Below are 72,089 nucleotides of genomic sequence, written 5' to 3'. Positions count from 1 at the left end.
TACCTTATTTCACCTAATTACATTCCTCTATCTATTACCAAATGTTCTACAATGATCTCTTATATATATGAGTCATTTTACAATGTTGCCAAGTCAGCTTAAAATGATTTTACAATAATAAAAAAAATATATTACAACAAAAATCTTGTTGGCTTCTATGGCGGTATGCTTGCTTTTACTGCCGGTGTCGGTGGTCTATGTGCCAGTGTAGATTCTAACTTTGCTAGTGCCAGTGGATTGCCTTACCAGTGACATAGGATTGTAAGGTTGCCATCAATGACAAAACCTTCAATCATCTACAGTGTCTCATTGGAGTGTGCATTTGCCAACAAATTGCTCTTGAATGCTTGAATGCTTGATCTCTTTGATGCTTCAAGACCTCTTGTGGATGCATGATATCTATCAAATGAGAGTAGAAATCCTCTTATATACCTTCCTATCGAATTAATTAACTAATTTTCTAGCATGATGAGCTGACATTGAGGAATTTTTCCCACTCAAATTTGAGATGGGTGAGGGGGTCCAAAATGGGTCCCCGTTAAGGAGGACTAGGGCGCCATGAATTAGTCCTAGTGAGGACCAGGGCATCACACCCTAGTCCTTCCCTATTTTGGGACAAGATGAAGGTGTCATGTGAAGTGCACTTTGAGTTATATGATGTTTTTGACTTGTATGAGCATAATCAAGTCTCCGATTAGACCAAGGGGAACAACCACTAAGATGAAGACCCAAATGTAATAAAAAATTATAAGGGGTGCAATTTTAGTATTTTTCACTATCTTTCTCGTTGCCTTCAAAATCAAAATACTTTTCCATCTTCATGATTTAATCCAACAACTCATCTGAATCCAACTTGCCATCATAATCCGATGGGGTAAAATGTGGTCTAGTATTCACTCTTGAAAAATCTGTTATAAACCCTTCCTCATTCGGATCATTCACCAATGGATTGTCTCCTTGTTCTCCAGCCACTTCTTCTTCTTCATCGATCATCACTCACATCTTCAAAATGTCAACCTCTTCTCTGGGCCGTTTCAACAACTTCTAATTGGGCTGCAATTCCTCTCAACATTTCCATCATATCAGGGTCTTTGTTTCCATGCGCTCCACCACCTTTAGCATCCCTTTAGGCCATCTTTATGCTAGTCCTTTGAAGTTGTAGATCGGATCCTCAATCCGCCACCCTTTAATAAAAAACCTGTAGGAAAACACAATCTCTGAAATGAAACTTGCTCTGATACTACTTGGTGTAGCCACGATAGGAGATTCCTCAAAGAGATCAATTCAGACTATGCAACAAGAGTTACATAGAAAAAACAACACAATTGTGATAGAGGAAATGCAGAATAGACTTTATTATAACTTGAAAATCAATTATAATCTGTCGGAAACATACGGGCTCACAAGATTTGACACACTGGCTTGATTACATACATTCTCAAATACAATATCTGGGCTCAAGCAAGAATGCGAGCCAACTCCAAACCTCCTAACCTTCAGATTTATCTTCTATGTTCTGACGATTCATTCTTAATGCTCAATGATTTATATGATCAAGAATGATCTGTGTCAGCTCAAGATGGAACAATAACCATAGAACAAGATAAAACGTGTAAAACAACAAGGTCATCCTCCGCTAAAGATATCCTTCCATAAAATTCATAGAATGAAGTGCAGACCCAAAGGAAGGTCGGCCACAAGCCAAGAAACATTGGAAACAATGAATGGAAGATCCACAAGCTACAAAATCCAGCTCCACAAGATCCGATGAGAAATGCCAACACTACAAAATAGGAACAAACTAAAAAGAAAATATTTTGTTTTTGGTTGATGTAAGATTGTAAAGAAACAGGGATGCTCTTACATCAAATTCAGAATGATCTACACTAGTTTCCTTATGTTTTTCATTAGGAGTTATAATAGCCATGAACAATGTTTCTTCCCCTTATTCAATAGATTCATCAGAAAGATTGTTTGTAACATCTACATACAAAATCTTCTTTTTGAAGACATTCTTCTTCTTGAAATTAGTGAACTTTTTCTTTCCTGATTTTCTAGTGTTCTCATCATCACTATCAAGATCCTTATTTGGACATTGAGAAGCATAATGTCCAATCTTACCATAATTGAAATACTTAAAGGGTAATTTCCCTTTATATTTACCAGACCCTCTTCTTAGTTTGTTGACAAAATTCATGTCATGTTCATCTAGATTTTTAGATTCACACATACTATCACTATCCTTTTTGATAGACTTAAAAGAAAGTTCTCTACTAGTAGAACAATTATCATTGATCCTCATTTCATAAGTAGTAAAGACACCATGCAAAGCATCTAATGTGACTTTTCTGATATCCCTTTCCTCTAAGGTAGAGATTTTAGAATAAAATATACGTGTTAATGACCTTAACACGTTCTTGACAACAACTGGTTCTTTCAAATCTTCACCAAGACGTCGTATAGAGTTCACAACTTCTTGAATTCTCAAGAAATAATCTGCATTTTTTTCATTTTTAGTCATTTTAATTCTTTCAAACCTAGCTCTAAAGGTTTGTAATTTTTCTTCTTTAACATGTTCATCACTGTCATAGATATATGAGAGTTTATCCCAAACAACTTTAACATTTTTTTAATCCATGAATTTAACAAGAACATCATTAGTTAAGACACAACAAATAGCATCAAATGCTTTAGCATCACACTCATATTCCTTCTCCTCATCAGGAGTAGAAGGTGTTGTAGTGGCATTGTATGCATTTTAAATAACAGACCAAACTTTATAGCCTAGAGAGGTTAAATGCCTTTTCATTCTAAAATTCCAAAAGGAATAATTGAAATCATCAAATAGAGGTTCTCTAACAGAGGATTGACCCTCTTGACTAGCCATAAGTACTCCTACTAGGAAACCCCTAGTTTTCTTTTGAATAGGGGTTTGGCTCTGATACCACTTGTTGGAGTATAGTCAACACTGAGAGGGGGGATGAATTATTGTTAATTAATATTTTCTACCTTTTAAAAAACTTTTTCAATTTTGATAGATATAATCAACATGAAATGACAAGTATATGCATCATCATGAACAAATAATACAACACAAATTGATACAGTGATATGTCCTGAGTGGAAACCCTCCTAGGGAATAAAACAACTCCAATTGCCTCATTGAATTATTTGAAAAATAATCACTTTTACAATGTCTCACTAACTAATTTATGTATCTCACTAATAGAATTTTCAATGCCACATCATCTTATCAAAATTTTCCACATAAATAGTTTGAATTACATATAGAGTTTATGCTCTATTTCACTTCTTATCATCTTCTAATCTCATATGAGCATTAGAAGCAATTGTACAACATTTCTCAATGTTCAAATACAAGATACCATTGTACATTTACATAATAGTATCATGCAAAGAATAATTTATTCACATACACAACACTAATGTGCATATAGAAGAAATGCATAGTAGTATACTATATAGAACTATTCAAGAGATTAATTTGATGTTCAATAATTTTTCACAAATCTGATTCAATCTAAGTAATTCATCACAATGATATCTCTGTGAAAACAAAAGTCAATGTACAAAACAACAAGATGATAGATCTGGTTAAGACAACTTCATACACTATCTCTTGGAAACCCTTCCACAAAATGCATATATAATATCTTTTGTTGACACACAAAAAATCAGCCATTGTTCAAAAATTGCCTTTCAAATCAAAAGTTGCATCTGTAAAACTATCAACCAACCTAGAATTAGGTTAAACCAAAGTTGTCTCATAAATAGAAGGACCCATATTTTAATGTGCAAAGCAATGACAAGCCCTTGAATAGGGTTAGAACCCCCAAAAAACTTATACAAGTAGGCATAACCCTTATCCCAAAATACTTTGACTAGGGTTTGATAAATATTATAGTTACAGAAAAATAATCATAAGCCCTTTTCAAGAACTGAGATACACTCTAAACAGAAATATGGGTTTAACAAAATAAAATTCTTTACACCCTTTTACAAATGCATGACTCATAACCATTTGTAAACAAAATGATTAACCCATTTCACTGTCTCAAAACCTAAATTCTAACTGACAAGAATGCATATATATAAAGAAAAAATAATTTTCACAAAACTCACTAAACCCACATTTGTTTTGAAAAAAAATGAATATGCATATAACTTAGCCTATTCAAACAAGAACATGCAAACCTCAAAATGACAAGTAGCCTGGTATGATGATGATTGGTTGGAGATGTTTTTGCTCATTAATCCAGCAGCATGACGACGTGATGTAGATGATTGAATGATAAAACTTGACAGCATAAGGATAGAATATGAAGAGATGGTTAAAATGAGAGAAGTGGCCTCCATTTATAAATTTTCAAATTTGAAATGGAGGGTGGAGATCAAAAGATGATGAAGGGCTAGGATTGGTTTGAGGTAGTGGGCATTGATCAAGGATACCTTGAAGGAATAAAAAGGAATATAAAATTCCATGGAGAAGGTGGGGGAAAGGAGTTTGAAATTTCAAAATGAGGATACATAGGGGGATTCAAATAAATTTGAATTTCTTTGAGAGGCTCAATGTTGATGTGAGCCAAGTGGGGAATTTAAAATTGAAGAATAATAATAAGGGGGGGAATTAATTTGAAATTTCAAAATGAGGATGCATAGAGGGATTCAAAGAAATTTGAATTTCTTTGAGAGGCTCAATGTTGATATGACACAAGTGGGGAATTTAAAATTGAAGAATAATAATAAGTGGAATTATGAGAGATTCAAGAAGAATTAATTAGGCTGAGTGGGAATAGGAAAAAGTGATTTGTAAGAATCAGATGACTAGGTTAATTAATGAAAATTAATTAACAAAGTGGGTTTAGAGGAAATAATTATTGGAGGGAATTTAGAAGAATAGGGAAATAATTAATTTATTTGATAAATTAATTATTGGACTATAGTGATAATATTAATTAAATTAATTAAATTTAATTTAATTAATACCAAGAAAGAATAAGGATTGACACAATTAAATAAATTAATCATGTGGGAGAGAATTAAATTAATTAATTAAAATAATTAATTTAAGTGTCTACATTTTGCCCCTCTTTGATATAGCATCATGAAGTGATGTTATATCAAAGAAGAATAAAACATAGTGGATAGAAAAGGATAAGGACTAGTAGCATGATGCCCTAGTCATAGGTGGGTTAGGAAGGATGTCTAGGAGGTAGTGGTATGGTATGCCCCCTTGAGAGGACATGCGGGTTTCAAGAACATAGGTGTGCTCTCGAAATGGATAAGACTTTAGGATGAAAGGTGAAAGGGAATATGATGAGGATGATGAAGGAAATAATAAGAAGAAAAATGGAGGAGAATAATGCTACAGTAGTATGAGAAACCTAGATTTGATATTGCTCTAGGTAACCCACACCACTTATTATAGGAACCAGGATGCCATGAGAAACCCAAGGCGCAGACTGACTCATAGTCAAGTGGAAATTCCTTACAAACAGCTATGCAAGTGTTGAGAAATAATGATACAAAGTTGTGGGTATGTGCAAGGAAACCCTCAAACACAATGATATCCCTTGTACATGACAAGGTAAGTGTTGATGAAAACTAGTACCAGGTTGCCAGTTCATACAAGAGAGATCCAAAATATGTCATGCCATGAAAATATGCCCCAATATGCACCTATCATAGACATACCAAGATATGGAAGATCCAAGAAGTCGTATATTGATGCAGTCATAGGACACAAGATATAAGTCAAAAAATGAAAATCCAAGAAATCAAACAACTCACCCATACATGACCAACTGATACCTCTTGCGAAGAGTAGTATTAGGATGGAAGATTAAACTGTCAGGCAAGGGAATGATTCATCCCAAGGGAAAACAATGGGGTGACTGCGATCGACTAGGGAATTGATCAAATGATCATGAGGACCAACCTACAAACGTAGGACTAACATCCAGACTTGACAAAGCTCACATACATGCACAAGCTCAGTATATAGGGTACACAAGCTTAGCTTTATGGGATAAAGTTTAGTTTAGTGGGGAAATCCTTATTCATGATTTTGGCATAGACTCATCATCATAGGAGTGATTATTTTGTGAGGAGTGTGATTGGAAGATTAGATATCGATGATTATGGATATGAAATGGGCTAGCAGTGAGGAAGTTTGACTTGATAGACAATGGATCCAAATTATTAACCTTGGTTCCTGCATGCAAGTTTTCACCAAGGTACTTGCCCATAGCACCACGAAGTGGTTTTCACTATTGGACAAATTGATTTTTCTTTACTTTTTCCTTTTTCTTTTTCTTTTTTTTTTGATTTTTAAGACAATTGGTGACCTTTTGAGGACTAGGCATAGAATTTATTCAGATGCATGATGTTCATCGGCTCATCTGAGGGATTTCCTTTAGGAGTAGCCAACTGATATGCCCCTAATCCATACTTTGTTGTGATCACATATGGTCCAATCCAATTAGGCTCAAACTTTCCTTTCTTCTCTTTTTCTTGGAGGTTTTTGGGATTTTCCATGAGGAAAAGATCACCAAATTCAAATTCCCAGGTTTTGACTTTCTTGTGGTAAATCAAGCATAGGCAATTTTGATATACTCAGAGATGATTTAAGGCCTTGAGGCGCCTTTCATCCAGTAGTTCTAGCTCTTGTAGTTTGGAAACTTTATACTCCTCATTTGGGAGGATATTCTACAGGGACACCCTTAGGGAGGGGATCTCAATCTCAAGAGGGACGATTGCTCCAGAGCCAAAGACAAGGGAATATGGGGTGGCGCTTGTGGGTGTGCGGATGGAAGTGCGGTAAGCCCACATAGAATGATGTATTTGGAGGTACCAATCATGACCAACTTCATTGACTGTCTTTTTGAATTAAGGTTTTATTAGAAGCCTCATCTTGATAGTTACCTTGTGGGTAATAGGGAGTGGAGAAGCGGGATTGGATATCAAACTTCTGACAGAGCTCTTTAACATCCTATTTTTTGAAGGGTCTACCATTATCTATAATGATGACCTTGGGGATTCCATATCACAGATTAAGTAGTTCAAAATAAATTTAGAGATTTTTTTACTAGTGGTAAAGGTAAGAGGGATGGCCTCTACCCACTTAGTGAAGTATTATGTGGTGGTAATGATAAATTTATGACCATTAGAGGATGCGGGGTGGGTTTTCCCAATGAGATCAAGCCCCATTGTGAGAAGGGCCATGGTGTAATGAAAGGCTACAGATCTTATGATGGAGTGTGAATTTTGTTGCCATGTTTCTAGCAGGGGATACATTTCTTCACATAATTGTATGCATCTACTCCCATTATAGGCCAATAGTATCCCATTCAAAATATTTTCTTAGCCAAAGTGAGACCACTTGATGTTCCCCATAGATACCTTTGTGCACTTCACGTAGTGCCCATTCAGTGTCTTGTTTGTCTAAACACATTAGGAGGTAACCATCAAAATGCCTTTTGAATAGGTGGTCTCCAAGGATAGTATAGTGGGCACATCAATGGATAAAGGTTTGTTGTTGAGTTTTGGTAAGGTGTGGGGGAAAGGTGTTGTCTCTTAGATAAGTGAAAGTCTCTTAATACTAAGGGATTGAGAATCAACAAGTACACACACTATTTTAGACTCTACAAGGTCATATGCCAGTATGAAGAGTTTCTTGACCAAAAAATCACACTTGTGACTATGTGTCGACATCTGAAGAAGAGAACCAATAGTGGCCATTGCATCTGCAACTCTATTGTTTGTACATAGAATCTGATCAAACTTGATTAATGTAAAATGCTACTGGAGGTATTCAACCATACTACGGTAAGGAAGAAGCTTGTCATCTTTTGTTTGGTACTCATCATTGACTTATTTAATGACAAGTTAGAAATCACCATAGACATGTAATTCCAATATCTTTCATTGGATAGCTAGGCGTAGTCCAATAATTAGTGCTTCATATTCTGCAATGTTATTGGTGCATGCAAAGGCTATCTTGTATGATTTAGGGATGCAATCTCCTTGAGGTGTGATCAACAGTATTCCTACCCCCGATCCATTTTGGGTACAAGAACCATCAAAGTATAACTACCATGTGGAGGATGTGGTCATGGTCATTATAAACTCATCTAGAAATTCTGTGAGGATAGGATGGTCACCTGGAAGTGGAGCATCGACCAATTGATCTACTATTACTTGTCCTTTGATTGATTTTCTATCCACATATTCAATGTCAAATTCACTTAACAAAATGACCTATTTAGGAGTTCTACCAGTAAGAGCAACCTTTGATAAGAGGTATTTGAGGAGGTTGATCTTAACAATCAATTTTGTTTTTTGCTAAACATGTAGTGCTAAAGATTTTGTGTACTAAAGACAAGTGCTAAGCATGCTCTCTAAATAGGGGTATAATTGAGCTCATACCCTATCAATGTGCGACTGAGGTAGTATATAGCATGTTCTTTTCCCTAATCATCTATTTGTGCCAATAATGCCCCCAATGCCACGAGAGTAGCAAATATGTACAAAAGAAGTGGCTTTCATGGAATAGGAGGCATAAGAATCAGAGGCGATGCAAGATATTCTTTGAGTTTATCAAAAGCCTTTTGACATAGGCATTTCCATTTGAATCTGGTATCCTTGTGTAATAGGTGAGCAAATGGGTTGCATTTGTCGGCAAGCTATGAGATGAAGCATTTGATAGATTGGAGTTTTTTTAAAAGGTTGTGTAGCTATTTAAGGGTCTTTAGGGGAGGCATTTCCTTGATATATTTCACCTTTTTTGGATCAATCTCGATGCCTCTATGGGAAACAATGAATCCTACCGGTTTTCTTGATGTGACAAGACACATTTCTTAGGATTGAGCCATAGTTTGTATTTTTCCAACCTTTCAAAAAATTTCCTTAAGATAGGGATGTGCTCATGTCTTGTCTTGGATTTTCCTAGAAGATCATCCATATAATCCTCCATGATTTTGTGCAAGAGGTTATGGAAAATTCTTGTCATTGTATGTTGATATGTAGCTCCACCATTCTTGAGACCAAAAGACATGACTCATCAATAGAAGGTGCCCCATGGTGTTGTGAATATTGTTTTGTGTTGATCTTCTTCTACGATTTTGATCTAATTGTAGCTAGAAAATCCATCCATAAGTGATAGAATTTCATGTCCCACTATGAGGTCTAAAATAATGTCTATGTTGGGGAGTGGGAAATCATCCTTAGGGAAGGATTTTTTCAAATCTCAAAGATCAGTACAAATGCAGATTCTCCTAGTAGCTTTTCCAATAGGTACAATGTTGGATTTCCACTCAAGATAGTCTATTGGTTTTATGAATCCATCTAATAACTTTTGTGGTTCTGCTTTGATGAGGAGTGCAATGTGTGTATGCATTTTGCATAACTGCTTCTTTATTGGTTTTGTATTTAGACAGACAACAAGATTATGAACTACCAAGTCAGGATCTAGGCCTGGCATGTTAGCATATGACGAAGAAAAATTGATCTTCATTTGTGTAAGAAAATTGATAAAATTCAGTCTCTCTTGATCTTTCTAGGACTTGGCAATGAATACATTCTTTTGAGTGTCTTTAGTACCCACTTTAATAGTGTATGTTTCCTCTATTAGGAAAGTTTACCTATCCTATTAAGGAGGAACAATGGTAGGGAGGTCAAGTCCCTCATCCTCAAGTGCCTGATCCAAGTTTTCACTTTCGGATATGCCCTTTGTTTTTAACTTTTTCTTCATCCAAAGGTGCCTCAGGGAGGTTTTCACCTAGGGAATTATGATTTTTCTTGTTATTATCTTTTTTACAACTAAGGGCATTGACCTGACTACCAAAGTATCCTTTTTCATGTAATTGAATGCCATGAACTCTATTGCAGTCTTCAAAATTGCATATAGTTAGGAGAGTCATGAGAGCATTATCATCGGCATAGATGTCTAAAGTCGATCTGTCTCATTGGTCCCAATCTATGAGCTTGGGGTGAACAAGCTATAGTTTATGTGGAGTGGGGGGATTATGGGGGTGATGGTGTTGAGGTGGGTATCAAATAAAACATCATCTTTGTATGCAAAATGCATTTCATGGAACTCCTCTTCATTAGAGTCTTTGACATCCAAGGAAGGGCATAAAGGGGCACCAATGATAGTGATATTAGGCATTGGAGTATAACCCAAGCCCTTTATGTATTTGTATGAGATGGGATTTATTGGTGCTTTGATTCCTTTCTCTTCTCACCCTAGGTTGTGTCCTTTATAACCCATCTTCTCCAATATGGCTGATGCTTTTGGATGCATGTTCTTGGGTATGTTTGTTGGTTCTTCATCCTCTTCACGATATATCCAAGAGGAAAAATTTGTCTCTAAATTTTCTTCATCAAGTGGGCCCCACTACTTGAAGGTGGTGTCTTTACATTGTATAAGAAGTTTCTGATTTTTTTTTATTTCTTTGGGTCCACCAAACAACTTAGGTGACAAGGGGAGATTACCTATTAATAAAACATCTCCTAGTTTGTATTTTCCACAACCATTGTATAGGATCTTGACGTTGGGATTTTCTTGGGATGATGTGGAGGCAACGTTTGATGCATCAGATGGAGGAGTGGGGGTAGTTTTGTTTAATGGGCAATGATATGGATGCTTCCCTTCTAGGATCTTGTAGTACTGCAAGGGTTGGGGGTCACCTTTGATAGTGATCTCTCTACCATTAAAAGGGAATTTAATGCATTGGTGGTAGGTGGAAGGAACATCTTGAAGAGAATGAATCCATGGGCAGCCAAGGAGGATATTATAGTGGAGATGAAGATCCAAAACTTGGCAAGAGGTCCCAATTATAATAGAGCCCACTTGAAGAGGCAAAGTGATTGTTCCTTTAGAAACCCTTTTTGCATCATCATAAGCTTTTATTGTGATTCTTCTTGATGTATCTTTCAGGTCCTAAGAAATCCCCAATTGCTTTATTAATCTATATGTACAAAGATTGAGTCCAGATCCACCGTCTATCAAGATCCACTTAATCTTGTGTTTTTGGATAAGGGCTTCAATATGAAGTGGTTTTTTATGGTCTTCATCTATAGGAGCATCATTAGAGGTGAACACAAGGTGTTGGTGGGTAGCAAGGTTTCTAATGAGATCTTGGAACTGGGTAGCATTGATGTTGTCAGGGACACATGACTCAGGGAGGGCTTGCTCCAAAATCTCCTTGTGGATAGGGGAAGTCTTGAGAATCTCTAGGATGGAGATCTATGCAGAGGTCTTCCCAAGATGGTCAAGGAGGTCACATGTACAAGTTGAAGACATGGGGGAGGTTTTGGTGGGGGATTGACTCCTTGAACAATTACTCTCATGTGACGAGTAGTTACATTGCAGTCATTCTGAGAAGGGGACGGTGTCGCACCTTGAATGACTATCTTAGTGGGATTAGGTCGACTTGGTAGTTGGGGTGGGGGAGAACCACCTTGGATAGTAATTCTAGGTCTATTTTGGGGTGGGGGAGGTTTAGCTCCTTGGATAGTTATGACATTGACATGGGTATCTGCAGGCTCAATGCGACCTACTAAAGAGTCACAAATTGTTACATGGTTGGTATAATCATAGTTTGCCACATTAGATGATGATCCCTTGCCTTTTTCATGTTTTGGGAACAATTCTTGGTACATCTTTAGTTTGTCATTGTTGTTAATAGGTTTTATTGTTGCTACCTCAATATCACCCTTATCAATAAGATCTTGTATGAATATTTGTAGCTTCATACACTTTCGTGTATCATGCCCATTAATACGATGATATTCACAATACTCATTCTAATTGTACCACCTAGGTTTGAGTTTATTAGGATCAAATAGGTGAGTCATCAAGAAGACTACTACACCTTCTTGGACAAGATTTTGGAACCCTTTTTGCATCATCATAAGCTTTTATTGTGATTCTTCTTGATGTATCTTTCAGGTCCTAAGAAATCCCCAATTGCTTTATTAATCTATATGTACAAAGATTGAGTCCAGATCCACCATCTATCAAGATCCACTTAATCTTGTGTTTTTGGATAAGGGCTTCAATATGAAGTGGTTTTTTATGGTCTTCATCTATAGGAGCATCATTAGAGGTGAACACAAGGTGTTGTTGGGTAGCAAGGTTTCTAATGAGATCTTGGAACTGGGTAGCATTGATGTTGTCAGGGACACATGACTTAGGGAGGGCTTGCTCCAAAATCTCCTTGTGGATAGGGGAAGTCTTAAGAATCTCTAGGATGGAGATCTATGCAGAGGTCTTCCCAAGATGGTCAAGGAGGTCACATGTACAAGTTGAAGACATGGGGGAGGTTTTGGTGGGGGATTGACTCCTTGAACAATTACTCTCATGTGACGAGTAGTTACATTGCAGTCATTCTGAGAAGGGGATGGTGTCACACCTTGAATGACTATCTTAGTGGGATTAGGTCGACTTGGTAGTTGGGGTGGGGGAGAACCACCTTGGATAGTAATTCTAGGTCTATTTTGGGGTGGGGGAGGTTTAGCTCCTTGGATAGTTATGACATTGACATGGGTATCTGCAGGCTCAATGCGACCTACTAAAGAGTCACAAATTGTTACATGGTTGGTATAATCATAGTTTGCCACATTAGATGATGATCCCTTGCCTTTTTCATGTTTTGGGAACAATTCTTGGTACATCTTTAGTTTGTCATTGTTGTTAATAGGTTTTATTGTTGCTACCTCAATATCACCCTTATCAATAAGATCTTGTATGAATATTTTTAGCTTCATACACTTTCGTGTATCATGCCCATTAATACGATGATATTCACAATACTCATTCTAATTGTACCACCTAGGTTTGAGTTTATTAGGATCAAATAGGTGAGTCATCAAGAAGACTACTGCACCTGCTTGGACAAGATTTTGGAACACAACCTCAAGGGGCTCAGCAAGAGGAGTAAAGTCTCTCGGAATCCTATTGTTAGATTGGGGTGGTCGTCCTTGAATTGAGACATTATTAAAAGATTTTTGGGATTGATTTTGATTGTTTTGATTGTTGAATTGGTGATTGATGGTAGTGGGTTTTGGAGGAGAGGCCACAGTCTGGACCCATTTTGCTTCACTCACACCATCATTGACTATGTTCTTGTTTTTGGACCAAAATTTTGGTTTGTTATTGTGATATGAGGAGAAATTTTGACTTTATTTTTGATAATGTTTTAGGGTACCTTCCTCTAACAAGACATGTTCAAGGGCTAAACCCTTGTCAGTCAACTTCTGGAAAAAAATTATACATTGAGATGTCAACGGTCTAGATAGTTCAGGTACTAGATTTTTTCTGAAATAACTCAATTTGATGTTGTTTTGGCATATCCCACTAGAATTTCCTAATAAGGTGTCACCACCTTTGCAAGAAGTTAGCAAAAGTTTCTCTAGGCCTCGATTTCATGTTACAAAGGTCCATCATAGAAACATTGTTAACAATGTTATAAGCATAGTGGACCACAAACGTTTTTGCTAAGTTTGGGAAGGAGGTGATAGAACCTCAAGGCAAGGATGAGAACCATGAAAGAGCGTCTCCCGTGAGACTCTTAGGAAAGAGCCTAAGAAGATACAAGTCACTATAAGAGACTTCTTGGCATAAGATATTAAACTCACTGACATGGTTTCGAGGGTCCCCTTTGCCCTCGTACTTTGTGAATTTAGGCATTTTAAACCCTGATGGGTATGGTGCAACTGATATGGATGGGTCATAAAGATAGGGACAAAATTCCTGAAATGAGTAAGGTTTCCTCTTGTTATTCCCTTCCTTCATTTTTTGATGATGTTTGTCATGTCCTAGATTTCCTTGATGATATCTTGTTGTGGATTTTGAACATGATGGATTGTGCTCGCATCTAGTATTGGATGGGTTATGGAAGATGTTCTACCACCACTAATATATTGATATGATAAAGAATAGCGGACATGAGATGTGATGACTGATGTCACGAGGACTTAAGTGATAATCAGTTTTGACCCATTAATTGTTGTGATGGGGGGAAGTGAGGCCTGGATAAAATTAGCGACATTGTTGAGAGAAATGGAGGATTGTGAAATGGAGAAATATGGTTGGGTAGAAGAAGACGGCATAGAAGCATGTTGGAGAATTTATGTTATCGGATTGGATATTGACATGGAAGCCAAGAAGGAAGAAGGTGGGATGGAGACTATGAGCACGGATGCCACGAGTGCTATTGATTGGGTTTGAATGGTAGATGGGGGTGCAATTGATTGGGGTTGAAGGATAGGTGTGACGATGTGGGTAGGAGCAAGACCTCCTTGTGTTTGTTGATCAAGAATGGATTTAACAAGATTGGGGGGAAGTCGAGTTCTATTTTCAATAAGAGTCTTTATAAGACCACTAGGATTCTATCGGATGTATTTCTCCATCATTTCTTGATTGTACTTTCAAAATGTTTGTACTTTTGGGGAGAGTTCATCTTGGTCAACCATGTCAGGGCCCCCTTCTTCTTATTGATCTTGGATGTCAGGCTACGCATTTTGGGCAGATCCTTATGTAGAGTCTTGATATAGGGCATTAATGTTCAGCATGTCATATTGTTGTTTGGCCATCTTTTTCTTTCAGGATTGAGTTGTGACCATACAAGAATAACCTTAGAAATATTGATTGGAAGAAAAATATTTGATGAAAGGACTTAGAAAACATCTTGGATTTTGGATTTGGTTTGGATTTGATGAAATTGGATTGATTGATTAATGGGGTCCTTAGATTAGGACACAAGTTTGATTAGGATTTCACCTTAGTCCTTGGATGAGGATTTTAGGTGGGGGATGTTGATGAAACCACAAGCAAGGTAACAACCAAGTTGGGTAATATTTGGCCCTTAGGATAATGATCGAAGCCTTTCTTCTACTAAGGATTGACTAATGATCCCAAGAAAAATAAAGACATAAGATAAGAGTCTTGATCGACCCAAAGGAGGTGGCAAAGATACTTGGGGAGAATTCTTTCCCAAGCATAAAGACTGGATGATTGATTGATTAAGGATGAGGTCTAAATAAAACTTCACAAGGCATAAAACCTTAGTGTGAGGTTAATTTGACGAATGATTGAGAATTGATTTGATTGAGGATTGATTGATTAAAGATGATTGATTGAAGATTGGTTGATGTGCTAAGTCCTTAGAAAATGTTGATGATGAAAGATCAAAGAGAAGTGATAGTGATGATTAGAATAAACTTGATAACTAGACTATTCTTGGTATAAACATGACTCAATAAGTGATTGGTTTGAATGGTAAGTTTTATGAGGGTATGCAAACACCCTGATTCTGGTGATTGTTGGTGTTGAAAGATAAGCTAGATCCTTAGTGTAAATCTCATACTCTTAGTTCATGACTAGCATCAAACTCATTTCTATGACCATGTATGTAATCATGATATTGGTGTAGAAAGGTCCTATGTTTAAGAAAGAGTTTGCGATTTGTATACCAAAAATTTCGGTGTCTAATGAGTTGTGCTTGTGTGAGCTTCTTTTTCTTGATTGGGTGGTGGATTGACTTCTTAGGATGTTTTTACAACTTCATCTTATTAAATATAAAGTGAGCGGAGTTTTGACGTAGTTGGAAGACTTGGATTTTGTTATGACTTGGACTTGATGAAGGTTGGTTCAATGTTTTTATATGACTAGGGTATGATTTGGGTATGAATTGAATAGGACATGGAAATGATTAGGGACTAAGAAATGACTCAGATTATGATGATTAGGATGTTGACTTGGATAGACTAATTATACTCTTGGCAAGAAGACATAGCAAACACATTAGCCATTGATTCAAACAAATACATCAAGAACATCATGTTACCCTAGGAAGTTGGCTGAGGAGGAAAACCTTTTCTTGTTGACTCAGGTACACACCCAATAGCTAATCAGAATATGACCACTAAGTCTCACGCAATGGATTCTCAATATTGTATTAGCCAACTCCAAACACTAATGGGAGCACAAAATGGCAAGTCTCTTGGGGGAGTTACTATCCCCCTTGCAAAAAGATTATCCACCTTTTAAAGGTGAACTGGGTGGCTTCTAATCCTGAGGCTATTAGTAAGGATTTTTTGTTTGAAGACTACTCCTTGTAGTCACCCAAGTGTGATTAAGGCCTATAGCCTTACAAAGTACTGAGAAAAATGTAGTCATGTAAGCATGATCGAGGCCAAAAGGCCGTACAGAATGCACGATATGAGAGTGAACTCTAAAATAGCTCTATCCTCTAGAATTTTCATCCCAAGAGGCTTATTTATTATAGTGAATTGGAATGCTTGGGTTTTAGTCATACTCACTTGGGTCATTCAACTCTCACCAATGCCTATGTGAATGTGTCAAACAAATTAGGAAGGTATGCACACAACAAACTTAAAAAGATTCTGGGGTCTATATTTCTGATTTTCTATATAGACAAGAGTATACTCTCCTACCTCTACACTTTCCCCAAACACAATCAAGCACTTGATCTTTTACCCCTAATTGAAAGTAAGTGCCTAGAAAAATGATTAAGAAAATACAACATTTGGTCAAATTTTCTTAGGCAACCTACAAAACAAACATGTTAGTAGCCTCAAAGTTGGATCAATGAAATCTTTGACGAGTGGAATCTTGGGCCGATGTCCTGTAGAAGATAGTTTAGTAGTCTCAGGTAATGCACTTTTTTTTTGGCTTTTGAAATGTTTTGATTTTTATGATTTTTTGATTTTTTGAATTTTTTTTTTTTTTCAATTTTATGTCTTTTTTAGGTTTTATGATTTCTTTTTGGATTTTTTGACTTAATATGAAAAAACACAATGAAATGATACAAAATAAAAAATGAAAACAAGATCACTTATTTCAAGTGTACTCAACTTCGACACTAGGATGCGAGAGGAGAGCATACATAAGTGGGTCTTGGGTTTAAACTACACTTGCTCTTTTTAATTCGAAATCCAAATGTGTAGAGTTCATTTTAATCCCATTTTGAAAATGTGATTAAAACACACCAAACTGATTATCTAAAAAAAACCATACTTTCAAAAGTGAACTCCTTATGACTTTTTGATAAATTTCAAAAAAAAAAATTCTCAAAAATTCTCAAAGGAAAGGTCAAATTTGGACGTGTTCAACTAATTTTTGAAGACAAATCTTGAAAAAATGGTTTAAACCATAGATTAGATCTCTGAATCATCTTTCCAACACTTTTAGAAAATAAAAAATCCGAGTTAATATGCAAAGGTTATGCCTTTTTTCATTTTTTACCCTATATTTTTGCTTGTTCCTAGAGCCTCATAATCAACTAAAAATTAGTTATTGTTAATGTTTTAATGCTGAAGTTTTTATGGCCAAACTCCATGTTGGCTGGGAGATTTTAATTGTTTTATTTTTTGGTTACCCATATACGCAAACAATTAAATCTCAAGTCTTATATGTCCTATGAAAAAATTATTTCTAGGTTATGCTGTACTAGGCCCATTTATTCTATAGTTAAAATTTCATAAGAAACAGAGCACTCAGTAAAAAGTTATGGAGGTTTTCCTATGGAAACCCAAAAGAACAATTGCCATTGAACTTGAACCTTGAACCTTTTCAAAAAGTTCAAAGTTCGGGTTCAAGTTCAAAGTTCAAATTCAACTGAAGCGGGTTTCATAATTTTTGTTCATTGAACTTGAACTTTGAACCTTTTTGGTTCAAGCCCATAGGTTCAAGCGCACAAGTAAAAAAGGTTCAAAGTTCAAATTTTGGGTTCATTGTAATTTTTGGTCTTTGAACTTGAACTTTGAACCTTCTTTTCTTCAAGGTTCAAAGGTTCAAGTGCGCAGGTTCAAGCGTGCAGGTTCAAGGTTCAAGGTTCAATTTTGGAGGTTCAAATTCAGAGTTCAAATTCATCAGATGCAGGTTCAGAGTGATTTCAGCGAGTTCAATAATCCAATAACATTGGCATGTCTAATGTTTATAATTTTCAATGTAATCTATAACCATGAATTTTCTGAGAGAGAAAAAATCAATCTCAGTGCGGGGGGCATAACTGTCAACTCAACTGCTGGATCGCGCTGTATTTTTAATATGTTTTAGAAAACCTAGTTTTCTAAATTCTCACTGGCGCGATCGGACAAATATTATCACGTTAAAAAGTTATTTATCTCTAAGTATGGGTCTATAAAAATTCTGAGATAAAAGATTTGAAGATTTTTTTTAAAAAAAGTTATTTGGAAGTGGATAAAAGATTAAAGAAAAGATTAATTAATAATATTTCTAGGAATTAGTTATTGATAACTGAAAGTCTCTTAAAAACAAGAGAGACTATATATATGGGGGAAAAAGAAAAGAAAGGGGCTAGAAAAACTATGATTTTTCGAGCAACAGACAATATCCATTTTGTTTTTCTATGAATTGCTTTAAACTGGAATCGATGATTATCAATAAAATGTTATGGTGTGCAGTCTTTGAATTTGTGTGTTTAAAGATTAGCAATATTTCTTGAGAAATCTACTATGGGCATGATATCATTTTATGATCAATTATTTCTATGTTTTTTTTTGAATTCATGGTTACTATTAATTGTTAGCAGATTTATTGTGTATTGAGTTATGTTGATCCCCCTTGTCCTGTGAGGCATGAGAGAGTATTGATTAGACATCAATACTGCTGTGCATTTTCTATGCTCTAAATTTATAAAGTGAACGTGTGTTTGAATTAGAGTTAGTGAGCTCCTATTTAATCTTCAGAATATTATATTTGTTTCAGTTTGAAGGCATTGTTTTGTGTTGATGGATGAATGCTAAAGCCTTTCCATGCTTTCTGGTAAAAAGTGTCAACATTTAATTTTGTATTAAATTCATTGCAAATCATACGAAGAGCTTCCCTCTAATGCAGAGGTTGGATTTTAATTAATTCATCCAATTGTTGGTAATTTGTTTCCTTTCATAAAGGGGCATACAAGAGTTATAATTTTGTTCAAAGAAAACAAATAAATTTCAGGAAAGGGACAAATCTATTTACCAATAGATTTTTGGCAACTCTGTTGGGGACTCAGAATCAAAGATTAGTGCATTTGGTTTCCCTAGATTTTTAGATTTATCTCTGTGTGTAGGATTGGCGACTCTATTAAATCATCATGCAAAATCAAAAGGCTGCAAGATTGGGGAAAAGACCAAGTCCCACCAGCTTGTAAATTCTTGAGATGGATGATAAAGTGTTGCATGACTTTTGGGATCACTACAAAGAAATAATTTCTCATGTTGTAAAAACCAAACTAAGTATAACAGACGATCATGTATCTTCTCTTTTATGGAGAAGTCTTTTTGTTAGATTTCACAAGCTCAAAGAGCTAAAAGAAAAGACAAGGTTGTTGCAAGAATATAATAAAAGGTATCCCAATTGAAAGAAGAATTAAAATTTTATGATGATGAGGCTCCATTCATCTCAGTTTCATCTCTCTCCTACAACTACCTTGTCATGAATGAGCAAGAAGTTCAGCAAGAAACGGTTCAGTCTCATGCAAGTCAAACAATGGTAAGTGAGAATAATCAAGACAACATTAGAGAACCTACGAGATTGAATGAAAAAGGTTTTTTGAGGTCTTTCTATTACCTAGAAATAGAAACTTTTAGTTTTAATAGTATGGAAAGTTATCTTGTTCCAAAAAATACAAAGGATGAAAATTTTCAGATTTACATGCAACCAGAGTATGAAGCTTTCAATCTTATACATGAAGTTAATGAAAATGATTCTTTATGTTTAAAAGCTTGTGATGAGTCCTTCATAGAATCATTTCATTTTAACAGTAAAGCAATACAATGTCTTCCTAATGAAGATTGCTATATTTATGATTGAAAGATAAAAATTGACAGTATAAGGATAGAATATAAAGAGATGGTTAAAATGAGAGAAGTGGCCTCCATTTATAGATTTTCAAATTTTAAATGGAGGGTGGAGATCAAAAGATGATGAAGGGCTAGGATTGGTTTGAAGTAGTTGGCATCAATCAAGGATACCTTGAAGGAATAAAAAAGAATATAAAATTCCTTGGGGAAAAGGGGGGAAAGAAATTTGAAATTGCAAAATGAGGATGCATAGGGGGATTCAAATAAATTTGAATTTCTTTGAGAGGCTCAATGTTGATGTGAAATGAGTGGGGAATTTAAAATTGAAGAATAATAATAAGGGGGGAAAAGAATTTGAAATTTAAAAATGAGGATGCATAGAGGGATTCAAATAAATTTGAATTTCTTTGAGAGGCTCAATGTTGATGTGACATGAGCAGGGAATTTAAAATAGAAGAATAATAATATGTGGGATTATGAAAGATTCTAGAAGAATTAATTAGGCTAAGTGGGATTAGGAAAAAGTGATTTGTAGGAATCACATGACTAGATTAATTAATTAAAATTAATTAACTGAGTGGGTTTAGAGGAAATAATTATTGGAGGGACTTTAGAAGAATAGGGAAATAATTAATTTATTTGATAAATTAATTATTGGACTATAGTGACAATATTAATTAAATTAAATTTATTCAATACTGAGAAATAATAAGGTTTAACAAAATTAAATAAATTAATCATGTGAGAGAGAATTAAATTAATTAATGCAAATAATTAATTTAAGTGTCTACACAAATCAAACTCCCCTTAATCACTTTCATAACTCAAGCAACAGAAAATAACAATTTTGCTCAAACAGTTTGAATTCAAACAATAACATTACTAAATGCTGGAAAGAGATTAACAAACACAAAATATGGGTTTTGGAATGAAAACACCTAAAGACGTCTTCAAACTTCCTATCATTTCCATGTTTTTCCTAGTCAAACTATCATGCATTGCCCATGAAAAACTGTCATGCACACTTATTGCAACTTCCTTGGTTGAGAACAAAAACTTGAATTCCATGTGTGTGCCCTACTTCGATCTTAAAGGCTTTCAAAACAAAAATAAAGATTTTACAAAGCTAAGCTTTGAAACCATATAATATGCCTCTACAAAATGCCGATGATATGTCATGTCCTACTCACCAAGTATTTCAGTGGGAAATAATAAAACAAACCAATATGTCTGGTATGTCCTTCTCAGTGCGGTGAATAAACATTATAACATGTTTCAGGTAGTCACTTAGGTGGCTTAACCACTTAGCCATCACCTAGTGACTTAGTCACAACCATATATGCACAAGTTTTCAACGGCAAGCATAAAATGTCAATGCTTCAAATGTCAAGGAAATATCAACCATTTGACACTAATGCCAAAAATTCCTTAGGGGTTAACACATGCTCCAAGAGTTTAACACTAATCTATCTATATTGTCAACCAAAAATTTCTCTAACAAAACCACTCTAATAGACCGCCATGAACTTATAGAACAAATCCTTAAGTTTGGTATGATAAGCACAATATAAATTGAGAAAGAAATTATAGAAAAGATTTGAAAATCTTATCATATATCTATGAGAGTACTTGAAAATTTCTTAAAATATAGCTTCATTTAACTTTCATTGTTTCATAGTATGTAAAATAAAAGAAATAAACTTTGGATTGAATTTATCCATATTATAGTTTTCTTTATTGGCCAAGCTCACCCCGAGAAATTAAGAAATGAAGAGGTAAGGAAAACAAAAGAAAATAAAAAAATTATCAAATGGGTACCAAATAAGTTTAATACTTGGATGGTTTGGACACTAGAGTGATACTTGTCGCAATAATATCATGCCATATATATATGATAGCTGAATTAAGTCCATAAATATGAATATTAATAGAATTTGAGGGTGTCAATTTCTTGATTTCATTCTGTTAATTTTTTTTATATTTTTTATTATTTGCTATTATCTATCTTAATTCAATTATTTGAAATTATGACTAGATTGATGTAAATCAATGTTTAATTTGGGAGTGTTTTATTCTTTAAATAAATATTATACCCTACAAGAATTATTTAAATTATTTAAATTATTCGAGTTTTATCGAAAAAAAGTCATACATTTTAATCTTATATTTTGGAGCATTACATTTTGTAACATTTTAATCTAATATTTTGGGACATTAGACCTTTGAACTCAATGATGATAGTAGATTTACATTAACATTATCTAAAGTGAACCTATAGTACAAATTCACAAAGATCCCCATAGGATCTAGTATTATTATCAAGTTTTCTTAATTTTTCAAGACATCGCGTGATAAAAAGTGGAGATCTTATACTATCAAGAAGTAATCCCACAAGATTTAGTATCATGAATGAGTTTTTATGGAATGCTTTATACCATGCAAGATTTTGCTAAATATGTAACCATCCATGATTTAAGAGCTCCAATGAAAATATACAAGAGATCAAATGTGAGAGAATAAGAGTATCTATCACAAGACGCAAGTATACAATGATAATGAATTATAATGAAATAAAATTTCATTAAGAGCCAATGAGTTATATAGACCAAAATGAAACATAAGATTATCTAGTATTATGACATGTGTCGTAATCAGATTGTGACTTCAGACTTTAAGTGATAAGTATCTTATGTGTATCCTAAGTAAACTTACACAATTACTGTCAATAGAACCTAGGCGATGAGTTGATTACATAACACTCCATTCACACCAACATATTTAAAACTATTACTATTATTTTAGACTTAACTCCTAATATAATTTATATAAGATATTTCATTTAATTTGTATATTATCTAGTATATAATTTATAAATAAATATTCATACATCTAAATTCATTGATTTTAATATTTGATTAGAAGACTCAATAAGATTCCCTCATTAATTTAATTTCATATCTTAAATGTAGAATTTGAACTACAAATAGATACCTTTTCAAAAATATTAGGTATATTGAGAATCAGTTGTAGTTATTTCAAAAAATAGTGTTTCAGTTACATTAAGAGCCAATGTGTTATATAGACCAAAATGAAACATAATATTATCTAATATTATGACATGTGTCGTAATCAGATTATGACTTGAGACTTTAAGTGATAAGTATCTTGTGGGTATCCTAAGTAAACTTACACAATTAGTGTCAATAGAACCTAGGTGATGAGTTGATTAGATAACACTCCATTCACACCAACATATTAAAAAATAATGCTATTATTTTAGACTGAGCTTCTAATATAATTTATATAAGATATTTCATTTAATTTGTATATTATCTAGTATATAATTTATAAATAAATATCCATGCATCTAATTTCATTGATTTTAATATTTGATTAGAAGACTCAATAAGATTTCCTCATTAATTTAGTTTCATATCCTAAATGTAGAATTTGAATTACAAATAGATAGCTTTTCAAAAATATTAGTTATATTAAGAATCAGTTGTAGTTATTTCCAAAAACAGTGTTTCAGGGTCATTTAGTAAATAATTTATTAAATTAGTCGTCCTTCTCATCTCATTTGATTGAATTCATTAAAGTAATAATGTGTGTCTCTAGTATTATATTGTAGTTCTATATCAAGTTGGTCGATCCATATTGATTGTAAATATGATATTATAATGAGTAAACAATACAACTAGTCTTCCTCTGAGCCAAACTCTTCCTTGAAGATTGGTCACAAATTTAAGAGAGTCAAAGCATCCCTTGTGTCCACTTTTAATTCTGAATCACTTCCCTCCTACAATTCTATCCCGAATAAGTCCATTTTTGCACCCATTAGGAGTGATAGACCCCCTTCTCAAATGATCTAAATACAAATTTGTCTTTTCTTATCTTGGATAGAAAGAACCCAGATGATGTCTTGGCCATTACCCATGATTCAATTGTGGATAATTTTAGGATGTTTAAATGGGCTTTCCATGAGATCAAGGGCATCAATATCAAACTTCGGGCAGTCAATAGGAAACAAGAAAATCAAGGTGTAAAATAGTGGATGGTGGACTAGAGAAAATCAATTGTGGACTATGTGCAGAAAACGATGAGCACTGTAAGTGATATAAAGAGAGATTATGATAGAAAAATATCTTTTCTCAAAGATAAACTCAAGAAAGAATATGAAGGCAGACTGAGTCAGATGGAGAATAAATTTTAGAAAGTCAATGGGAACCTTATCTCTCTGGTTACATGTAGACACAAGGTGGTGAAGAGTTTTGTTGAAAGTGTAAATACCATGGTAGGGAAACTAGAAACTATCCATCAAGAAGCAGCTACCTTGGATGTGGATTCCATAGATAAAAAATAGGAGGAAATGGTTGGGCCATCCAAAAGAACCAAAGCCAACTTGAAGAAGAAATTTGCAAACCAAAAAATTTAGGAACTCAAGAAAATTGCTCTAAACATGACTCAACTGGAAACAAAGGTTGCGAAGGCCCTAAAAATTTTGTATTAGTTTCTTCCTCTTTGCTGTCTTTTTGCTAGGTTTTCACTTTTTGTTGACTTTGGGTTTCTATTTTAAAATGGGTATATCTTTATCCAGCTACTTGTTGTAGATCTTTGTTAAAGCGTTTTGAGTCCCTTCAAAACCTGTTTGTTCTGTAAGAAAAAATAATACAACTAGTCTTTTCTTTTTCATTTTAGCCATATGAATTATGGGAATTACAAAGAAAGTTTATCGAATTTTGCATTCAATATAAAACATTTTTTTTAAAATGCATGTATTAATATTAAATAATTTTATTTAAAAAATAAATAAATGATATATTTTAAAAATATATAAAATAACAGAAAACTATACAAAATAATCTTATGGAAGAAAATTATATTTTAAACATATAAAATTACACATCTTTTTAAAAGAATCAAGCTACTAAACTACACATATCTTTTTTAAAAATTAATAATTAAATAAATCTTAAATAAAATTAATAGAACACAAATATATCTTACTAATATACATTACTACATATCTAAAAAATATCAAAATGTTACACAGTAAAAATATGATGGAGAGATAGAAAATAATGTAATTTGAGATATTGACATTCACATGCATGTATGCTATGCATGCATCCATAGAAATATCTTTATAAAGTACATTAGTATGTGTGTTTTAAAAATATCAAATTCCCATGATTAAAATAAAATGAAGATAGAAAGAAAATAATGTGATAGTAGATATTGACCAAAAATATCAAAATATCCCACAATAAAAATAAGATAAAGACAAAAATAAAATAATGTAATTTGAAATATTAACATGCATGTGTTATGCCTACATCCATAGAAATATTTTAATAAACAATTATATGTCACTTATATCTTCCATTAGTCTCTACAAGGCAATGTTTTGTGGCTCAGAGCCACTTGAGATCCATATAACTATTCAACTACGCTTGCTATATATATTACTCTCATTGAACTTGAACTCTAACCCTAACCCTCATTGAACTTGAACCCTAACCCTAAGCCTAAAAGAATCCTAACCTAACCTAACCTCAATCCTAACTCTTATTGAACTTAAGAACTCATACCTTAATCTTAATTAAAAACTCAACCTAATCTCAAACTTGACCTTGCCCTATCCCTAACCCTAGTTCTAATATTGACCATAACCATAATTATAACTTGATATATAATCTTTATTCTAACATTAACCGCAATTCTAATGTTAACCCTAATTATAGCTATAACCCCAATTAAAACCCAACCCTAAACCTAATTTAATCTAAAATTGAATATTTCTCTTAATTAATTTGTAACCCTAATATAACCATTACCCTAACTTAATTCAATGTGGACACTAACTATAATGTAACCTTGACCCTAACCTTAAATCTACCTGAACACATTGCATTATCTACATTGAGTTGCAACAAAAAATTAAAGGATTTTTTTGTGAATTGAATACCCATATGGAGCTTTTAAATGGAAAATGACATAAATACACCAGGATAAATGTAAAATCTAGAGTTTAGAAAATTTGGTGTCCAAAAATAACTTGGAATGACTAAATGAAGAAATTGATAACTAGTCTTGGGAGAAAACTAAAGAAATGGCTGAAATATTCCAGAGATGGATGGTTATTACAAAGGGAATAAAAAAAATATGAATAAAGAGACTAAAAAACCCAGGTGGAAGTCTACATAAGTGACTAAACTAATACAAAACTAGGAGGTAATTATGAGTAACACCAAAGAGATGATTGATCTAGGAGGATTCCCATAATTGATCCAAATTGACAAAAATTGCTTATATTAATGCATGCATTATCCTATAGCATAGGTCTTTAGCTCATGAAAGTTATATCGAATAGTATGCTAGAGATGGAAATTTCAAGGATGTATATGAAACACTAATCCATGGTACACAAGTATAAGAATTCTAGATTACATGTTCATGACAAACTACTATATCATCTTGGTAAATTGTGTGGTCCAAGGGATGAAAGAGTACATGTAACTAGAGAAGCACATACTTCTCTTATTTCTGGTAATTTTGGTAAAAAAATAATAGGTTTGCCCATGCCACTTCTAGTACCTTCTCATTTATGGGAAAGCGTATTTATAGATCTTGTCAAGAGTATACCTATGTTTAAATAAGGGAATTTTAATAGATCGGTTGCACATTTGAAGCAAAAATAGAGACGTAGCACTCAAGGGGTGAACTTCATTAACAACTTGCAATGTATGGTCTATATTTTTTTATTGTTCTCTTTTTTCTTTTTCTTTTTTTTTTTTTTCAGCTTTAGTCTTTTAATTACTTACTGAATTTTATTAATTTAACAAAGTAGTTGACACATTGAATAATGGTATTTAAATTGTTTGGATTCAAATTAGGGTAAGAAGTAGTTATTTCCCACTAATTTGAGATCAATGATTGACTACTATAGGGTCTCTGTAAAGAGCACAACCCTCACCATACATTTTTTACAATAAGAAGTTTATTGGATTCCTTGCTAACCCCTCTACACAAGTTATGTGGAAAGAGGAGAAAACAAGAAAAAGTTGTATGAACTCATCTAATGAGAAGTGAGGGAAAAATAAGAAAAGGTTATATGGACTAATACTTCTAATTGGAAAGAGAAGAAAAGAAAAAAAATCATATGAATTCCTTGCTAACCTCTCTATACACATTGCAACCACAAACCCCATCAAAAAGAATATATCACATAATTTTGCTACTGTACTATAATTGTTTTTAAACATTATCCAGATTAAATTCAAACGATCAATAAAAATAAGATAAAATAATATGAAAATTACTATAAAACTATGATTATTTAAATAGAGTGTTGCCACAACCAGCCATTTACTATAAAACTGTTTGATGATTATTTAAATATCACATAAGAAATCTATATTCCCAATGACTATGGACACGTACGCCCTGACATTATATCGTCCTTTTATGACTCTCACGTTTACTTCTGTATCTCTAAATCACTACAACATGTTGTCGGTGGGACTGACTGTCTTTCACAAGATGGTCATGGGGATTAGAAATAAGTCCGAGTATTAAATATTTTAATTTTTAATTAATTTTTGTCTTCATATAAATGTAATAACCTTTCAATATTGGATTGTCTTTTCGACTTCCGATGAGGACAAAAATGTGGTGGTTGTTCAGCTTCTTTGAAAGCTTCTAAATAAGCCTAATTCGAATCCAATTGCAAGGAGTTGGAGAGTTATAGAGTTACAGAGTTATAGGCATACGCTCCTTCACAAGATTGCTTAAATTGTAGAGGCTCGGGCATACAACTCTCTTTTACAGAGTTTGCCCAAATTGGATAGATTCTAGGCATACAACTCTCTTTTATAGAGTTTGCCCAAATGGGATGGATTCAAGGGCACACAACTCTCTTTCACAGAGTTTGCCAAAAATTGTATGATTCTTATATATTTTCAATGAAATGAAATTTTATATGATTTGTTGTGTTTACAATACCACAAATTCTGCTTTGGGTATTGTCCTTTGAATTGACAAAATAATTCAAATCACGGAAAAAACAGAAAAAAGAATTCACGTAATTTATGATTAATCTGATAACTTTACTTTGATAGCGTTGCTTTTCAGTTTTGCAAGTGTGAGACAATAATGTTACTGAATTCTAGCCCGTGATTATCAATAAGGTGGCTCCCGCTTCATCAGCTGATATGGACGTTGATATTTTTAAAGTTGCCTAAAGTTGGTCGACACTATAAACCAATGTAGCATACGATCTGATCTGATATCTTCCAGATATGCCACCTCATGTCTATTTATAATTTCAAAAAATATACAACTAATAACTATTCAAAATAACATTATGGAAAAAATTAAATATTTTCTATCTTAAAGTTATAAATTATTTTTTCCATCTTAAAGTTATAAAATTATATATATCTTTTCAAAAGAGTCGTGCTGCTAAAACTATAAATATATTTTTTTTAATAAATAAAGCTCAAATAAAAGTAAGAGTGCATAGAAATATCTTAGTAAAACTAGATAATATCAAAATGTCCCACAATACAAATAGGATGAAATGATTTGAGATATGGGCATGCATATGCATGTATGGTATGCCTGCATCCACAATGGCGGCTTCCCTCGTCTTAAGCTCAGTATTTATATGGACAAAGTCCTCTCTCACTTGGTATCACAGCTGACTGAGATCCAGGCCACTGCTCTAGTGCGCTCGCTATATATAAATAAAGAATTTGCAGCATCAATCAAAATTTTTGCATAGGCATCAATGATTAATGCATCTACCTCATAGCCCGTTTCCTCTATCCAAATCTTTCAGGGCTTGATTGCCTCCATGAGAGTCACATCCTTCTTCATGATGAAACAAATGTCGGTAGATTATTTCTCTACTATTTTCTTAGGTATTCCTATTCTAGACCTCATAGATTTCTAAAAAGCCTTGAAGTAACCCCATACCTTATCAACTCTAAGACTTCCCAATGCAACAATTGATTGCTTTATTTTTCTTCCTATCAAGATGTCAAAAACCCATTACTTCCTTCCAGAAATGGGAGTATCATTCAAAAAGTATAACTTTAAGTAGACTAACAAATTTCCATACTAGAACGTGCCCTTCTTCTCACCTTTAATCTTCCCTAAATTGATCAATAACTCCTCAAGCATCCAGTCACAAAGATCTAACTTGATATTTTCTCTCATCAGCTTATAAGCAGCCAAAATGCATGAACTGGAAACTGAATTCAGTCGATTAGACTGAGTTACCTTGTAGTCTACAACCATATTGCCAAATTTGATGTCAATGTCGGTGATGGTGCTCACCTTCATCGATCTCTTGCTTGATGTGGCACCGATGATCTTCCTTACGAATTGATTTGATACTTTCTTATCCGGATGTTTCCCTATTGATGGCAAACTCGTAATTGCTCGGATGGCTTCCTTAGTAATTTTCTAGGGTCTGTCCAGCCATATAAATTCCCCATGTACTCTAATTATTACATATCTGACAATCTTATCCTCGAACTCTGGCATATCCAGAATATCTGTGAACCCTAGATCTTTGATGTGTTTATATGCTAGTTTGATTTTACCAAATTCTCCCATGAGTTCATTCATATACATCCCCTTGATCTTAGAAGTTCCTAAGTCTTCTATATGACAATGAATGTAGGCCCTAACATCTTCCACATATAGCACTCCTTCCATGACGTGAGAAAATGCTCCAACTGAATCTTCCTTGTTAGCCACATGTGGAAAGAATTTGAAAATTGGCCTGAGGAGGTCCTTAAATTCTCCTATAGTTGGATTTGCAATGAAAACAAGAGCAGAAGATGATCCCAATTCCATGATTCAAGAAAAATACCTTTTGTTCACTCTCAGTGAAAACCTCCAACAAATCCTTCCAGATGTCGATGTGATCGCTCAAGAATAAATCTAATCACCTCTGAATAGCTTCTGATTGCACTAAGTTGCTCTGAATTGCTCTAAAATTGCTTTGAATGCTAGGTGGTTGATAATAAAGTGTAATCGGCATTTTATACATCGAGAAAACCCTAATCTTCCATTAACATAAATGACTACTGGTGAAAGATACCAGATCTCACTCTAAACATATCAATGTTGGATAATCCTCTCCAATATCTAGAACATCTTCCATGAAATTTGCATACCCCTAAAGCATTTGCCTTAGTTACTGGATGAGCTCACTGTCGGTGCAGCAATAGCTTCTTCTATCAAATAGGTAACTGAGACAATCCCATCTGATGATTGCTCTTCTATCTTTCTAACCCATCTTTGAGTGTGATCTTGCCGGATTTCACTAACCTTCTCTTTTCCTTTATCATTTGATCCTACATTTCTAACCGATGGATTTTTGCTTCTATAAAACTTAGCAATATGTCCAATTTCATTGCATGCATAGCATGTAACCTTGTTCTTTTGAATTACCTTGCTAAAACCGGTGAAATTTGAACTGCACTTATTAGCCATATGTCCAAATTTTCCACAAGCATAGAATTTTACATTCATTCTGGAATCTTTTATCTTATGACCAATTTTATTTCATTTAGAACATTTATAGGGAGCAGAATCAGGGTTCTAATTTGCTCTGTTTCTACATTGCCTAGCCATGTGACCAAATCTATTGCAAACAAAAAATCTACCAGTGAATTTATAAGTATTGAACTTCCTTATCAGTGCCTTATGGTTTTGATCTTCATTAGTAGTACCGTAATTCTATCCTTGCTCAAATCCAAGTCCAGTGGAATCTCCAATCCGCCTCTATCTCTTCGATAACTCATCAAGCTATGCTGAGCTGATCTTGAATTTTTCTTTCTACTCAGTTGTAGTAGTTAAATAATCTCTTAGTATTGACATTTGTCTTTCAATTTCTTGCTCATTGCTATGGGATTGTACCAAATCAGACCTCAACATCTCATTTTGATGAGTCAACCTACCACACTCTTCAAATTTGTTCTTTAGGGATACAACAAGATCTTCTTCATTTTTCTTTCTATCCTCAGTCTCCTTAGACATCCTTATAGTCATAGCTTGCATTTAATTCTTCATAACCATGTTCTCCTGACTCAATTTCTGACATTGTTCCTTAAGTGCATTTTCATCATCTTGATTTTGCAAAAGTTCCTTTCTCCTAGCTTGAACAGATGATAGTCTCTCTTGTAGGACAAGAATAAATTCTTTAGCATAATTAAACTCATCTTGTTGCTTTAAGTTCTTCAATCTTTCAGCATCATAATCTTCAAGTGCCATCTTAAGCTACTTCTCCAAATCCATATCCAATGGTTCTGGTTTCAGGATCTTTATCAAGTTGTCAAACTTCCTTTGACGCACAAGGCTCTGATACCAATTGTTGGAAACCAATAACATTGAGAGGGTTGGGTGAATTAGTGTTATACCAGAATATAAGATTTTAGCCTTAACAAAACATTCATTCACCAATTGGTATATCGATATAAACAAAATTGAAAAAAGCAATGCAACCATTAAGAGAAATACATAAATGAGAAACATAACACACATTATTATACATGGGAAACCTCAAAGAGGAAAAACCATGGTGGGGCTTGTGACCCACAATATCAGTTCATTGGCCATATGAAGAGATATTAAAATATATGATGGGCCTGCACTTGCAAGAAGGCTTACAACCTAGACCACACTGCTCATCACAATAGGAGCCTCACTGACTACATAACAATCCAGACAACAATCTAGAGAAATATGAACTGCTTAATATAGCATCTCCTATGCAAGAATACAATTATGTTTTAAGATCAGTCTATTCCAGTTAAAACCCTAAACCTCAGTACCAGAATAACCCTTACAATGAGTTCCTCGCATACACAGTCTCTATGATATATTTCACATTACATTATATCCATGTATCACTTCCACATATCTATCCTTATTCAAAATGATCTAATCAATCTCCCCTATATACCCTATACAAATTTATGCCTTATGTCGGCTTACAAGGATATATACAATATCATATTAACATGTTGGCCATATAACATAAATGAATAAGCATTAAAACAAGTTGCTGATGCCGGATCCAAGATGTGTCGGCCTCTAATATCGATGACCTTTACCATACCATGTCGATCTGCATTGCTGGTGACCAAAGAAATCTTTTATCCTGTCGGTGTCGGTGCTAGTGCCGGTGTAGAGTCTATAAAGTGCTTGCCGGTACACCATATGAAGTCGGAACCCAAAATAATGTTTCCATCAATGACAACATAGTGAAACCTAACCAATAGTGTCAATTTCCAACAACCCTAACCTTAAATCTACCTAAACACATTGCATTATCTACATTGAGTTGCAACAAAAAACAGAGGGATTTTTTTGTGCCTTGAATACCTATATGGAGCTTTTTAAATGGAAAATGACATAAATACACTAGGATAAATTAAAAATCTAGAGTTTAGGAAATTTGGTGTCCAAAAATAGCTTGGAATGACTAAATGAAGAAATTGATAACTGGTCTTGGCAGAAAAATAAATAAATGGCTGAAATATTCCAGAGATGGATGGTTATTACAAAGGGAATAAAAAAGTATCAATAAAGACACTAAAAAACCCTGCTGGAAGTCTACATATGTGACTTAACTAATACGAAACTAGGAGGTAATTATGAGTAACACCAAAGAGATGATTGATCTAGGAGGATTCCCTTAATTGATCCAAATTGATGATTTATAACATCGACAAAAAGTCCTTATATTAATCCATGTATTATCCTATAGCATAGTTCTTTAGCTCATGAAAGTTATATCGAATAGTATGCTAGAGATGGAAATTTCAAGGATGTATATGAAACACCAATCCATGGTACACAAGTATAAGAATTCTAGATTACACATTCATGACAAACTGCTATATGATCTTGGTAAATTGTGTGGTCCAAGGGATGAAAGAGTACATGTAACTAGAGAAGCACATACTTCTCTTATTTCTGGTCATTTTGGTGCACGTAAAGCAGTAGCTTAGTTGCAACATTATTGTTATTTTCCTCAAATGAATGAAACTATGTAAAAATATGTAAATGGGTGTGTCATTTGTGCTACAAGTGAACTCGGTAACAAAATAATAGGTTTACCCATGCCACTTCCAATACCTTCTCATTTATGGGAAAGTGTATTTATAGATTTTGTCAAGAGTATACCTATGTTTAAACAAGGGAATTTTAATAGATCGGTTGCACATTTGAAGCAAAAATAGAGACATAGCACTCAAGGGGTGAACTTCAATTAACAACTTGCAATGTATGGTCTATATTTTTTTATTGTTATCTTTTTTCTTTTTTCTTTTCTTTCTTTTTTTCAGTTTTAGTCTTTTAATTACTTATTGAATTTTATTAATTTAACAAAGTAGTTGACACATTGAATAATGGTATTTAAATTGTTTGGATTCAAATTAGGGTAATGAAGTAGTTATTTCCCACTAATTTTGGACCAATGATTGACTACTATAGGGTCTCAGTAAAGAGCACAACCCTCACCATACAATTTTTACAATAAGAATTTTATTGGATTCCTTGCTAACCCCTCTACACAAGTAATGTGGAAAGAGGAGAAAACAAGAAAAAGTTATATGAACTAATACTTCTAATTGGAAAGAGAAAATAAAAAAAATCATATGAATTCCTTGCTAACGTCTCTATACACATTGCAACCACAAACCCCATCAAAAATAATATCTCACATAATTTTGCTGTTGTACTATAATTGTTTTTAAACATTATCCAGATTAAATTCAAAAGATCAATAAAAACAAGAGCTGTGATATACAGCTAGAGTCCCTGCCTTATGCTAAATCTGGTGAGGGAAAGGTAGAGATTGTGGGCACTAGGAGAAAATGAAATATGGGAAATGAAGAAATATCAGTACTATGCTGTAAAATCATAGTCGAATTGAGATTGCTCAAACTGTCTCATGATTTAGAGCTTAACATCTTGATTATTCAACTCTGTATTTTTTGTGCTTAGGTGGATTAAGATTGATGGGTTAAACTGAAGGCATCAAAATAAGAAAAACCGTATGAATATGAGAAGAAAAGATTTTTAATTCTCTTGAAATAGCGTGTAGGTGAACATGGACTGAAATTTATCTTTATAGTCTTTGAGGCATAAATAAATAAATAAGCATAGCACAAAATGCTATTGACTTTAGTTGCAGTGATGTGTCACAGAAAGCTACAGACATGTATTAGTGGACAACAAAAGAAATCATATCCAAATATAAGTTGTCATGAGAACCGTCAAAGGTTAAGAACAATTTTCTAGTATAAAGTTACTTTGAGCATGTAAAAAATGTATAAAAATAAATAATACTACATATGAAAAGGTAACAACTTTTCTCACTTTACTGCTTGCAGGAATCTTTCTTTAAAAAAATACATATATAATATGATTTTAAAAACAATTTACAACTGATATTTGGTACAAAACTGATAACTGGTTGTGGTGTTCTAAGAACTAGTTTTCAAAACTAGTATAAAGTGGCAGTTTGGAAAGTGTAGTGTGTAATACCATGCGGGTTCTGAATGCAACTGAATAGTGCAAAAGATTTGGATTTACAAAAACTAAGCATAATATCAAAAGTTTGTTGTGAAAGACAATTAACTAGTTATTTACAAAACAAAAATAATCTAATTTGGGATACATGGTCTAACAACTATGTAATATCTTATCTTTTATTTGGAAAAGAACATTGAAATTATGCTAATGCTCTTGATTGAATGAAATCATTCAATTGGTGAAAATCCTAGCAAAAGGTAAAAGATAAATAAGAAAATGTTTCTTATCTAAACCAATTAACTTGGCAAAGAAAGCAACATGACATGAAATGAACTAGAGTACACTACAAGATGAGCTATCTGAAGCCTAAGTTGTCTTCAAGCATCTTTAAATGTTGAAGAGTTTCACATTAATATTAAACTATCTTTGAGAGAGCAAACCATTGTGTATTGTTATTGTTTTCAAACAACTTTAAATGTTGAAGAGCTTCACATTAATATTGAACTATCTTTGAGGGAGAAAACTATTGTGTACTGTTATTGATACCTCAGAAGTGTCACATCACCTATCAAATTAGCATGGAAAGCTACATCTCTCTAACTTATCAACACTGGTAGAAGCAAAGATATGACCTTAAGGTAATTTCAAAAGACATAGAGAAATTTACTATTATTCAGATATCACTTTAAAAACTGTATCTATTTCTTTATTAAAATTAAAAGAATTACACTACACTTGTTCAACAATCTCTCTCTCTTACAGAATACAAGAACTCTAGGATTTACAAATGAATAAACTCCATCTCAGTGAATTATTACCTAGGCTAGATGAAAAAAAAACAAAGCCTAATATTTTGGTCATATATGTTTGAAGAACAAATCAAAAGAAACAACTTTAAGAAATAGTTACTTACCTTGAGCAGTAAGCATGTGAAATTTGTAAGACTGTGTTGTGCAAAGGATACCCTGCCAGACAAAAACACATTTATATTGTCAATTCATATCACAATATTATCCTTTACAAAGAAGAAAAGCTGAGTTTGGGAATCCATTTTTCTCTATTGGGTGTTTCTTACCTAACCCACTTGTCTAATAATAAAGAAAAAAAAAAAACACAACTTCAAGGAAAGTGAACCCCAGTTTCCCTATATTCTGCTAAAATTTATATGCCCCCGAATCCATTCAAAAAGCGTTGCATAATAAAACTATTAAAATACTGAATATCCCTATCAAACTCCATGAATGGTAAAGCTAGATGTATGCTCACTCAAGTTTTAGCCAACTGGAAAAAGGAAAAAGGAAAAAGAGGAAGGTTCAGGAATCCACTTTACTCCATTGTGATTTTTTTATCATACCCACTTGCAAAATAATTACACAACTTCAATCTCAATGAGCCCTAGTGTCCTTGTATTCTGCTTAAATTTATAAATTTATAATCCTATGATTCCGTTCAACAAGGATAGCTATTATCACTATCAAATTCACACGGGTTTCATTTAAAGAATACTTCATTCAATATTCGATACAAGACCTCAAATTCAATTAGAAATGCAAAATGTCAGTACAAAATGAATTTGAAAAATAAACACGGAATGCATAGGATAGGCCTAGTGCACCAGTAGGCAATGTAAGAAGGCTACAGGCCATGCTGATACTGTAATACTATTATGCAAACGGAAAAAATGGAGCATGCCCAGGTTTTGTAACTGCCATGAAATGCAATGGTTGTAATATACACACAAATTTTGTCTTGAGTTATTTGTTGCAACTGCACAAACAACCTTGAAGGTGAAACCCCTACCAGTTGCAGGGAAATAAGAATGGAATTGGTATTATGCAGATTTCTATCTACATTTGCAAAAAAGAGTCCCGAGCTTTAACCTATAAGTGCACACCAATGGAAGGGTCAAATTGAATAGGATTATAGAATTTTCCCTACAAATATTTGATAGGCGAATGGCTGACTTGGTGGGAGGATGGTTTGCCCCTCGAAATTGTTTGTTGGGATCAAAGAGTAGTTAATGGGTAACGAGACCAGCCTGTAGTGGTGTGCAGACTAAAAAAATTCCTCTTAATCGCGGCTTTCAAAATTCATAAAGATCCCTAATGCAAGTGGACAACAAAAATGTCCAATCTGATATTGATTTGCTGGATAAAAAAATTCATATGCATTATAGAAACACCTCAAATTCCTGCCATTGTTGTGGCGAATTTTGTGGACAACGGAATATAAAAAAAAAAACATTTCCGCTCTTCTGCTTCGTTTCAAGCGAGAAATCTATGATTTTGTAAGGAGAATTTTTCTCAACACAAGAACGACATTGAGGACAAAGTGTCTGTGCAGAAGGATATCAGTAGCCTTAGCCTATGCATTGGCCATAGAGCCAAAAGTCTTGAAAATGAAAATGAAGCTAAATGAAAATTCTTCAAATTAAGTCACAGTAAACAAAGCTCCTGCAAAAAAGTCTGGATACTGTTCTCTAAAACCCCTGTCAGTGAACAAATAAATGAATGAAAGTCTCAGGCAATAATCAGCGATTTTGGAAAATACCCACATTAGTAATAACAATGAAGTTGAGCAATAAAAAAAATAGGGGTTTTAATTAAAAAACAAATAATGAAAATTTTTACTAACAAAAACAGAGAAACAATGGTAGCGTTCTGCAACTAAGAATTGCTGACAAATCATACCTGTATTTATGCAGTCTTCTTAGGAAACTTTTCGCAAACAAAATGGTCTGCTTCCTTAAATCTTTTCAACTTCTGATGAGGACAAAAATGTGGTGGTTGTTCAGCTTCTTTGAAAGCTTATAAATAAGCCCAATTCGAATCCAATTGCAAGGAGTTGGAGAGTTATAGAGTTACAGAGTTATAGGCATACGCTCCTTCACAAGATTGCCTAAATTGTACAGGCTCGGGCATACAACTCTCTTTTACAGAGTTTGCCCAAATTGGATAGATTCTAGGCATACAACTCTCTTTTATAGAGTTTGCCCAAATGGGATGGATTCAAGGGCACACAACTCTCTTTCACAGAATTTGCCAAAAATTGTATGGTTCTTATATATTTTCAATGAAATGAAATTTTATATGATTTGTTATGTGTTTACAATACCACAAATTCTGCTTTGGGTATTGTCCTTTGAATTGACAAAATAATTCAGATCACCGAAAAAACAGAAAAAAGAATTCACGTAATTTGTGATTAATCTGATAACTTTACTTTGATAGCGTTGCTTTTCAATTTTGCAAGTGAGAGAAAATAATGTTACTGAATTCTAGCCCGTGATTATCAATAAGGTGGCTCCCGCTTCATCAGCTGATATGGACGTTGATATTTTTAAAGTTGCCTAAAGTTGGTCGACACTGTAAACCAATGTAGCATACGATCTGATCTGATATCTTCCACATATGCCACCTCATGTCTATTTATAATTTGAAAAAATATACAACTAATAACTATTCAAAATAACATTATGGAAAAAATAAAATATTTTCTATCTTAAAGTTATAAAAATATATATATCTTTTCAAAAGAGTCGTGCTGCTAAAACTATAAATATTTTTTTTTTAATAAATAAAGCTCAAATAAAAGTAAGAGTGCATAGAAATATCTTAGTAAAACTAGATAATATCAAAATGTCCCACAATACAAATAGGATGAAATGATTTGAGATATGGGCATGCATATGCATGTATGGTATGCCTGCATCCACAATGGCGGCTTCCCTCGTCTTAAGCTCAGTATTTATATGGACAAAGTCCTCTCTCACTTGGTATGTCTGAATCATTGAACTTGGTGTCTTTCACAAGATGGGAATTCTAACTAGTTTCATTCTTCTTATTGTATGCTTTCTCAAGAAAGTTCATATAGTTTGTAATTAATTTGACTCGAATCTAAACAATTTTTCTTTGCTAGCTTGCTTATGAGTTTTTTGTTGTTTGGAATTGACAGTCAGTAGCAGCTATCCGAGCGGCGCATTTGCAGGGTGAAAGGGTCTCTTGGACTCCGAGTATGGCGTACTGGCACGAGAAGCTGCCCACAACACCCATGCCAGAAGCTCTGAAGGAACTCATCTCAGCCAACGATGAGAAAGTGGAGGTGAACGTGGGCAAGGGAGGAGTGAAGGTGAACGTGGGGATGCCTCCGAGAAAAGTTGGGACGCAAAAACAGGCAAAAGGAGTTGGGAGGTGCGTCGCGGGCATCAATTACGCTGCAATTACGCAAATGCCAAGGGACATATCGCTGTGCATGCTTCTGCTGGAGAAAGATTTGGTAGGCGGAACCAAAGTGCCTCTCACCTTTCTGCACGAAAGCATTCCCAATTCTCATCAGAAGTATTTTCTTCCACGCGCCGTTGCAGACGAAATCCCTTTCTCCTCCGACAAGCTTTCCGTAGCGTTGAAGGAGCTCAACATAGCGCCAGATTCCATCACGGCCCTGGCTATGAAGGAGACTTTACAAGATTGTGAAAGTCCTGCTATGAAGGGCGAAACCAAATTCTGCCCAACATCGTTGGAGGCCATGATTGATTTCACCACGTCGAAGCTGGGAAGCAATCGCTTGACTGTGCTGGCGACGAATTTTTCAAAGACGTCAAAATCTGTAAGGCAGGAGTATACCATTACGGGAGTGAAATACGAGAGCAAAGAAGACAAGGCAGTGTATTACTGCCACAGTTCACAATATCCATATGCGGTGTATCTCTGCCACGATCTGCAAGGTACGAGGACCGCAAGAGTTTGGGTGAAGGGCGAAGATGGCAGCACGGTGGAGGCGGCAGCCATCTGTCACACGAAAACCAGTTCCTGGAATCCTGACAACATGGTATTCCAGGTGTTGAACGTGAAGCCTGGTGCCGCTTCTATCTGTCATCTCGCTCGCCAAGGGGACGTTTTGTGGCTCACCGCTGACTGAGATCCAGGCCACTGCTCAAGTGCGCTCGCTATATATAAATAAAGAATTTGCAGCCTAAGGAGCAGCAGAACATGCTTTTCAAGTTTGTTGAGTGGAGCAATAGCTCTCTTTCTGTCATTTAGCACTATCGTTTGTAGTGAGAAGCAGTAGCTTTCTGTCAATTAGCACTGTCTCACATGTACACATATTGCATTTATAGACAATAAAACGTTATTATTAATGTCTGTTAGCATCTATAGTTGCAGCAAGTAAGATGTTAATTCAACGTTTCTATGTAAAATCATTCCTTTCTTTTTAATACACCTCATATATGAATCAATATCTAAAAGATAAAATAAATACACACATTCATTCAAACCAAGGAAGGAAAATGAGTTTCCAAAAGATTTTATAATGTGATGTTATTTTAATAATATGATTTTATTTTAATTACTTAATAATTATTTTGAAATATATTTTTAAGATATAAAACAATCACTCCATTTTATCTATTATTTTTCATATAGCTTATCCATTTTTTATGTTTTTGATTAGAGTAAAATGGGTTTTGAAAGGACTTGAAACTCTTGACACTAAGAGACAACCAACCCTAAAGAGCCAAAAGATAACCAACAACTAGCTCCAACTAAATAAAAGACAAAAAAAGGGTATGGCGCCCAACCCAATAGCCTATAGAATTTCAGCATTCTTGTTAATAATATTTTCATTGATATTTAGCACATCCTAGAAAACCTGGGCTTGAACAGTCTTACCTTTGTCCCAACTTTGAGTTCTAGATCAAGGGCCAAGAATAGGTCTATCTGCATCATGTTGAACAACTGCATCATTCTTCCTGGAAATAGAGGTGTCTAATGCCCACCAAAATACCCTAGAGAAAATAACTAAACTAACAGATTTTTTTTTTAAAACATCTACCAATACAACATATTCATCCCATTATTCATTAAGCAAACATCCAAACATACACATCTAATTCATAATCATAAACAAATGAATGTAGTATGCTAGTGGAATAACAATACATCTCACTAACAATCATTCCCTAGGGTATCTCAACACCATTACTTAACTATCGTTAACACATAAACAAATCCATATACCATGATACCATTAACCTCCAATTTATTCATACTATCCATATACACTCAGAAGATAACCAAATCACATTACTTAATTGTTTAATTCCTTTCCAATCTAGAATTACATACATAAATAATATCCATTTACAACATTCATAATCTATTACAACATATCATGATCTCAACCGACAACAAGTCCTATCATGTGTGACCACAGGATATTAGTTACACAATCTCCTAACCAACAATTATCCATGCATATCCAATCTTCAATTCTAAAAAGTAAACATTTCTCCTTTCTAATAGAAGATTGCACACAAGTCTAAAGAATGATTTTCATTTCAATCACATAAGATACACATATTCCCAATCCAATAACTTCATTCTTCATTCATGAACCTTAATCCCTAATAGCATAGATATTCATTAACCAGGATACAATATAGGGCAAACAAGGATTACTACACTATATTTTATTACAAGGGTAATGGTCACATCCTACCACATCCTAATCTAGTTCCAGCAGGTAAGATGTTAATTCAATGTTTCTATGTAAAATCATTCCTTTCTTTTTAATACACCTCATATATGAATCAATATCTAAAAGATAAAACAAATACACACATTCATTCAAACCAAGGAAGGAAAATGAGTTTCCAAAAGATCTTATAATGTGATGTTATTTTCATAATATGATTTTATTTTAATTACTTAATAATTATTTTGAAATATATTTTTAAGATATAAAACAATCACTCCATTTTATCTATTATTTTTCATATAGCTTATCCATTTTTTATGTTTTTGATTAGAGTAAAACAGGTTTTGAAAGGACTTGAAACTCTTGACAATAAGAGACAACCAACCTTAAAGAGCCAAAAGATAACCAACAACTAGCTTCAACTAAACAAAAGACAAAAAAAGGGTATGGCGACCCAACCCAATAGCCTATAGAATTTCAACATTCTTGTTAATAATATTTTCATTGATATTTAGCACATCCTAGAAAACCTGGGCTTGAACAGTCTTACCTTTGTCCCAACTTTGAGTTGTAGATGAAGGGCCAAGAATAGGTCTATTTGCATCATGTTGAACAACTACATCATTCTTCCTGGAAATAGAGGGGTCTAATGCCCACCAAAATACCCTAGAGAAAATAACTAAACTAACAGATTTTTTTTTTTTAAACATCTACCAATACAACATATTCATCCCATTATTCATTAAGCAAACATCCAAACATACACATCTAATTCATAATCATAAACAAATGAACGTAGTACGCTAGTGGAATAACAATACATCTCACTAACAATCATTCCCTAGGGTATCTCAACACCATTACTTAACTATCATTAACACATAAACAAATCCATATACCATGATACCATTAACCTCCAATTTATTCATACTATCCATATACACTCAGAAGATAACCAAATCGCATTACTTAATTGTTTAATTCCTTTCCAATCTAGAATTACATACATAAATAATATCCATTTACAACATTCATAATCTATTACAACATATCATGATCTCAACTGACAACAAGTCCTGTCATTTATGACCACAAGATATTAGTTACACAATCTCCTAACCATCAATTATCCATACATATCCAATCTTCAATTCTAAAAAGTAAACATTTCTCGTTTTTGATAAAAGATTGCACATAAGTCTAAAGAATGATTTTCAATTCAATCACATAAGATACACATATTCCCAATCCAATAACTTCATTCTCCATTCATGAACTTTAATCCCTAATAGCATAGATATTGATTAACCAGGATACAATATAGGGCCAACAAGGATTACTACACTATATTTTATTACAAGGGTAATGGTCACATCCTACCACATCCTAATCTAGTTCCAGCAAGTAAGATGTTAATTCAACGTTTCTATGTAAAACCATTCCTTTCTTTTTAATACACCTCATATATGAATCAATATCTAAAAGATAAAATAAATACACACATTCATTCAAACCAAGGAAGGAAAATGAGTTTCCAAAAGATTTTATAATGTGATGTTATTTTAATAATATGATTTTATTTTAATTACTTAATAATTATTTTGAAATATATTTTTAAGATATAAAACAATCACTCCATTTTATCTATTATTTTTCATATAGCTTATCCATTTTTTATGTTTTTGATTAGAGTAAAATAGGTTTTGAAAGGACTTGAAACTCTTGACAATAAGAGACAACTAGCCGTAAAGAGCCAAAAGATAACCAACAACTAGCTCCAACTAAATAAAAGACAAAAAAAGAGTACGGCGACCCAACCCAATAGCCTATAGAATTTCAGCATTCTTCTTAATAATATTTTCATTGATATTTAGCACATCCTAGAAAACCCGGGCTTGAACAGTCTTACCTTTGTCCCAACTTTGAGTTCTAGACTAAGGGCCAAGAATAGGTCTATTTGTATCATGTTGAACAACTGCATCATTCTTCCTAGAAATAGAGGGGTCTAATGCCCACCAAAATACCCTAGATAAAATAACTAAACTAACAGAATTTTTTTTTTTAAAGTATCTACCAATACAACATATTCATCCCATTATTCACTAAGCAAACATCCAAACATACACATCTAATTCATAATCATAAACAAATGAACATAGTACGCCGACGGAATAACAATACATCTCACTAGCAATCATTCTCTAGGGTATCTCAACACCATTACTTAACTATCATTAACACATAAACACATCCATATACCTTGATACCGTTAACGTCCAATTCATTCATACTATCGATACACACTCACAAGATAACCAAATCACATTTCCAATCTAGAACTACATACATAAAGAATATCCATTTATGACATTCATAATCTATTACAACATATCATGATCTCAACTGACAACAAGTCCTATCATGTGCAATCACTGGATATTAGTTACACAATCTCCTAATCATCAATTATCCATACATATCCAATCTTCAATTCTAAAAAGTAAACTTTTCTCATTTCTGATAGAAGATTGAACACAAGTCGAAAGAATGATTTTCAATTCAATCACATAAGATACACATATTCCCAATCCAATAACTTCATTATTCATTCATGAACCTTAATCCCTAATACCATAGATATTGATTAACTAGGATACAATATAGGGGCAACAAGGATTACTACACTATATTTTATTACAAGGGTAATGGTCACATCCTACCACATCCTAATCTAGTTCCAACCACATTAGACATACATACAACACTAAATTCACATAAATAGATCCATTCACATCATTTCCATCAATGAATCAATATCCAAGATACAAAAAACACAATAATGTGTTCTCTTACTAGAGTAATAACTATATCCCAATATATCTGCTATCATTACATATATATCATAGGGTCATAGTTCTCATCTACATATGCAATTATCTTAGGAGATCCACAACACATATGCTATATGAATCATGTGCATCCATCTGTTACAATATCCATCCATAAGCTGTAGAGATAAGAATTCCACATCCATGCACAAGAGTATCCAACACGAACATCCCAATGGAAGAAGGCATCAAAATACCTGACCATGTGGAACCATAAGGAACCACCCCTCATGCTAGGAGATGACATAGGGTTCCAGCTCACACTCAAGAACTAGGTTGACACCTAACATCCAAGGAAATCAACATGACACCCACAAAATAATAACCAAGAGCTTGATAATCAACTCACATCTCAAGGCTAATCATAAATCAATAAACTCCCAGAGGTGTAATTGGTGTAGGAGAACCTACCTATGAAGGCATGAGCCAGGAAAAAGATGATTTTCTATTAGTTAGAAGAAATGTAATAAGACCCTATGGGTCCCTTTTGTAATTCAATTTCCTAGGAGTGTGACAAGTTTGTCCATGTTTGGGTCAAATTGTCATCTAGCATTTGGTAGAGCAAATTGAGTTAATAAGGGTCACAATGGTCTAAATTGGGGGATCAAGTGACCACAAGTCTATTTGAGTCCTTTTTGATGTTTTAGAATCAAATTTAATCATTTTGGTGGACTATGACACTCTACAGTCTAAGTTGGTCGAATTATGCAAAAGTTGTCATATTGTCAATTTTTTGTCTTGACAATTTTGCACTTTTTGTAAGTTGTGATTCTACAATGGTGAGTTCGGTTTGAAAAAAATTTGGAGTAGGTTGTTGTCATTTGGAAAACACATTTAAAGGCCCCAGAAATATAAGAATGTATGTTGGTTCTATTGGTTGATTTTGGAAAGAAATTGAAGCATCAAGAACTATTGGAAACTCGGAAAAACTGTCTAATTTCTATTGATTGCATACTGAAGGTGGATTGGTAAGAGTTCTCATAGCATAAATCCTATAATTAGATTGTTTTACCTTTTTTTTTCTATCAGTGTGAAGTCTTGAAGTGATCGCTTCCCCATTTTACAAGCAAATCTCTACCAGGTAGCCTAAACCCTTAAATCCCTAGGGTTTGACTGCAATAATGGGTTTTGGCCTATCAATCCTTAATTGAACACTTTGTCATTATAGGAGATGATAGGCCACTATATCATACGTCAGTAGCCAAATCCATTAAGAGGATACAATAGGTCGAAGAGGATGGAGAACTAACCCTAGGTCTAACATCTCTATGTGATAAATTGGTTTGATGAGTGCAGTGCGTGAAAATTGAGTCGTAGAGCACTGGAAAAGGGTTTAAATGTGGTAGAAGAGTACTTTGGAGGTTTACATCACATTTCATGGTCAGTTATGGTCACTCATTAGGAGAAGAAAACTAGTTTGTGAAAGGCATTCAGTCAAATAAGTCTGAAAGCCCTATTAGGTATGTTAGTGCACCACCGGTTGGAATATTTGCAAGTTAATCCGGTACTGAAAACTGAGATATTGTTTAGAATAGTTCAAAAGGAGGCCTAATAGCAATTGGATCAAGTTTGTGGGCAAGTGAGTCAAATTGGATATTCCTGTGGAACTAAACCATGAAATCCTATTTCATTTGTGTTCAGGTGTTGTGAGAACACCCTTCCAAGGATTGGTGTTTTGAATTGGTTAAGTGGTCCATTCAAACCCTTAAGCCTAGTAGTAGCCCACTCATTGTATGCAAAGGTGTGTGTAGTCACATGAAAAATTGAGAAGTGCTAGTTGTCTGTAAGTGGACATAGTAGAGCCTTGGGGTTGTCCAAGGTGTTTTTTGGTGTCATTGAACTATTTCTTGAATTGATGTTCTGTAAGGATATTTGGAAACAGGGATTACCAGTTGAGTCTATGAGCCTTAGAGTTTGGCAGGTTCAAGGTTTACCTCCTTTTGGTCTGTTGCCTCCTCATCACATTGGTATCAGAGAAGGATTTTTGAAGATCACTTGGGTGGTGTGGTCTTAGTGTATGTCAGAGGAAGAGATTGAAATAGGGGTTGACTAAATGCCTCCTAAGAGTATGTCATAAGATGCGGTGAAGATGATTGAAGAGATGCTTCAGTCCAAGCTTGAAGAATTGAAAAAGACTAAGGATAAGGAAGACAAAAGTGACACTGATGAAGAAGGGGATAAAGAAGATGGGGAATCCTCTAAGCGGGTAGAGGATATACCTGCAGATCAGAGGGTATTTGTAGATGCCTTGAGGTTAGTCAATAGGGACACCATTGATGGGTTGCCTATATATAGTGGAAGTACGGAAGTAGAAGAGGTGATGGGATGGATTGAGGCATTGACCTATCATTTTGAGTACAAAGAAATCCCTAAAGATAAGAGAGTTAAGTTGGTAAAAATGAGGTTGAAGGAGTTTTCCCTTACATGGTCGAACTATGTACAAGGGGATAGAGTTAAGGAGGGAAAGAGTATGATAACCTCCTAGGAAAGGATGAAAGATAAAGTCAAGGCACAATTCATGCCCATTTTCTATGAAGTGCAGATGTATAGGAAATTGCAAAACCTCAAACAGGGAGACCTTGATGTGAATGCATATACAGAAGAGTTTCATAAACTTGGTCTCAGATCAAAGAGACGAGAAGAAAAGTCAGAGAAAGTGGCCAGGTACTTGAACAACCTAAGGATAAACATCCAAGATGAGATCATCCTACACTAGTTAGAGATATGTCCAAACATCCCACAAGCATAGCATCTCTTGTTTTGAAAATTATTCATTAATGCACTACACATATTTAACCTGTGACCAAAATTATTGCATATGAAACAGTGACCGGAAAAGGTAGGACCATTGTTCATATTATTCATTTCATTATTCATCCTACTTCTACATTGATTTGCCATATGACCAAATTTATTGCAAATAAAAAATCTACCATTGAATTTATGATCATTAGGCTATCTTACCAAAGGGTTCTTTCTCTTCTTCTGATTTGGCTTTGCATTGCTTTGTCCAGATTGGGAGGATTCTCCTTTCTAAAATCCAATTCCTCTCATTTCCTTTCCATGTCTTTGACTTTCCAGCATCTCATCAAGCCTTGCGAAGCTAGCATTGAATTTTTCTTTGTATTCATTTGCAGTAGAAAGTTCATCTCTTAGGGCAATAATTTGTCACTCAAGTTCTTGACCATTATTCTTTGATTGTGTCAACCCAAGCTCCAATTGATCATTCTCATAGGTAATCCTAAATCATTCCTCTTCTCTATCCTTCAATGATTGAGTCAAATTCTCTTCATTCTTCTTTCGGTCTTCAATATCCTTAGTTAGCTTCATCACAATGGATTGTATTTTATTCTTCAAAAAAATAGTCTCTCTCTCAAGCTTGTCACCTTTGTCCTCATTCTCCATGCATTGATCTTCTTTCTCCTATAGCTTGTTCATCAACAATTTCCTCTTGTCTCTTGAAGTGTTGACCTTATCTTTCAAATCATTAATGGAGTCTTCAGCTGCATTCAGGTTTGTCTTTAAGGAACTTATCTCATTTCTTGTTGTGTCAAGATCCTCAAGTGCCACACTAAGTTGTCTCTGAAAATTGAAATCCATTGACTCAATCTCTTGGACCTTCCTCAAGAAGTTAGGCTCTAATACCAATTGTTGGAATCAAGGAACACTGAGAGGGGGAGGGGTGAATTAGTGTTCTATCAGTTATTAAATTTTTGACTTAACCTTAAACCACTAGAAGCATAAGCATGAAATTGAAATGCAAAAACATAAAAAAATCAACCACAAAATCATAACACTAGGATTTTTATGTGGAAACCCAAATGGGAAAAACCATGGTGGGATTTGAACCCACAATATTATTCTACTATGGCCAATAGGAAAACAATATTACATGAAGGGGAATGCACAAGCATTCAAGCACATTGCCTAGAGCTTACAACTTAATTACAATAAGGGCTACAACCCCAGAAGGATCACTGCTTTACATATCAATTACAATGATGAATTAAAATGAAAGAACTCCAAAATAGAACCTAACAATGCCTGGATGAGTTCTGATTAAGTGCAAAACTCTGATTGTATCACCTATGCTACTCTACTCTATTTACTATCTCAGTCGGCTACCAGATCAAGAATGTGCATGTGTAACTATGCCAAAAGGGATTCTTGATCACTACTCACTCATATTACCTCATACCATACATCAAAAAAGATCTTCTCTATTGGTCTTATATATCCACAATCACAAAATAGATAATTATCAAGTCGACCCATAGTGTAAAGTGTAGAATTGAATTGGCTTGATTGGATAACCAAAAACAAAAGTGGATCATAAAAAAGATGATAAAATGATGTCTCTATGTTATCCCTATCATCCCATGCAAGATTCATAACAACGCAATCACTAGAAAGCTTCCACACCAAAACTGCTTTGCTCAACTTGAAATATGGGTTAATTGGTTATCGATTCACATCCACTTCCGGTAATCAAGGTTTGTGATTACTAGATATGATTCTCATGAAGAGTTTCCATCAATGACAACCCAAAAACTATTATCCATGCAACAAAATTCATAGGATGAGTGTCAATTGCCAATAGTAAAACAAGAGGCCTTAGACATAATTCAGCCAATTAAATGCTTAAAGGAAAATAAGAAATTACGCAAGATTAATTTAATTTTAAAAATTATGATTTGTTGCATAAACCACTTAATTTTAAAAATTTAAATTTGAAAATTTGAATTTTGCAAGGAGGGAAAATGAATTTTTGAAATTGAAGCAAAGACCAAATTCAAGATCTACACAATCCACAAGGTCAATTTTAAAATTAAAAATTAGGGTTTTGTGATTTAACCACTTAATATTAAAATTTTGAAAATTGAAAGTGTAAATGAAAACTTTGAATTACAAAATTGAAGAGTTCTCAGATCTGAAACAATCAATCCAATTTAGACAAATGACAAGCTCAATTTTGAATCTTAAAATTAGGATTTTTGTGAATTCCACCTCTAAATTTTTAAAAATTGTAAGGAAATTAAACTTGTAAATGAAAATTTGAATTTTGAATTGCATACACTCAGATCTGAAAAATAAAATCAGAATTAAGGGTGTAAGGAGTTGGGCTCACCAAAATGTAAAGCAAAAAATTGGAGAGCTTAGCTAATTCTCCACATGGGAAATGCGGATTCAGTAAGCTCAATTTTCACTTGGGGAAACTTTACATTCAAAAGAGGGGTTGAATTTACTAGATCCAATCCTAAATGACATGCGAGGACTGAATACTATGTATATTGGTTGAAATTAGAATGCAATTGATCCTCTTTTATAACTTGATTAATTGAATTAAGATTAAGTGCTAGAAATAAAGACAAAGTATGAGAAAACAATGAGATACATATTCGGGATTTAGTCGTGCACATGGATCAAAGAAGTTTGAGATGATTCGGAGCTGCTCCATGAAATCAGTAAAAATTTGTAGAGACCGTGTGTTTGGACAGGGGCACCCTCCAATCAGTCCTCCAAATGTTTCGCATGTCGGAAAGGGTTTTTCATATTTGTGAATAAAGGTTAATTCCATAAGTACAGTTGTAGATCTATTTCCTGCACACATAAAGAAAGGGAAATATGTTGGGAATAGGGGTTTGCCTTCAGGTCAAACCCCAATTTTGGAATTAACCAAGTGGTTGAAATAATGTAAATGAAATGACTGAAAGTAGAAATCCTGCTCTTTGAGGGGATGTTGAATTGACTGAAAATGAAATGCTTATACTTCCTTGTGAATTTTTTGTTGCCTCCACATGGAATTATGATTTCATGTAATAGGATGATGATCTCCTCTTCAATGCTTGCATTCTTGACTCTATTATTGCTTCATATCTTGAAGGAAGATTGAAAATGTTCAATTGCTCTTGAATGCTCAAATTCTTGATAATGATTGCCGATGGATTTCATGTTATGTCAAATGAGAGGGGAAATCCCTCATATATACTTTCCAGTAGGATTAATTGACTGATTTTTTCACTTGAGCCAACATAGGGGGGATTTTCTCGCTATAAGTTTGAGTTAGGTCAAGGGGAGGGGATCAAGATAGGTCCCCATTAAGGGGAACCAGGGTGCCACGCCCTAGTCCCGCCCTATTTTGAGGCAGGATCAAGGTATCTTTTGAGTGCATTGTTTAGTTACAAGGTGTTTCTGATGTGAATGAGCATATTTAGGTCTTCGATGAGGCTGAGGGGTGCAAATACTAAGGCGAAGACCCAAATACAATCAAAAATTGAAAGGGGTGCAATTTTAGGATGTTACACTTGCCTGTCGGATTAATTGACTAATTTTATAACATGAGCCGACATGGAGGAGTTTTTTCCACTTAAATTTGAGATGGGTTAGGGGGTCCAAAATGGGTCCCCATTAAGGAGGACCAAGGTGCCACACCTTAGTCATGCCCTATTTTGGGGCGGGATCAAGGTGGCATGTGAAGTGCACTTTGAGTTAGATGACGTTTTTGAATTGTATGAGCATAATTAGGTATTTATTTAGGTCAAGGGGCACAAAACACTAAGGAAAAGACCCAAATGCGATCGAAAATTGCAAGGGGTGCAATTTTAGGATGCTACATTTAGCCCCCACTTTAGTGAGAGTATGAGCTTATGCAAATAATCATGGTAAAGTACAAGGATTTCAGATTGAAAGACTTTCACCATGTCAAAGAGGAAAGATACACCAAGCCCCTAGTTGATTTCAAGATCTTACAACTTCAATGATAAGGTAGAAGGGAAGATCATGAGAGGAAAATAAAGAACCATGACTAGAAATACTAAGGTTCTCTTACTATGAGTCATGAACAAGAGAAATACCAAAAATTACAAAGCAAAGACAAAGTTCGCTAAGTAACACTAAGCATGAAAAAGAGAGAGTCATGAGGAAAGTGTATGCCCCCACGTTAAAGAAATTGCACATGCCTTGCTAGGAGAAATGGCTTTAAGGTAGAATTCACCCAAAAGACAAGCATGTTATCACAATAATTTAGCTTCCAAGAGAGAGAAAATCAATAGATAATGAATGAAGAACACAAAGCACGAGGTGGTTTCACCTAATTTTGGATTCAGCATGCTTTTTATGATAGCTCATGTACATCATATATATGTGTGTACATAGAATTGTCATCATCCCCCAAAGAAAGGAAACCACCATGGAAGAAGGGAACACATGTGTCTTTTGAGACAACATGGGAGAGACCAAAAGATATCTCAATTCTTTGCATCATCCTCAAGTAGAAAACACTAGGGACAACAAATAGAAGAATAGGGAAACAAATAGAAGAAGGACCACAAAAAAGAAAGAGAGGAGAGAGAAAGAGAGTCCATGGTGCTAATGAAGCTAATCAAGCATGCCATTAGATGCAAAGGGTTTGATGATAATGAACAATCTCCTTGGCTTCTTCTATGGGTTAGTACTTAGCACCATCCAATGGTCCAATACCTTCAACCTTCCAAAGGTTCTTAAGATTTCACTTGACCCCTTCCAAGGATCAATCCACTTAGGACAACTTGGTTTCACAAGGAGACTCCTACTCCTATGTGCTCAACCCCCTAAACTAAGACACCTCACAACTCCAAACCCTTGCCGAAAGGACCTTTTGTTCAAATGGTGAAATATATCATGCATGGGTGTTTGAACATGTTTGACATGGTCTTTGCATTTATTTGGACCTCTTTGGTCTATTCTTACAAGACCCTTCTGTCTTTTGTTCTTAGTGACCTAGGAAATAGTGCTACAAGCAATTAGGCCTTTATTTAGGATTTTTCCTCTCTACCTACCAATATCTCCAAACAACCCCTTGAAAAAAATTAATATTTAGACACCCATTTGGATCCCCTCAAGGATTTCAAACTTTTTCATCTATGTTTTGAATGTAAGTATTCAAACCCTACTTTACCTATTTTGACCTTGTTAGTTGGTATAGAGGTTTTGGGCTTCAAAGTCTTCACAAGTCATATGGGAATAAAGATTAGACTTTATTAAAAGGTCTACACATGTATAAGGGTCCCCTCCATGCAATTTTTGACCATTTTTTGGTCCATTGTACCAAGGATTCAATCAATCATTCACTGCATAGACTTGCCACATGGGAAATGTCAAGTCTAGGGAATCACTCCAAAAATGTAAGATGAGGTCTCCTACTTCCAAAATCAAGAAAATAATTTAGTATACATGGTGAACCAACATTCCCCAGGGTTTCAGACCATCCCCATAGAGGAATGTTGAATGGTGGCACCTTTTGCATCCAAACCTTGATTTTTGGGTTTTTCGAGAGGCAGCGAGAAAGAAATTTCAATAACTTTGCAACCACTAAGTTTCAAGTCCTCAAACATACATAAAATTAAATATGATTCACTTTTACAACCTATTGAAGACATTATCCCTTCTATATGTCCATACAAATCTGTACCAAAGTCAAGAACACAAGAAAATGTAGTAAAAATGGCAGTTGCTGAGTTGTTGGAAGAATAAATTTCATTCAAAGTCTCTATCTGACCTTTGGGAATCATTCCTCAGGCTTAAATAATTCCAAGGAACTCCTCTAACCACCTCCCAATGTACAAGTTCAACCAATTAGCCATTGGGTAACCACAGCTCAAATTTTGACAAAGTTGCCTATGACAACATGGCAACTTTGGAAAAATTATTACATTACAAACTTGCCTTCACACCAAAGGTTAAAAAGTGGACACACAACACCTCTAGGACCCCTAAATAACAAAAACATAAATATAATTCCCATACAAGGATTTTGACCAAGTACACACACCTTGGAGCCTTAGGGCTTATTACATAGCATTGGACCTACCACATCCATTTAGGACCTACTCAAGAAACCTTCAAGGAAACACTAATTGTTGCATTCAAACATATGTTGAAAGATACTAACACACCTTTGAGTTCCCCTACACCATACTCCCTAGGACAAGAAAACTCAAGTCCCTTGAGTTGCTAATTGGGTGACTGAGGTTCCATACTTTCTGATGTTACTTTGAGACATCCAAGTAGCTTCAAACTTAGGGAGGCCCTTCCACTTGACCAAGTAGTCCTTGTAGACCCCTCTTCTAGATTTTTTGATTACCTTGGAATCAAGGATACTCTCCAACTCCAATGATTTTCTAGGTGGAAAATTCTTCACCCAATCTACATCCTCTTCCACAAGAGATGAACCAGGTGTTACATTAGGTAGAAAAGCCTTGAAGGCTGTCAAATCACATATATTGAAAATAGGAGAGATCCCCAAATCTGCCAGAAGTTCAACCTCATAATCATTATTACCAAATTTATGAACCACCCGGAGAGGTCCTATCTTCTTCATGAGTATCTTATATGGTTGGCCCTTGGGTAGGCTTTTTTTCCCTAGGTAGGCCATCACAAAATGTCCTACCTTAAACTAAACATCCCTTCTCTTAACATTTTCCCTGAGTTTGTATTTTTTTGCACTTTGGTGAAGTGAAGTCTTTACTTGATCATGGATCTCCTTCATAGTGATGGAAAAGTCCTTTCCCTGGGAACTCCTTCTTTCCATACCTCCAAGGTCTCTAAGTTTAAGTATCCCTCTAGGATGTAATCCATATACAACCTCAAATGGGCTTCTCTTTTTACTTCTATTAACTAAATCATTATATGCATATTCAACTTGTCCAATCACCAAATCCCAACTTTGTCCATGCTTCTTGGTAAGACATCTAAGAAGACTGCCAAGAGATCTATTAACCACCTCACTTTGGTCATCAGTCTGAGGATTTTATGCTAAATAAAATGATAGATTGGTACCCAATTTCTTCCAGAGAGTCCTCCAAAAATGACCCACAAACTTGGAGTCTCTATCAGTGACAATATTGAGAGGTAGACCATGTATCCTTACAACTTCTCTAAAGAAGAGACCTACAATATGAGATGCATAATTTGTGCATTTACATGGCACAAAATGAGCTATCTTGATGAACCTATCAGCAACTACAAAGACACTATCAAACCCTCTAGGAGTTTTGAGCAAACCAAGTACAAAATCCATTCTAAGGCTTTCCCAAGGCCTAGTAGGAACCAGTAAAGGTTGATACAATCAAAAATTAGTAGAAAATCCTTTTTCCCTTTGACAAATGGGACAATTCTCCACAAATATTCTTACCTCTACTTTCATCTTAGGCCAAAATTAAAACCTTGATACCTACTCCAAAGTTTTATCCAAACCAAAATGACCGGCAAGGTTGCCATTGTGCTTTTCCCTAATGGCATTCTCCCTCATGGAGCATTGAGGAATACATAGTTGATTCCCCTTAAAGAGAAATCCATCCTGCAACATGAAATCAGGGAACTCAACATGAAAGGAATAAAAAAACTTAGTACATACATCATAAGCATCCTTAAAATATTTATCCTCTTTATACATGGTTTTAAGAGAATCAACACCAACACTTTGCCATTGGATTTCTTGGATAGTGAGGACTCTTCTACTCATGAAATCTACAACCTTATTAGACACACCCTTCTTATGCTTGATATTAAAGGTTTTAGGTTGGATTTGTTTAACCCACTTGATATGCCTTTGATTCTGTTGGATTTTGCCAAGATCAAGAAGTCATTGAAATGTACATGAAAGAGACATAATATGGGACAAGAATAAACTGTATTCTCATTAATAGAAAATGATCAATGATTGTTCAATAGTTGTTACATACAATGTAGATGAGCCTGCTTATATAGGCAAGGCTAGGGATATGTATGAGCACACAAACATGACATGTGGCTCAATAAGAAACAAGGGTAGGTAGGAAATAGGTGTGGGTAGGTAGGAGAAATAATATAATATTCCACATGAGGTGGATCACCCACCAAAGGTGGAATTATCACTCCACAATAAGTGGATATGATAGTGTAATAACAAGATCAACACCATAAGAGGTGGAATTTCTCCTACACACACTATCCCAATGTGGCACAAACACCCAAGTGTCTCATATCCAAACTACTATGAAATGCATTATCCTAAGTAAACTTAAGTAAGTGTAATAATATCCATGATGAATAATTATTTACACCAACACCCCCCCTTAAGTGCAACTTAGGGGAATGCACTTAAGTCTACAATGCAACTAAGCAATGCAAGATGGGTCCCGGCTACGAGGCCATGTTAGGTACCCATGCACAAATGCAAATGCATGCAAACCAATGCAATGAAATCTCTCACAAAGTGGGGAAAGAGAGAAAAACCCAATGGGAAAAAACCCTCCCCCAAAAGAGAGATGAAAGCTATACAAGAGAACTCTCAAAGAAGAATGTGAGGAACAAAACCCCATGTGAGGAAATAGTCCCCCCCATATGAGAGAAGAGAAGTCAAACTGTGATCATCCCTCAATGAAGAATCTGCACCAATGATAGAAGCTCGATGTATGAAGAAACTGCTCCACGAACGTCGAACAACATTCCTCCCCTTAGGAAGAAACAAAACCAAAGGTGTATCCATGAAGTCTCCCCAATCATGAAGGGAAGATGTATGAAGAAAACTCATGATGAAAGGAATCTCTGAAAACTGCTCAAGTGTCCCCATGTCGATGCTAAAAGATACCCCTTCCAAAGATGGTAAACTGTGCCATACTGCTGAAAAAGGAACTCCAACATCTAGTGAAGATGAATGTAGAACAATGTCCAAAGACTCATGTGTCTCCTCAAAGAATAAAGAGACCTCCTCCAACTGCTGTACATAAGAATCCACAATCATGTCAACCTCGAAAGAATGATCATGTAGAGAATGAACAAGAGGGTCAGAGTGTGCCCTCGCAACAATCGAAGAAGGATCATCTTCATCAAAGAGAAGATGTATGTCATCAATGATGTCTCCTAAATCTGCAATGTAGGATTCCACAAACAAACCTGCAATATCTGTCATGTAATCATCCCATGAATCTGAAGCTGGAAGACAATGTATATCCTGCTGCACTGAATCACATGTAGGCAAAACTATCGCACTATCTGCATCATCAGGTGCAATAGGTGATGTGATATCAATATGAGAAGATGAAATACAAGACTCAAGAACTGGGTTACATGTGAGAATCCCCATGTTCAAGTGTCCAAAGTTCTCCTCAAAATCTGAATCATCACAATAAGTGTGATCAACATGTGTAGAATCATCAAATGTGAAATCATCATCATCAACAAAATCTGAAAAGGAGTATAACCGAGATGCATGATCAACCACCCCAGTTGCAATGATAGCTCTAGTCTCCATGTCTCTAATAAAAACTGAGTCAGGTGTGAACTCCACAACTTTCTTAGTTGCGCCATGTGTGATTTGATAGATAGAAAGGAGATTGTTTGTCAAGTGGGGTACACACAACACATCATTGAAGGAGTTATCCCCAATGTCAATAGATCCTTTCCCAATCACATCCATGTATGTATGATTGCCCATCAAAATCTGTGGCATGGTGCAAGGCTCAAATGTAGAGAACATAGACTGTGAAGATGCCATATGATGAGAAGCCCCTGAATCTAGAAGCCATCTCTCTGAAGTATGATTTGTTGTAGCACATAGAGCTTGTCCTTTTCTTGTTCCAAAAGAGTGAGTCTTTCCATTTGTAGAAGCCATGAATGCTTGCCCTTTTCCTTTTGAATGTGAGGAAGTGGAAGTTGATGAATCATCCTTCTTGTAGACTTTAGGCAAATCAATGTTATGCTTTTTGATGATATGTGTGAGCTCATCAATCTTCTTAGTATGGCAACGATGTTCCTCATGACCAATCTTTTTACAATAAGCACAAGTAGGTCTCTCTCTCTTTGGTGAATTATCTTTCTTGGAAGAAGATGAATCTCCTTGTTGTGGAGAAGATGATGCTTTATCCTTAGGCTTTGATTGCCATTTCTTCTTGTTTGAGTTGTCCTTTCCTTGATTTCCTTTGTTTCCTTGATTTGCCACTAATGCTTGAGACTTAGAAGAAGTCTTAAGAATGCCCATGCTTATCAACTTAGTTTGTTCCATCATCAACATTTCATTGAAAGCATCAAATGTAGGCATTTTGTAGCTTGAACCCATTGTCATCCTATGAGTTTGGAAACTAGAAACAAATGCTGCATATTCTTGTGGAAGCTTCCCTATCAAGTTGAATATCAATTGAGTATCCTTTTTATCAATGCCACAATCTTTGAGTTGTGCCCTCAACTCATTTGCCTTAGTGACATAATCTTGTATAGTATCAAAGTTCTTGGGATCTAACATGGTGAGATCACTATCAATTTGATATCCCCTAATCTCATCAACTTGACCATACAAGTCTTGAAACTTTTGCCAAGCATCCTTGATTAGAGTACATTTCTCAATATGAAAAATGAGATCCTTTGATACATACTTTCTTAAGGTACCAATTGCCATGATATTTTTAGTGAGCCAATCTAAGTGACCAACTGGATCAGCCTTAGGATCAGCTAGAGCAACAATAGTTCCATCAATGTAATGAGTGAGTCCTTTTTCCATAAGTTTACTCCATGCATCAATTTTCCAAGTAGCATAGTTATGTGGAGTTAAGAGAGGAAACTTAGAAGAACTCATAGCAGCAAAAAGGAAAGAACACAAGAGCACAAAAGCACAAGAGACACCCCCCAAATTCAATCAATCAAAGTACCCCCCCAAAAGTGATGATTTTGGCACTTTATACTTAGTGCAATTACAATGAGCCACTTGCAAAACAAGGCAAAGTGGGCTTATGATGCAAATTTTACAACTTCTCAAATGAGATACAAGAGACTTCAATCAATAGTGCAATGAATCTAACTGAGATTCAAGCAAATATACAAGTACCAAAAGAGCCAAAAATGGCCAAGATCTGAAAGTACAATTTCTACTTACAATGACATCAATCTGATAGCATCATGTGAAAGTAGACAAAAAAATACGCACTTTCAAAAAAAACGGCACCTAAAAAGGAGGTCGGATGACCCCAAACGAAGCCTCTGAAGTTGCAAAAACAGGGATTACTCAGGGACAGTCACCAAAAACTGCATTTTCTGAAAAATCCGTGCATCAAAATCAAAAAATTCTTTCACCACTGCGGAGAGCACGAAATTCTAGCCCATTTCAAAAAAAATTGCACCCAAAAAGGAGCAAAAATGAGCAAGTTATGGCCATTTGAAGTTGAACTGCAAAATCAAAAATGCAAATGAGAGGGGGTCAAAAAATTTCCAAACCCTGCTGATGTGGCGCTGACGTCAGCAAAACACGGGGTTAAATTTGACGACCGTATGACCGTCGCCAAAACTTCACTGCCTGGGGTGACTGGGCGTCCGTACCGTACGGATGGATTACGTGGGCAACTGGCTGTGCGTTCCGTACTGTACGGAATGCTGACGTGTCTGTGTTTAACCCGCGGGCCAGTGGCCTCCTGCCACGTGGCGGACGCGGCCTCCGGTCTTCGTGACTGAACGGTCAGATGTCCGCGTGGCGCGGGTGACGCAGGAGGCGGCTCGCAGGAGGAGCCGCAGGGTGGTGGCGCGAACCGGGAGAAGGCGGTGCTGCACGGGCAGGAGCGAGGCGGCGGCGTCGAAAACACAGCGCGGGCGCTGCGTGGAGAGGCGGCCGGGAGCTTGGGCGTGGCGGTGACGGCAGCGGACTCGGCCGGAAGGAGATGAGCGGTGACCGGGAGGAGGCTGTAGTGGAAGCTGTCGGGAGAGGCGCCGACGACTGCAGGGAGGCGCCGGGAAGATTCGCCGGCAGAGCTGCGGTCGCTGGTGGTCGCGGTCGGCGGTGCCTGTGCTCGGCGCGGTCTGCGAGGACGGCAGGTAGGCGCTGACGGAGGTACGGGTGCTGCCGGATACCTGCAACCTGCAGGTACGGTGGTACGGGGGGGGTCTGCGGACCCCCCAAAAACTTTTTTTTTTTTTGATTTTTTTTGCTTCTCTTTTCAAATTTTTGATATTTTCGAATTTTTTTTTTTTTTTCAATTTTTTTGATTTTTGATTTGTTTTGAAACAATTTTCAAATAAAAATTTTTTTTTTTGAAAAAAAAATATATAATTCGAAAAATCCGTACGATAAGCAAAATTGGGGAAAAAATTTTTCCTCACCAAAATAGGCCAACTTTATAACCAAAATTCATGGAAACGGCCTTCCGGACGCAATGGCGAGGTCGGATCTGGTCTAGGACGCCTCCAAATGATGATGCTCCTCAGATCTACCTCTTGACGTCACAATAATGCCTCTTCAAGACGAATCAATGAGACTCCAATAGCTCTGATACCATGTTGGATTTTGCCAAGATCAAGAAGTCATTGAAATGTACATGAAAGAGACATAATATGGGACAAGAATAAACTGTATTCTCATTAATAGAAAATGATCAATGATTGTTCAATAGTTGTTACATACAATGTAGATGAGCCTGCTTATATAGGCAAGGCTAGGGATATGTATGAGCACACAAACATGACATGTGGCTCAATAAGAAACAAGGGTAGGTAGGAAATAGGTGTGGGTAGGTAGGAGAAATAATATAATATTCCACATGAGGTGGATCACCCACCAAAGGTGGAATTATCACTCCACAATAAGTGGATATGATAGTGTAATAACAAGATCAACACCATAAGAGGTGGAATTTCTCCTACACACACTATCCCAATGTGGCACAAACACCCAAGTGTCTCATATCCAAACTACTATGAAATGCATTATCCTAAGTAAACTTAAGTAAGTGTAATAATATCCATGATGAATAATTATTTACACCAACAGATTCAACTTCTCCTGCCCATTAAGAAAACTCAATGCATGGTTATTAGTATAAACAATGAACTCTTTTGGAAGAAGGTAATGGTGCCATGTTTTGAGTGCTTTCACAATAGCATAGAGCTCCAAATCATAGGTTGAATACCTTTTCTTATCCTCATTCAACTTCTCTTATAAAGAATGTCACTGGATGCCCTTCTTGATTAAGAACTACAGCTATTGCCTACTTGCTTGCATCACATTCAATTGTAAAAAGTTGATCAAAATTAGGGAGCCTCAAGGTATGAAGTTTTGCAACCTTCCTCTTCAAAATATCAAAGCTTTGGGATGCCCTCCCTATCCATTCAAACATGCATTTGATTCCTCCTTTTATAGTGTCAAGAATTGGAGCACAAATATGACTTAAACCCTTGATGAATTTTCTATAAAAGGAAGCCAATCCATGAAAGCTCCTAACATCACCTACTATCCTAGGTGTAGGACAATTGATAATATCCTCAACCTTTGAAATATCCATTTTTAAACATCCCTTAGAAACCACAAAATGTAGATACACCAATTCAGTTTTCATGAAGTCACACTTCTCAAGATTGATTACCATTTTCTCCTCATGAAGCTTCCTCAAAACCTGATCCAAATGCTTCAAATGATCCTCCTTGGACCTGCTAAACACAAATTTGTCATCAAGATAAAAAATAACAAATTTGCGAATAAATTCAACCAATACCTCATTCATGAGGTGCATAAAGGTACTAGGTGCATTTGGGAGCCCGAAGGGCATCACCAATCACTCATATAAGCCCTCATTTGTCTTAAATGATGTCTTCCACTCATCACCAAGTTTGATTCTAGTTTGATGGTAACCTTATTTCAAATCAATCTTTGAAAAGTAGCAAGATCCCCCAAGATAGTCCATTAGGTCTTCAATCCTAGGCATAGGAAATCAGTACCTAATTGTGATCTTGTTAATGGCTCTAGAATCAGTGCACATTCTCCATGTTCCATATTTTTTGGATGCCAACATAATAGGTATAGCACATGGAATTAAAATCTTCCTAATCAACCCCTTATCCAGTAGTTCTTGCACTTGCCTTGATATCTCCTCATTCTGTTTGGGAGTCATCTTGTAGGCAACTTTGTTGGGCAAGGTTACACCAGGGATCAAATCAATTTGATAACTAATTTCTCTTATTGGGGGAAAGTTATCAGGCATGTCTTTGGCTATAACTCCTTAATACCTATCCAAAATGGTTTGTACTTCACTACGAATATCCCTCTTTGCACCATTCTCTTGTTGAGGTTTATCCTTTGGGTATTAGACTAAAGCATAGCCTTGGGTCTCCTCTTTCTTAAGGACATCTGATATTGTTTCCCACTAACCATGATGACACTTGGACTAACAATCTTCTCTTCCCCTTGATTAGGAAAAGGTTTCATCCTAAACTATTTACCATTCTTGGAAATGACATACAGATTCTTTTCCCCATCATGTTGGGCTTTGATATCATACTACCAAGGGTGGCCTGGCAACACGTGGCAAGCATCCATAGGAAGGATTTCACACAAAATCCTATCCTTATAGTCTCCTAGTTCAAAATCCACCCAAGTTTTTTCATCTACTACTACATGTTGCCCCTTCTTAGGCAAAGATACCCTATAAGGTCTCACATGTGGTAACCTTTTCAATTTTAACTTCTCTACAATTTCCAAAGCAACAATATTCTCAATGGATCAATCACCTTACAAACCTTACCATGAGACTTACAAGTAGTCTTGAAGAGTGACTTTCTTTGTGGTGGCTCCTTATGTTGGGGTACCTTCAATAATGTCCTCCTTAGCATGAGGCTTTCTCCATCCAAGGTAGGACCTACATTTCCCATGGGTGAATTGACACTTTTTCCATCATCTTCTTGTACAAGTTGATTCCTTCTTTTTGGTCCATGTGAACTAGAAGCTTTCTCCAAGCATCTACTCATGGTATGACCCACTTGGTTGCAATTATAGCACTTGCTAGTGAAAACACCAGGACCTCTGCCTTGACTTCCTTGTCTACCCCTACCAAAGGGTCTTCTTCCTCCTCTAAAGCACCCATTCTTATTGTTGAACTCTCCATTGGACTCTTGTTGGTTAGAGTCACCATCTTTTGAAGGAGTTTTTCTTCCTATTGGCAATATGAATGAATTGATTATGTGTTGCAATATGGTTTTGGTTACCGACAGAAGATCTAGTGTTACCGGCAAAAGGGACTATCTGTTGGACACTTCCAGCATGCTTGGATCAATAAAGTATGTTTGGTTTTATGTGTTACATGCTTCTTTAGCATGTTTTGGTCACTTGGTTTTGACTTGGTGATCAGATGCTATCATACACTCTTGTAAACCCTTACCGGCATGGGTTTAAGGTTTAAACGACATATCTTTCACTCAGAATCCTTGACAAAATGCTAAGCAGTGTTGGTGTGGCTTCTAGATGGAATTCTGGTTGCAGAAGGTGATCCTCGATTGTGTCTCAACTAATTGAAATTTATTTGGCATGGTAGACCCAGATTAGGTTCGATACCTGTCTAGGTTATGGACTGGTATCATGTTAACGTGTTCTCTATATTTTATCAAGATGATTTATGGATTGGCTATTGTTGTTTTGGTCTAAAGATGACATGACATATCAATGTAATATGGATGTATGTAATGATCTTATTGTAATATCTTTTAGGTGGCCGACCTAATTGGTTTATGCCTTGTAGTTTGTATAAATTAATGTAAGATCTCATTGTAGATCATGGTATGGTATGGGAATGAAATAAGTGTGTCGTGGTCGTGGAATGCAATATCATATATGAAGGAAATTTGGTCAATCATAGGTGATCAAATTGGGTTTACGGAAGAGGTCAAAGGCCTTCGGTATTGATCTTAATTGGGACTATAATCAAGCATGGTAGATGCTATCTCTAGTATTTCACTCTTCTGGATTGTTGTCCAATTATCTTGAGGTGGTTATAACCTCTCTATAGTCAATGAGACTCTTTTGTAATGAGCAGTACGCTCTAGGTAGTGTGCCTTTTTGCATGTGCAGTATCACATACTTTTTGCAGAAGTATCATCTGACTGTGAGTAGGATTCCCACCATGTTTTTTCCCTTTACCGAGTTTTCCACATACAAATCATGGTGTTATGTGGTATGGTTGCATTGTGTTAATTCTCTGTTTCATTCTTAATTTTTTTTGCTTACTGTTATATGTTTCTGCTATTCTGGTATTCAATGTTCATGTGCTCTAATTAAAGGTTATTAAGTTGTTTGATTGATATAATCTGTTAACAACTGATTCACCCCCCCCGTCTTAGTTGTTCACCAATTATCCTAACAATTGGTATCAGAGATTTGGTCCTCTGTTGCAGAAGCTTAACCTCTTGAGGTAGATCCTATGGTACCTAATACTTCAAATCCACCAACAACTATTTTCAGAAGAGAAATTCCTAAGGTTGATGGAATAAATTATGGGATATGGAAAATCTGAATGGAGACTCATCTTAGATGTATTGGAAAGAACATTTGGGAGATCACTGAAAAAGGATATACACCTTATGATCTGGCATCTAGAAATCCTACTCCTGCAGACCTGGACAAGAATATTAAAAATGATTGCAGAGCTAGAGAAGCCCTCTTGTGTGCACTTATTGATCAACAAATCATGGGACTGACTGATAAATCATTGGCAAAGGTCATGTGGGATAAATTGCAGACTCTGAATGAAGGTGGTCCTACTATCAAAATTGCCCACCTTCATCAACCCTTCACGTGGACAATTTAACAATCGGGTTGCATGGCAGTGTTGTCTACAAGTCGCATAGCATGTTTGTCATGTGCACTATGACTCCATCTCATGGCCTTAAGCACTACGGTTTAGCAAGTTACATCATTCTCCTTGTTCTTACTTATGCAGCGAGCCCCTCATTATATTTCTTTCATATTGTGGGATAATGGGGAGCTCTATCTCCCTCTGCAACTTCAACATTTTTCATTACCCTCGCGGGGATGTGGGGGATAAGGAAATTCATCTCTATTTTCCTTTGCTTTATTATTCCACAAGCCATGGGGGTACTCTTATTTCCTTCACGAGATAAGCCCCTTCTCCATCACCTTCATGTTTCCTTATCCCGCATCCTTTGGAGAGATCTTCCTTATCGCCATGGGATAAGCCTGTCGAGTCTCCCTTTTATCTTTTGTCTTAACATTTTCTTATCCCACTGGCCTTAACTGGTTGATGGGAACCTTTACAAGACAAGTATTTCTTTAGTATCTTTCGATCATTCTTATCACATGTTGTATTTTCATGTTCTCTCCTTGTGTCTTCATACACTAGCAGTATTGATCTTTGTTGCCATGTGGATAAGTCTTTTCATCTCTTGCTTTGATATTTTGTTATCCCAGATTGCTCATATTCCTTTTATATTTTCCCTTCTTGATCATGTCTCTTTATCATGTTCTATGATGATGCAGGATAAGCCTTTTGCCCTTTACCTCAGTTCCTTCTTATCCCCATGGGGACACGAAGGATAAGAAAACCTTCTACTTTTCCCTTGTTAACTTGTCCAGCATGACCCTTGTTTGTTGGTTTCTTCTCCACAGAATAAGGAAAACCTTTCCTTCCCTTTATTGCCTTTTGGGCCTTATCCCACTTAACATTTGTTCATCGCCTTTTACCCTACGGGATAAGGGAAATTTCCCATTCATTGCTTCACCTTCCTCATCCCGCATGACACTTTGGCTGGTCATGTTGTCTCACGAGATAAAAAATGATGTTACTGCCAGCTGGTAATGATGAGCCTAGGAGACCAGCCGACCAATGGTATGAAACCCATTAGACAGCGAAGCTTAAGTGAGTTGACTGGCTAGACCGGTCAACCTAAAAAATAGATTTTTGGAGCTTGAAAAGACTTCATCCTATGCTGCAATATATTTAGCCACCTGTCGCTGCCCCAACGATCAATAACATGCTTCCCACATACTCAAGGCAGTCAATAACATGACATGTTATTGACATGATATGTTGATGTTAGACATAGGGTCAATAACATGTTATAATCAGCACATTGTTGCCTACCAGAGTATGATAACTTGCATGTTATCCTACACGGGGATTCTATGTGCAAAAATTTAAAATATCATGCCCCTTGTGGGCATGGAAAGACCCCATATCTTTGGGGAGTAGACCAAGTGCCTTCTCCATTAGGTGACAGAGTCAAAAAATGTCTTCTCTACCCCCAAACTATTGTTGCTTGAGCATCAAACCACATATGATGGCCCAAAACCACCTGAAAATATCAACCAATGCTTTCCTCTATCATACACACTATTCCCCTCATAATGCATTGAAGCCAATGTGAAAGTATATCTAGGATGCCACTGATCAAACATGTTGGCATCTCTTACCCAACCACCATACTAAAAATTAACAGTGTGCTCACTATCATTAAACATCTGAAACCCATGCAATGACTGAAAACTCTGATTATTGTGTGACATAAGTGTATTATGCTCATCAAAAAATACATTGGCCTGCTCTTCATTACACACATTATGGCCGAAACCACTATCACACCTCATGGAAACATCACCCAGCTGAAAACGAATAACCTCTTGCACAAGCATGCAGCTGGTTTCATTTTAAAAAAATTCAGCACAAGTTTGCATGTCAAACTGAAAAAACTCAAGAGGATACTCTTGCAAATTTTGTGACTCCTTCAAACATTCATCCAATACATGCATTGACAAAGAATCACATATTGGTTTACTTTGTGACAACAAGTCACTATTATGGAAAAAAGGATCACTTGGAAGCTCTAGTATACCCATAGGTTCATGCAATTCTTCATCTACCAAGCATGTTGTTGCACCATTGTCTGTGTCCCATATAGACTCATAAGAGTTTGATTCTAGCTAATTGGAAAATTTTGGCTCAAAGTGATGATCATCTTCCACATCTATGTGAAGGTTCTCCAAAGAATTCTTACACTCATAAGAAAACTCATTGTTCAGTCCAACAATATGAATAATAAATATAGTTAAAGTCTCAACCCAAAGTTTGGACATTCACTCTATGAAGTTACTATCTCCATAGCTGGAGTTCATTTGATTATCAACCTAGGGACATATTACTTGGAATGGGTTTGCACTATATATGCACTAAGTTCCTGTGATAGCTACCCTGCATTACTACAACAACTAAAATCTATGCGAAAAAAGTAAGAAAGAATTAAAACAACTGAATGGCTATAGGAAAACTATGCATTAACATAAATCTTACTCAATAAATACCAACTAAGCCCAAAGTTGTCAAACAAGAATTAATTTATTTGCTTTGGCAGCAGGAACTGTCAATGGATCTGTTTCCAGTGGTTGCAAGAACAGTTAATGCAAGGATGTCTATTGCAATGAAAGAAGAGAACTAAATTTAACAAAGGGATAGGAACAGTCACCAAGTGGGCCCACTTGGATGAATGTATCCAGGCTTCCAAAATAACTCAAAGTTCTCAGAATAACATAACTTTTTTCATTGTTTCTCAAAAGTCGATACATTATTCAGAATGAAAGGAAACTCAAACACTCTACAAGTTTATTTTTAAATCTTCTTCTCTTTTTCCCTCTCTTTCCTTTCTAACCTTATAAAAGAGATGGAGACACATATTTAAAAGAAAACAACAACTTCCTACAATTAAGATCACACCGATGGGAAGAGGCAGATAACATTCATGAAGGAGAACATTCGGAGTTAAGCCACTAAAAGTGTGGATCTAAACTAAACCATAGCCAAGAACATAGCATGGCGGTATTACAAGATTGATACCCACTAGATCAGACATAAATGAGTCTTGTGTGCCCAACTTATCCTCTAACATTCCTTATGCTCATTATCCTCTTCGCTGATTTGAACTTTTAGTCACCTCGTTGAATATCTCAAACTGCCAACGACGTGATAGGACAACCTTCTCCGCAACATCTCATTTATTCTTGCAATTGAAAAGAGAGAACATACAAGCATATGCATATCTATTTTAATTAATCATAACATCCATTAATTTCACACATGATATCACCTATAATAATCCGTATGGCAACATGAATAAAGCACATGGCTACAGGAATAACTAGCAAACACAAAACATGGTTTAATGGGTTTAGTTAACATCTGAAATGCATATAGACAAACTTTAATACATCATTACCATCCCATCATATAAATCAAAACGTGACAAAAACTTATGAGTTCTAGGAATAAAAGGAGCTAATATCTCAGCTCATCACTCATCACCAAGGAATTTAATGCACATGGTTGAGGTCTGGCATGTGTGTGATAAATTGGATTCATCATCACACTCATCAAAGCTATTACTACTTTGATCATGGCACTCAAACACCACATCCCTATCATGTGCATTATCATTATGCATGCTGACCCACTCACTAGTAAAAGAAAAATCAGATATGTTGTCATATATGGCCTCACCAAAAGTTTAATCCTTGGCCTAAGAAAAAAAAAAGGATTGAGAACCACTTCTACCCATATGTTTCTGATACTCAATTGACAACAAATCTGAAATTTGATCACTATTTAATAGACCACTTCTTTGATCTATATCTTCTACCTACTCTTCTTCTTGATCCTCACTATTGTTGTTGGTATACTCAAGCTATAACTCATGATCAACAATGCTATCATCATCAAACTGTGAAAACTCAAAGGGCTGATCACAAAGTAGTACTTCATCATCATAGGAGATTGCATCTCCAACAACCTTAAAAAACTTATAGTCTTAGTCTTGCATAGGATGAAATATTTTTGTAGGTTCATCTTAATTTGCATTTGGGTCTTCATGGTTGCACTTCATGCTTACACATTGGTCTTCAATGGATTGATTACACTCTTCATCTTGTTGATGTTCATCACTGTACTGAGTTTTATCATTGTGCATCTCATTGATGTCTTCTTCTGATATGTATCCCTATTGAGACTGGGAAAAAGGAACACCATTTCCATCAATCTCAAGGATGCAATTTTCTTCTTCTTCGATCCCTACCATGTCAATCATGCGCTGTTCTTCTTTTGAGAATGAAATTTCTTGGTCACATGCATCCATGCAGCTGTTTGCAACTTGAACACATTTTCTACCATCATTGAGACTTGTGGACGATAATTTTTTCATGTATTCATGTCTCATTCTATCCATAATGTCCATATAATTATAAGCCATCTACATATTAACAATTTTGAGATCTTCCAATAGTGCACTAGAACCTTCTTCAAAGGCTTCAAAATACATACTAGTAAATGTTGTGGTATTAGGCCTAAAACCTTTAAGGATTTGTGAAAATGAACTTGCAAACTTGTGACTGAATGCGATGCTAGTATCTTTATCCTACCTCCTTATCTGAGATAATTCTTTGACAAGATCAGTAGGTTCTCTTACAAATTCTTCCAAATATGCACCCTCTAGCTCACCCCAATAAGCAAAGAATTTCTTGAGGAAACCTAAGTACCAATCCTTAGCTCTTGCATCAAGAGACCTAAAAACAAATCTCATGGACATGTCCTCTTCTCTAAACAAATGTTTCTGTATGAAACTATGAAACCTTTGGACATTAGCATTCCCCTCACATATGTTGAAACCATCAAATCTGCTCATCTGACTATAAATTTGAGTTGGTATGGTTTGGAATTCATCCTCCACCCATGATAGGTTGAACAGATCATACAACGGATCAAGAGAATAAATAGGGGGTCCAACTACTTGAATGGGAGGTATATCATGATTAACACTTAGCTGAGCTTGTCATGACATCAACCTCTCATTCAAATCTGCAATACTTTCATCAAGCACTGCCTCTTCATTTTGGATTAGCACATGTGCATATACATTTGGATACATGATATTTAGGGACCCCCAAATCTGAAACTTACTTAGTTCCTCAATCTTTCTATTCATTTGGGGCAAGGCTTCTAACATTTTTTCCATTCTATCATGGTTATACACAAGAATTTGCATATCTAAATTTTCAAGAGGTGTAGAAGCATAACTACAATGCAAGGTAGTACTACTAAGATACATATCAATATGGCAATGCCCAAGATTCAAATCATAAATAATAGGAAGAACACCCATGGGATGAACAAATCCATTACATTCAGGCATCATAATAAATCCTCAAGTAATGAATAGACACTCCTAAGTGCACCAACATTTATATTTGGTATATTAGAATCAACAAACAAGAACAAGAAGAAACTTGTGTACCCTCTCTCCCCTAGCTAATACAACTTTGAATGGACAATTTTTCTGAGATACACATACATTTTCTAAGTTCATCTAGTAGAGTCTTCAACTTTGTGTGAGTTACAAACAAACACTCTGAGACCTAGAACCTTTTCCACACAACTTTCTAGTTCCTTTCATGACAGATTCGCCACCTCCTTGCAGAGGAATATTTTTAGCAATAGGGAGCCATTCAAAGTATTTTATCATTCTGGGTCCTTTCTTCACCAACAAAATTGTTTGAATCTTTCTTCCTAAAGGCTACTACAAAACTTCTTCCAAGCTACAAACCACATAACATCTGAAATAAAGTTTAGAGTCTTCACTTTGTTGACTCTTTCCAAATGGAGTGATGGGGAAATGTATATGATGATGTAAACTTTAGAAACAAGAGATTCTAGACACTTCCCCAGTAGATTTGCCATTTTGTTGGTTTCCAAACCAATAGTCCTCGAGTCCGAGAGAAATTTCCACTAACTCATTGACAAACTCGGGGAAGGGTTTTGGCCAACGAATGAGATTTAGTCACAAGAGTAAGATCTCCTACACTTTTGGCTCTGCGAGACCATGATGGGTGAACCTATGGAGTGTCTAACAAATTTTATCTTCACAATACTCAAGACACTATAGCTTACAGCAAATCATCTCCATGAAAGATACTAAGGAGGATGGATAAACTTTTGGTTATGGCTTTAACCTTAGGTTGTAAGATTATAAGAACTCATTGAGGAGGTTTCTACATTACTCCTACTCTCAATACAAAAAGGAAATACAAAAAGTAAAAGAAATTGGATTTGAGGAATGATTCTGAAAGCTAGAAGCAACAACCATGACTAGTGCCTTGTATGAGAAGGAGAGTTAACCTCACAACATGCAGATTTAAAATTTAAATAGGGAGACATGCAACCTTTGAGATTTGAATGTTAATGCATTACATCAAGATTCTCTCTTTTGATTTTAGCAACAACCATACTGAAGAATCTTAGATATACACAACAATATTCCTACACCTTGAAGAAGAAAATTAATCCTTTTCTGGAAGAGAAGAAAACAATAAGATATACACCTAACTTGTACTGACAAAACAAAATATCCTTGATCATTTCATTCCATAAAATAGAGCATACATAATAGAGACAACTACAAATAAAACCTCTAAATCTTCTTTTATTTTGGTTACAACTATTTTTAACATTAAGAACTACAAACTGAAAGAAAACTCAAATTGGCATTAAAACTACATGGAAGCCTTTCTTCCAGAAGAAATTATATTTAGAATTAATGCATTCACAATGGCGTTGAATTCCCTTTTATAAGAACAAGGGATAAAAACAAGCCACAGGCCAGGTGAGATACACATGTCAAAATTTGATTGCCTAAGACATAGATGGGCCATGATGTGTCTATTTTCCTTCTTTGTATGCAATCCATCTGGAGACAATTAATGAAAGCAGCTATGAAGATAGCATTTGGGACTTGGGACCACAAGCTTGAGGACAATTAGAAGTAAGTGTCTTGAGCCACACACAATTTTTCCTTAAGTTCATCCTCTCCTACATCCTAACCGATCTATGAACCTAAACTACTATACTTAGTAATCTATACCTTTGTGTCCTCTCATCTCCTTGGTGAGTGATCCTCTGGCATGCTTGAGGTAGTGAAATCTCATTGATAGAAGATCCTCATATTTCATGGAGCTGATCAACTGATCTTTTGTCCAATCCTCATTAAATGTTATCTCCCTCCTGGGCTTTGTCACTGTGATCCGATTTGATTTGGTCGCAGAAAACTACCTGCAACATGTTGGCACAATCATTTTCATTGTCATTGTCTCCTCTTTCAATAGGTGGAATCTGGCCAATCTGTACATGCCACATCTTTAAAATATTCCCCCCTATCCTCTAGTTAACCTCTGTCAACCCTCCACATGAACAATTTGACCATCAGGCCGCATGGTGGCATTTTCTGCAAGTTGCATAACATGTGTGTTATGCATGCTATGACTCCATCTCATGGCCTTAGTGACCATAGGATAATAGGTTACCCCATTCTCCTTTTTCTTACTTACCCTGTGAGCCCCTCATTTTATCTCTTTCATAGTATAGGATAATGGGGAGCTCTATTTCCCTCAGTAGCTTCGACCTTTTTCTTATCCCTATGTGGATGCACAGTATAAGGAAATTCAACTCTATGTTTCTTCACTTTCTTATCCCACAAGTCATGGGGGCACTCTTATTTCCTTCATAGGATAATCCCCTTCTCTTTTTCTTAAATATTTCCTTATGTCATAGACTCTGGAGACATCTTCCTTACCTCTGTGGGATAAGCTTGTCGAGTCTCCCTTTTGTCCTTTTTCTTAATATTTTCTTATCCCGCTGGCCTTAACTGATTGATGGGAACCTTTGTGGGATAATGATTTCTTTACTATCTTTTGATCATTCTTACCTCGTGTTGTATTTTCATCTTCGCTCCTTGGCTCTTCATACACTGGCAGTCTTTATCTTTGTTGCCACATGGGATAAGTCTTTTCATCTCTTGCTTTGATATTTTTTTATCTCGCATTGCTCATATTGCTTTTGTCTTTTCGCTGCCTTACCATGTCTCTTTACCATGTTATGTGCCAATCCGGGGTAAGCCATATTCCCTTTACCTTAGTTCCTTCTTATCCCGCAACCCTTTTCTTATCCTCATGGGAACTTGTGGGATAAGAAAATCTTTTACTTTTCCCTTGTTTTCTTGTCCCACATGACCCTTGCTTGTTGCTTTCAGCTACACAAGATAAGGAAAACCTTTCTTTTTCTTTGTTGCCTTGTGGGCCTTATCTCGTGCAACCTTTGTTCATCACCTTTTACTCTACGGGATAAGGGAAACCTCCCCTTCCTTGCCTTGCTTGCCTTATCTCGTGTGACCCTTTCGTTGGTCACATTGTCTCATGGGATATCAGATGATTTTACCACTAGTTGGTAAGGATGAACCCTGGAGATTGGCCTCCCAATGAGTTGAAACCTATTAGCCGGTGAAGCTTAAGTGAGTTGACTGGATAGATCAGTCAACTCAAAAAATAGATTTTTGGATCCCAAAAAGACATCGTCTCGCGCTGCAAAATATTTAGCCACCTATCACTGCCCTAGCAATCAATAACACGCTGCCCACATACTCAAGGAGGTCAATAACATGATGTGTTATTGACATGAGATGTTGATGTTAGACAAAGGGTCAATAACATGTCATAAACAACAC

At 35.5% G+C, this 72,089-nt stretch overlaps 1 protein-coding gene across 1 annotated transcript; it reads left to right on the top strand.

Annotated features, from left to right (window-relative positions):
- The first annotated feature begins 14,038 nt into the window (after positions 1 to 14,038).
- Positions 14,039 to 39,333, top strand: LOC131860461 (BURP domain-containing protein 5-like). The gene is made up of 2 exons (XM_059214863.1): positions 14,039 to 14,248; positions 38,371 to 39,333. The coding sequence occupies exons 1-2, from the start codon at positions 14,039 to 14,041 to the stop codon at positions 39,331 to 39,333; spliced, it is 1,173 nt and encodes a 390-aa protein (XP_059070846.1).
- Positions 39,334 to 72,089: the final 32,756 nt, after the last annotated feature.

Source organism: Cryptomeria japonica, unplaced genomic scaffold (genome assembly GCF_030272615.1).
Source record: "Cryptomeria japonica unplaced genomic scaffold, Sugi_1.0 HiC_scaffold_12, whole genome shotgun sequence".
In the NCBI taxonomy this organism is placed as follows: domain Eukaryota; kingdom Viridiplantae; phylum Streptophyta; class Pinopsida; order Cupressales; family Cupressaceae; genus Cryptomeria; species Cryptomeria japonica.
Note: the sequence above shows the minus strand (reverse complement) of the source record. Positions and strands in the feature narration are given on the sequence as shown.

Bases quoted from the DNA above. Each gene is read 5' to 3' on its own strand.
- LOC131860461 (XM_059214863.1), top strand. From the start codon at position 14,039: ATGGGGGGAAGTGAGGCCTGGATAAAATTAGCGACATTGTTGAGAGAA. The intron at 14,249-38,370 runs GTTTGAATGGTA...TGGAATTGACAG, and splicing joins CCACGAGTGCTATTGATTGG to TCAGTAGCAGCTATCCGAGC.